Here is a 54,559-nt window from a genome sequence, read left to right as displayed (position 1 = left end):
GCAACGTGGCGAAACATCATCTCTACAAAAAATACAAAAATTAGCAGGGTGTGGTGGTACAAGCTTGTGGTCCCAGTTACTTGGGAGGCTAAGGTGGGAGGATGGCTTGAGCCTGAAAGTTTGAGGCTACATTGAACCCAGATTGTGCCACTGCACTCCAGCCCAGTTGACAAAGGGAGACCCTGTCTCGATTTTTTAAAAATCTCTTAATAACTGTCTTTAAAAAGATATATGTATTTGCTTGTCCTGCTTCTTTCTTTTATTTTTCTTTTTAATGGAGTCTCATACTGTCATCTAGGCTGGAGTGCAGTGGTGGGATACCTAATTGCAGCCTTGACTCAAGCAAGGGACTTGAGTCGTGGGCTCAGGCGATCTTCCCGTCTCAGTCCCCCAAGTAGTTGGGAGGCACATGCCAACATGCCTGGCTAATTTTTAAACTTTCTGTAGAGATGGGGTCTTACTATGTTGCCCAGGCTGGTCTCGAACTTTTGGGCTCAAGCAATCATTCCACTTTGGGCTCCCAAAGTGCTGGATTACAGACATGAGCCACTGTACCCTGCCCTGAAATTTTTAATAATTATTAAATGAAAGGAAGTGAATTACATCAGAATTAATTAAAGTCAACCTTAGGAGTGATTCACTTTGAAGGGTAAACAGGGAAATAAATGTTCCCAGGCAAGCCCTAAGACAGTCCGTCAGGTTTTACTTGCCCATGCCCAATAGAAGTGACTATAATTTGAGAGGGTTGGGGGATGGGGGAGGGGAGCAACAAACCTTGGCTTCCAGAAGGAAGGTTCCTGAATTCAAATACAAGGCATAATTTAGTCCCTGTTTATATCTTTTTTTTTTTTTTTTTTTTTTTTTTTTTTTTTTTTTTTTGAGACAGAGTCTCACTTTGTTATGCAGGCTGGAGTGAAATAGTATGATCTGGGCTTACTAAAGCCTTGACCTCTCACTCTCAAACAATCCTCCCACCTCAGCCTTTCTTGTAGCTGGAACCATAGGCCCATGCCACCACACCTGGCTAATATGTGTATTTTTAGTAGAGATGGGGTTTCACCATGTTGCCCAGGGTAGTCTCAAACTCCTGGCCTCAAGTGATCTGCTGTCTTGGCCTCCCAAAGTGCTGGGATTATAGGTGTGAGCCACCATGCCTGGCCTTTAAAGATCTTAAGAAAACAGAAGTTCTTTTTCTACCTGTTCAGGATCTATACTACCCATTTGTTAAATAATCTTTCCATAGGAGACACAAATGTAAGTCACGGGATTCCTTTTTCATAATAAGGATTTATACCGGATATAAAATAACTAATTTTAGTTGCTGTAACCTATGTTACTTGTTGAAGGGGTGTTGAGGATTTTTAAACTTTTGTTTAAAATATTTTTCCAGGGTAGCCACAGAGATTGCTTTCCAATGTTTCTTCCAATTTTCAGATTCCACAATTAGGTTATTTAATGATGAACTGAAAGTAGACCTTTAAAGACTGTATAAAAATGAAATACTTTCCATGTGATCAGCTTCTTTAGCTAGTTTGTAGAAGAGCAGGCTTTGTAAAGGAAATAGATGAAACGGAACTAGAATAGTAATAATTCCTATTATACTGACTGTATTGATTTATTTTATTGCTGCTAATAAAGACATACCCAAGACTGGGTAATTTACAAAGGAAAGAGGTTTAATTAACTCACAATTCAGCATGGCTGGGGAGACCTCAGGAAACTTACAATCATGGTGGAAGGGGAAGCAAACACATCCTTCTTACATGACAGCAGGAAGGAGAAGTGCCAAGCAAAGGGGGAAAAGCCCCTTTTAAAACCATCAGATCTCATGAGAACTTACTCATCATAAGAACAGCATGGGGGTAATCACCCCCATGATTTAATTACCTCTCATCAGGTCCCTTACACCACATGTGGGGATCATGGGAACTCAATTCAAGATGAGATTTGGTTCCATGTGTAGTGGCTCACACCTGCAATTCCAGCACTTTGGGAGGCCAAAGCAGGTGGATCACCTGAGATTAGGACTTCGAGACCAGCCTGGCCAACATGGTGAAACCCCATTTCTACTAAAAATAAAAAAATAATTTGCTGGATGTGGTGGTGCATTACTGTAATCGCAGCTACTTGGGAGGTTGAGGCAGGAGGATCACTTGAATCTGGGAGTCAGAGGTTGCAGTGAGCCAAGATCATGCCACTGCACTCCAGCTGGGGCAACACAGTGAGATTCTGTCTCAAACAAACAAACAAAAAAGATGGGATTCGGGTGGGGACACAGCCAAAGCTTATCACTGACTATCATTTAGCAAATGCTCACAGGGAGTATATGCCACACAGAACATAGACACAGGGTTGCCCCGGAGTGCAGACATTGTATAAGATAAGAACTTGAAAGAAGAAGCACTTCATGTTAAGACACTTTTTTAAAATAGAGTTCCAAAGTGCACCTTACATGAGCTGTACCAAATAGGAAATTCTCAATGTTCTTGCTGTCCAGGAGTTTATAATCTAAAACAAAAATTAGATGATTTGTGGACAAAAAAGCTATTATCCATTGATTGGACACAAAGTACAAAGTATTTTCAGTGTGATACTGAATTGGAAACCAAGATATTTAATATCACCACTAGAGAACCAAGAAAAATAATATGGACTTCTCAAAGAAGTAAGCCTGATAATATTAAAAAGAAAAAAAAATAGACATGTTTGGCTTTCAGTCAATAAGTGGGCATTTCTATATGTTTAAATATAATTCCAGCAGTATTTAAAAATATTTTGGTTGCCTTGTGGTGAAAGGAGCACTGAATATGGGACCATTAAGACCCAGAGTTTCATGTTCATTGTCTATGTAACCTTATAGAAGCCACTCATCTTTGGGCTTAGAGTTCTCATCTATAAAATTAAGGGATTAAGCAGGATGCTCTCTTTCAGTTCTAACATATCTTTTCTATGTCTGTATTACAAATGAGCACAAATATTTTCACAGCTTTTTAGCCTTCTGTAAGTTCGTATATTTGTTTCCTAAGGCTGAAATGGTCTTCAAACAAATCACTTCTCTTCCTACAACAATCTGATTGTTATCCATTCATCAGTATGAGAGACACAAATCAATATAAGGAATTCAAAGATGCTCACTGCTAATACTAATTACAATGAATGGGAATAATTTGTTAAGAAAACTAATCTGGCCGGGCGTATTGGGTCATGCCTGTAATCCCAGCACTTTGGGAACCCGAGGAGGGTGGATCACCTCAGGTCAGGAGTTTGAGATCAGCCTGGCCAACATAGTGAAACCCCACCTCTACTAAAATACAAAACTTAGCTGGGCATGGTGGTGCTTGCCTGTAATTCTAGCTACTCAGGAGGCTGAGGCAGGAAAATTGCTTGAATTTGGGAGGCAGAGGTTGCAGTGAACTGAGATGGTGCCACTGTACTCCAGCCTGGGTGACAAGAGTGAGACTCTGTCTAAATCATCATCATCATCATCATCTTCAATTTCCATAAGGCTTTTCTTTAAAAAGCAAACTATAAGCATCTTACGGGAGAGCTCCAAAACAGCTTCTTAAAGAGAAGTTCATATAAATATCTTGATTTTAAATGAGTTATGTTTTGAAAAATGAAAAAGGAATTCTAAGAAAGGTGGATTATACAACATTCCGGTTAGATAGCATAGTTTCTTCATTCCTATTAAGCCCAATCCTTCAGCAGTAGTTTTCTTAAGCCTTTGCTTATGCATTCCCTTCTTAAATGTTCATAAAGACTTTTTACCTTAAAGTGCTATCATAAGATATTCTAGAAAAACAACTATTTCTTACTATTTCTTATTTGATGTAAGAAGCATCTGATGGAGATGGAAGAGCCTGAGAAACCCCTGAACAGTGTGTCTATTTTAGTATAAATTCTAAAGTTCACATTAGATTTCACTGTAAACCTCAGCCATCTGTCAGCATATACCAAAAACTAAAGTATTCAAGCAAGGATAGATAACTACGGTAAAAACCAAAATGATGTTTTTACAAATCCTGTCAGAGTGTACTCATCAGAGGATGAGAAATGACATACAGCTGACATATTCAGTGATAAAAACTTACCACCCAATGGTAAGAAGAAGGCTCAGGGAAATAGCAAACTCCCTTCTAGGGAGGACATAGCTCTTCAACATGAGAAATCAAGGTGGTATATTTTGCATAATTTTATACATAATGCAACAAAAAAGTTGATGGAAACAACAATTTTGCTGGTAAGAAAAAATCATTCCTGGCCAGGGATGGTGGCTCACGGCCTGTAATCCCAGCACTTTGGGAGGCCGAGGCTGGTGGATCACTAGAGGTCAGGAGTTCAAGACCAACCTGGTCAACATAGTGAAACTCCATCTCTACTAAAAATAAAAAATTAGTTGGATGTGATACCACACACCTGTAATTCCAGCTGCTCAGGAGGCAGAGGGAGGAGAATCGCTTGAACCCCAGAGGCAAAGTTTGCAGTGAGCTGAGATCATGCCACTACACTCCAGTCTGCACAACAGAGTGAGACTCTATCTCAAAAAAAAAAAAATTAACAGATTTTTTGTTCGATAGCTCATTACAGTTATCAAAATGATAAGAAGGTAGGGCCACTTACTAAAATAACATCCAGAATGTTAGAAAATATGATGGATACTTTGAAGAATCATCTTTAGTTAGAAACAAGAAGGAACTTCCTCCTTTTGCCATAAGGTACCCTGCTCTGGAGAAAGAAGCTAGGATAGGTGAAACAGGGGGGTGGGCCTCTTGGTGAGGCTGCAGGTGAGGTTCATGAAACTCCAGGTCCTCAGAGATATCAGTTCAAGGCATGAAGGCTTTAAAGAATAGGCCTGCAGTAACTGAGCCTGAGCTGGCTTATACTCATCTCTCGTGAATCAGGTGACTGAAGGAGGGAGTGGACCCTGACTGAGATTTAGGAAGATTATCTTACCTGAAATAATTTCTTCACTTACATTCTAATTCTTAAAAATTTACAATTTAAGATAAAATAGATCAAATGAAAAAGAACTGGAACTAGACCGTAAAATGCCTTAATATAGAGAAAAAATTGTTTATTAAAATAACAGGAAATGAATGACAACAGCTTCTTTTAGATTCTAATGGGAAATTAGTGGAAGGAACTGAAAGGTTCTAAATGCGGAATCGGCAAAAGAGGGTCAAAGCTGTGTTCCGGAGTGTTTCTGAGGGTGTTTGGGAGAATGAAGAAGAAAGGCGGGGAAGAAGTTCCTGTAATTCCAGTAACAGTTTTGTTGTTAGATGGCTCATTACAGTTATAAAAATGATAAGAAGTTCAGGCCACTTATTAAAATAAAGGGTCTAAATGCAGAATTATTTTGCAGAGGTAATAGCTAATGACTGTTTAGTGTCAGCTTTGTTTAGCCTCAACTAGGAAGAGAGCAACAGGAGGAATGAATGACTGTATAGCATCAACTTTGTTTACTCTCCACTGGGAAAGAACAAGTTAAAAGAATGAATGGTTGCAGTGCTACTTTATTTACTGTCAGCTGGGAAGGAACCAGTGAGATGTTTGAATCCAGGTATTTATTGAGAGGGTGAGTTGGAAAGGCAACTTAAGATGGTTTCTAGGCAAAAGTTTACAAACACAAGTAAAATAAAATAACTTTATCCAGATACGTGTTTGATATTTCACTGCCTTCAAGAAATCATTAATAGGAACTAGTCTGTTGAACTACATGAACAACAACTAGAAAAATGATTAATATCCCATCTACAGATTATAGGAATGTACATTTCTCGTTTTTATAGAACATCATGAAAAAAACACTGTAAACTAATATTTTTCCTTGCCAGTGCAGTCAAAGTCAACTCTCACGACCATAAAGCACAATGAAAGTCAGCTGCTCATTTATGTCAGCTTTCTGATTGGTATATATCCAGGGACCCTGAATGGGTCTATTTTATCTTGATGGTCTTATATAACAGATTATCCAGAGCTATCTTGGTATGTATTTTGATTGGTATATATCTGGGGACCCTGAATAGGTCCATGTTATCTTGATGGTCTTATGTAACCAATTACCCAGAGCTGTCTTGGTATTTGGTCTCTGAGAGAAGTAAAATTGATTATTCAAGAAATACTTCAGAGGGCAAAGATATGGGGGGACGCTTTGCTAGTTCACAGATTAACACTTTCAGGATAAATTCAGAGTTATTTAAGTGGGAGAATTTGGACGTTCAAATTTATAAGATTGCAGATAATGATGCCAAGGCCTTGGATCATTGGATATGTGTTCTGTGATAACTGAGCTGATTAACGGTAGTTGGCTGACTTCCAGCCTAATAGGTATTTTTAAAAAGATAGTTTAATTTTTTTGGTTTGTTTTTGGAGTGGATTTTGATAGTGGCCTTTATAATTATATTTTTTCTTTTATAAAACTTTATCTAGTTATTGGTTCTTCTTTAATTTTTTTTTTTTTTTCAGATAGCACATACCCTTTCCAGGACAGAAACATATATCATTGTATGTATAGGAAAAAACTTTATACAAAATGTTACTGTAAAGTGATCAAATTGATTCTAAAAGAGGGATTTGAATCTCAGCTGAGTTTCTGAGCTTCTCAAATAGAGAAGAGATCTTCCATAAGGGGCAAGCCAAGGGATGAGACACACATCGCTTCTATGGGTTAACTAGAACTGCTTTTTTCCTTCTTCAGATAAGGTCACATTTCTGGAGGTATAACTCATATAGAATGTTTAAATCTTTGCAAAACTAATGAGAAAATTAAAAGGAAAATCTAGACTATGCAAAAATTATTAGGTTAAAATACCTAGGGACAATATTTATTGGTTTAAACAAATGACTTAAACCTAAAATTAGTTGATGGAGATGTTGGGTTCAAGCAACGTAGTAATTTCATTGCTCCATATATTTTAGTTGAAGCTTCCTGTAAAGACTGCATCATCAGTATACTCTTAATTCAATCCAGGCTACACTTACAGATATACTTACATTAAGATAAAAGCCTTGTGCCATCCATTTCACACTGTAAACTATAATTTTTACTTCACTTCCTATGCAGTCGCCACTAGAGTTCTGCACTTAACATGCATTCTGCTGACAAAGAAACATTATAAAGGAGTTTGTGCAGTAAAAAATTTAAAAAAAGAGAAACATTGTTTCTCTTCAAAATCTGTTTAAAGGAGAAATAAACTGCATAGAATTTTCCTGCGAATTGAAAATTGGAGAAAGACCAAATTAGAGTTTATGTTCTTCTGAGCTTCTCAAGGTACCTCAGTAGCCTTGAGCTCAAAAAGAAAGCACTCCCCCAGCATTGCCCTCAAAACAAAACAAAAGCCCAGGAATGTTCCACAAGGGCTTCTGTCTATTGAGATGGATTTTCTTGGGCGTGCACTGAGAAGACAGAAAGACTTATAACAGAAAAAAGCTTTGTTTTTTCAGAAAATGAGAAAACTTGGTGGAGGATAGAATCAAAGTTGGTTGTGAAAACTGTCTCATCTCATACTACCATGTCACCAGGATGACAAGTCAAATTTTGAGGGCCTTTGAGACTGCAGAAAAGACTCCCGGGCTGAATACAAGCCTTAAGCCTCTAGAATATGCTGGTTTTCCAAGCATTCACCAATTTGGTACTTATCAGTTACATTTTTCTCCTACTCCTCCCACACCTTATTCGCTCTATGTGATTTTTGGCAAGTGATTTTACATCTAAAGATATTTTCTCATCTCTAAAGTAAGAACAAGGTAATAGAGAATCACTGTAACCATAAGTCCTATAGAATAGGATTCTATTCCAGATTGTCTCAACCTTAATATTTAGACTACTAACTGGGCAACCTTTTAGATTCTATTCCAAATTCCCTCAAACACTTTCTAACATTTACAGACAAATTCCTGTAGCCCCAATCCTTCCTCTTTAAAATAAAATCACTGGGCTGGGCACTATGGCTCCTGTCTGTAATCTCAGCACTTTAGGAGGCCAAGGCAAGAGGATCACTTGGGTAAGGAGTTGCAGAATGAGTTTGGAAGTATTTCCTCCTACATTTGTCAAAATAATTTGAGTAGGATTTTGTTGAGAAACATTAAGTTTACCCTGCCCCCATGGCTCCCCTGTGGAGGATACCTTTTAGTTTGTAATTAGTGGTAGGCAGGTAATAGCTGCCTACTTGGCATATTCTTGAGTTATGTGTATATGTAGAACACCTGTGTATTAACACGAATCACCTGTCAAAGACCAAATAAATGCGTGGATGATTCTCTGCTGGGGGCCTTCAGTCTGGAGTGCTGACAGCCCTGCAGGCTCTCAGGCTGTTTGTCCTCAGGATAGATCCACTCTGTTTTGCTGTCTGGGTGTCTGCCTTTCAATACCTTCAGCCCACCTGGGTGGCGGTCTCCCAACCAAGCTGGTTTCTCAGTAGGATTTGTGTTAGTTCTTTAAATGTTTGGTAAAATTCAGCAGTGAAGCCATGGGTTCTTGAGCTTCTCTTTGCTGGGAGACTTTTTATTATGGCTTCAAACATGTTACTGATTATTGGTTAATTCAGAATTCAGATTTCTTCATAGTTCAAGCCTGGGAGTTGTATGTGTCTAGAAATAGGTCCATTTCTTTTAGACTTTCCAATGTAATGGCATTTTGTTGTTCAGAGCGGTGTCTAACGATCCTTTGACTTTCTGCAGTGGCAATTGCAATGCCTCTTTTTTCATTTCTGATTTTATTTCTGTCTTCTCTCATTGTTCAAAATTCTGACTAAAGGTCTGTCACTTTTATCTTTTCAAAAGATCAACTGTTTGTTTCATCGATCTCTTCAATTTATTTCCGCTCTGATGTTTAGTATTTCTTTTCTTCTACTAATTTTGAGTTTGCATTGTTTTTGCTTTTCTAGTTCTTTAAGATGCATTGTTAGGTTGTTTAATGTTTTTTTCTACTTTCTGATATAGGCACTTATGCTGTAAAATTTTCTCTTAGTACTTCTTTTGCTGTATCATATAGGTTTTGGTATGTTGTTTGCATTATAATTAGTTTTAAGACATTGTAATATTTTCTTAATTTCTTCATTGACCACTGGTTATTCAGGAACATATTGTTTAATTTCTTTTTTTTTTTTTTTAAACTCAGGAAAGTATTTTACTTACTATTACCAGTTTCTTATAAACAGCACAACTTAGCAACAGCCAGATGAAAGAGACAGACAGGGCAAAGCACGGGGAGAGCGTGCAGGGCTTCCCAGCCTTCACCCGGCACCACACCCTCCCAGCGCCTGGCAGTGCTCCTGAACCCAGCAGCTCTCAGATACTCTTCTTCGGGTTTCTTATGGTTCCATCATTTAAGCATGATTGATTAATCACTGATGGTCGGTGATTAAACTGAATCTCTAGCCTCTATTCCTTCCCAGGAAGTCACGGGCTGGAGCTGAAAGTTGCAATCCTCTAATTAAGGCAAAGTTGCTTCATATTGTTTAATTTCTATGTGTTTGTATCATTTCCAAAATTCCTCGTTATTGATTTCTAATTTTATTCCATTGTAATCAGAGAAGATACATGATATAATTTCATTTTTTTTTGAATTTTTTAAAGATGTGTTTTGTGGCCTAACACATGATTTATCCTTGAATGATTCATGTGCTGAGGAAAATAATGTGTATTTTGCAGCTGTTGGATGAAATGTTCTGTATCTATTAGATCCATTTGGCCTATAGTGCAGATTAAGTCTGATATTTCTTTGTTAATTTTCTATCTGGACCATCTGTCCAATGCTGAAAGCATTTCTGCTTGATTATTTTTAATTATTTCAATCTCTGTGTTAAATTTACCTGATAGAATTCTGAATTACTTCTGTTTTCTTTTTTGCTGATTTTCCTCAAAACAGCTGTTTTGAATTCTCTGTCTGAAAGATATATCTCTATCCCTCTAGGATTGGTCCTTGGTGCCTTATTCTGTTTGTTTGGTGGATTCTTGTTTTCCTGAATGGTTTTGATGCTTGTGGATGTTTGTTGATGTCTAGCTGTGAGATTTAGGTATTTACTATAATCTTCACTGTCTGGGCTTGTTTGTACCTGTGCTTCTTGGGAAGGCTTTCCAGGTATTCGAATGGATTTAGTTGTCATAATTTAAGTTTTTGGTCACTGTAGCCATATCCGCATTAGGGGGTACCCCAAGTCAGTAATGCTGTGGGTCTTGCAGATTCATCAACGTGCCACCTTGGTGGTCCTGGATGAGATCCAGAAGAATTCTCTATATTACCAGGTCAGACTTAATTCTCTTCCCTTATTTTCTCCCAAATAAATGGAATCTCTTTGTGTTGAGCTGCCTGGAACTGGGGGAAGGGTGACACCAACACTTCTGTGGCCACTGCCACTGGGAAAGTGCTATGTCAGATCTGAAGCTAACCCAGCACTGGGTCTTGCCCAAGGCCTTTGGTAACCACTGCCTGACCATTGCCTATGTTCACTTAAGACCGTAAGACCCTAAAATCAGTCACCTTCCATTCAGGGTGGCAGAATTCCTTATGGCCCCAGGCAGGCCCACAGATACCATCTGGGAACCAGGACCTGGAGTCGGAAACCTTAGTAATCTACCTGGTGCTCTATTCTACTGTGGCTGAGCTGGCACCCAAGACACAGACTAAGTTCTTCCCACTCTTCCCTTCCTTTTCCACAAGCAGAGTAGTCTCTCCCTATGGCCACCACCACCCCAGGCCCATCGTGAGAACCACCCGGCTACTACTTATGTTCACTCAAGGCCTAAGGGTTCTTCAGTCAGCTTGTGTTGAATGCTGGCAGGCCTGGGACTCTTCCTTCAGGGCAGTGGGCTCCCCTCTGGTGCAGGGAAGGTCCATAAATGCTGTCTAAGAGCCAATGCCTGGGATCAGGCACTCCGCTGTGGCTGAGCTGGTACCTATAGCGCAAGACAAAGTCCCATTTACTCTTCCCTCTCCTTTTTTTCAAGGAGGAGCCTCTCTCTGTAGGCACTGCAGCTGGGAATACACAGGGTCATACCTGAAGCCAGCACATCTCTGAGTTGCACCCAAGGCCCATGGTGAGTACTGCCTGGCTATCACTGCTGACTTAGGGCTCAAAAGCTCTTTAGTCTGCAAGTGATGAATCCTGTCCAGACTGGGTCCTTCCTTTCAAGGAAGTGGGTTCCCTTCTGGCCCAGGGTGTGTCTAGAAATGTTGTCCAGGAGGTAGGGCCTGGAGTGGGGGCCTCAGGACTCTGCCTTTTGCCCTATGCACTATGGCTGAGCTGGTATCCAAGTGGCAAAAAAAAAGTCCTCTCTACTTTTCCTCTCCTTTCCTTAAAAGGAAGTAATCTCTCCTGAAGCTGCAAGGTGTGCTATGTGGGATTGAGTGAAAGGTGGCACAGATACTCCTTTGGCCAGCCTGGTTGCTATCTCACTAAGTCATGCGTCTTCCAAGTCCACTGGTTCTGAATCCAGCCCAGCACCAAGACTTGTCTAGAAATTGCAGTCTTTCTGGCCTAGACTGCCTTTCAAGCTTATTTAGGACCCCAGAGCACTTCAGCTTGTGGTGGCATGGGTGGCGAAATTCAGGTTCTGACCACTGGGATAAATTATTTATCTGGCTGGGGCTGCTCTAAATGTTCCCTCCATGGGCACTGGGTTCTACCTGGTGTTGCTTTCTGCTGTGACAGGGCAGCACCGAGTTTTAACGCAGTCCCACAATCACTGTACTCTTCATCCCCCAAGTGCACATTCTCTCGACACACCATGTGGCTGCTGCCAAGGGGTGGGGGAGTGGTGGTATCAGCAATTCAAGATGTTTTTTCCTACCCTATTCAGTGCCTCTTTCAGTGATAGTAAGTTAAAACCAGGTACTGTGATCTCTCATCTGATTTTTGGTTCTTATGAAAGTGTTTTTAATATGGACTATTCAATTTGGTGTTCCTGTGGGGAGGATGATTGGTGAAGGTTTCTATTTGGTCACCTTGTTCGGTCTCTACTGCAAAATGTTATTTTTAATGTGATTATTTACAATATTAAGGTAAAAGAAAAACTTAGGTTTTAAAATGTAACAACATAGACTTTGTGAATGACGAAGTTTTCTATAAAAGTATTGTAGCTTTGGAGTTGTCCCCATACTCGTACTCCTTACACAGTTGCATAAGATGGCTCCAGTACTTCATAAAGTAAACTAAGAGCAAATTAGGATATGATCTGATGCTCTCTAGGGAGATGTTCTGAGGAGAGAGGGATAAAGAAGACTGAACATGGCAAACTGTAGCCCACCCACAGCGTTGAATTTGTGGCAGTGAAATAAACCTACACTTCAGAAAGTGCTCTGAGAATGTAACATAACTCATTCCTCTATCCTTTGTAAGTAGCAACCTGGAGGGCAGCATCAGGCAGAGCTTTTTAATTAGGCAGTTATGTATTTTGTCAGAAAATGTACTAAGCAGTTGGCTAAAAGTGATTATCTTGAGCTGTACTAACTCTGATTAGTATGAATTAAACATCTATGGTTCTGCAGAAAGCTTGAAGATGGCCAGCTACATGCCAAACCACAGACCGATGGCTACCAATACACAAAGTTAGTATAAATATAAAACACATAGTTTGTAGAAAAAGTTTATTTAATGGGGACAGTAAGACTATGCAAGATGGTTACTAGAAAAACCTCTTTCAGTCTGGATAAATACACAACAAAGGATCGGAGTTGAAATATCAGTGACCTTTATAATAAGAAAGGTGATCAGCCTGTGGAATTTTCCTTTTGGTAACCTTAAGAAGTCATTTTAGTAGTACTAACCATATAGTATATGTGAGGCACTGTAATAAATGCTTTGCAAGTGGTACCTCATTTAGTCTTCATGAGTCTGAGGTAGGTACTATTAAATGTCCCTATTTTACAAGTAAAAACATTGAGGTTAGCAATGTTTTGAAGTGTAGAACCAGGATCTAAATCTGGAACTCCTAAGCAAAAAAAGTGTTTTAATAATCAAAATATACAGCTTTACTAGCTTTACTACATTAGTCAAATTTAAAATTTGTTTTTGTACATTGTTCACTATGCATGTTTCAAAATGTAAGGATGATAGCTTGTCTGTTAGGACAAACTCTCTAACTTCTAATTGACAGCTAGCCAAACACATCTTCAAAAAATAACTGTTATAATTATACCTTAGTTTTTGACAACCAAAACTTCACATCCAGAAAAAACTAAACAGATCATTTATTAGTAAATCTTTAATAGCTAGCACTAATCTTTGCCCAAATGAGGTAAGGCCTCCATTTCTGATTGGAATAATTTATTCTTTGGCCCACATAAAATCTTAGGCTACTGAAGATAAATATCATGTTTGTCTTCTGAGTTTATTAACAGTAACGAGTTTTTTTATGTCGTAGGTACTCTAAAAGTCAACTGACTCAACTAGGTAAAGCTGAGGAGGATAAGGTTTTAGTCCCGATTTGCATTCAACACTGAATATAAATGATTCTAAAAGAAACATTAGGTGGTTCTATTAAGCTGTTTTCAACATTATATTATAAAAATGCTTTAAAGTTGAGAGATTATAAAAAATGGATATCTCAATTCAAAGATATATCTAAAGTGCAAAGCAGGCCTATTTAAATATTTCCAAAACTAGTGTAACTTTCAAGGGAATTGGAATTGGCATTTTCTAGCCACTATATCTTTCCAATTTATTAGATAATGACCGGTCTTGCAAGTAGCTAGTAGAGTTAATTTGGCAAAGGTGAAAAGGAATCTGCTCTCTTTATCAATCTTGGAAAAGTCTGTGCTATATTTCCTCTGGTAGCACATAATCAGGGATGGAAGTAATCCTGTTTGGTGATTATGGGGTGATATTGCCATCTAGTGACCATTTATCGCTGCAAGTGATCTCCTTTTTCTGAGTTAGGCGCTAATGAAGAAATAATAATCACTTAAACACTCAAATTTACGTCTCACTAAATTACAAAGTCCTTGAGGAAGGGATCATGGCTACTTATTTGCTTTCCTGCAAGTATTTGTTAACATTAACATGAGAACATGTTCTGGACCCACTTACATAAGCATATGAGAAAGAATGTTTCATTCCTCATCCCCGCCACCTTCCCCCGCCCCTAACTCTTCTGCTACTCAGGCCTGCTTAGAAGCTGCCAACTGTAAAAATTGTGGTGGGACTATCTCAAGTAAGTTTCTGTTTTCATGACCACATTACCAATGTAAGTGGCACAACACAGATGATTAATTAATCAAGTAATTAAGTAAATTATGCATTACTGGCTTATCTTTACTTAAAAAAAACAAGGCAGCGAATTCCTCCAGTTGCCAAATAAAATCCCACAAAGTTGTCAGAATTTCAGAAACATCAATATAATTATTCTAATAGCTATATTTTATTGAATGCTTATAATGTGCTAAACATTGTTCTAATTGCTATATGTGCACTGTATCATATAATCCTCAAAACGAAGGAGTTATAAATCTAATTTTAACAGTACGAAAACAGGCAGAGTAGAAAAAAGAGAAATATGACTTGTTTAGGGTTACTTCTACTAGAGTAGGTAGAAAGGCTAGAATCTGAAACCAAGTAATCTACCCATTTTTGGTAGAAAACAGAAAATAACAAAAATGTTGATATTTAGATTTTTAAAAATATGCAAATATCTCAGTTATTTAACTTTAGTTACCTGAATTAGTTTGAAAAATGGATTGCTTTGGCAGATAATTATTCCTTGCAAGACACATACTGAATGACACAAATTTATAGATGAGTTTATTTATCTATTTGTTAATACATAATGGCCTTGGCCCAAAAAAGACTAATTCGGGCTAAAAAAGGAATTACAGTAACTTCAAAAAATATATTAAACATATCCAAGATCCTAAAATATATTATTCTCCCCAAAAGCTAGCTGCTTCCAAACTTGATTTGATATTTTGCATGTTTTCCCTACGTTGCTTGGTAAATATACTTGCTTCTCCTTTCTGCAGTCGATGTCTGACAGCTGATTTTTGCTGTTTTGTCAACTGACGTTTCACCTTCTGTTTCACCAGTTCCTGGAAAGATTTCTTAAATTAGTATTACTGATAATGAACCATTTCAAAAAGTACACTGCTAATACCTTTTATATTTGTATGTTGACAGCATGAATTTTTAAGATTCCAAATACTGACAGTACTATATAGAATCTGTTATATAGGAGAAGTTAAATTCCAAACAGAAACAGATTATATAGCAGAAAATACAGTGTATAGGCAGAATTTTCAAAAAACTACCATAGTGCCACCTAGTGTGCATCATAAAAACTGATGAAAAAACGAGATGAAAACTTGATTGTTCCTCTGCTTTTTAGGTTAAAAGTGGGCTTTTTGAGCCGGGCGCGGTGGCTCAAGCCTGTAATCCCAGTACTTTGGGAGGCTGAGGCGGGTGGATCACGAGGTCGAGAGATCGAGACCATCCTGGTCAACATGGTGAAACCCCGTCTCTACTAAAAATACAAAAAATTAGCTGGGCATGGTGGCACGTGCCTGTAATCCCCGCTACTCAGGAGGCTGAGGCAGGAGAATTGCCTGAACCCAGGAGGCGGAGGTTGCGGTGAGCCGAGATCGCGCCATTGCACTCCAGCCTGGGTAACAAGAGTGAAACTCCGTCTCAAAAAAAAAAAAAAAAAAAAAAAAAAGTGGGCTTTTTGAATAGATTTTGTAATAGAAAATTATTTTTGAAAGTATTCAGTATTGCTCAATATATCCAAGAATGACTTCACAATTTCAGTTGTAGAAATGACCTGATGGTGGCAATCACCCATGAAAAAGGCTTCATACATCATAAATTCAAGTTACTTATTAGTTAAGATGCACTGTGCATGTCAAATGACTTACAAGATGAATAAGGAATGTGAAATATTCAGTTCATAATGATCTTTTCTTTCCCTGAAGCACTACAGTCTGTTATTTAATAACTGTATATAACCTTGTATCATCCAATGTGTTTCCTAAAAAATATAGCTACGAAATGCTGCAAAGCCAGGAACAAGGGTCTTGTTTTTTTGGAGACAGGGTCTCGCTCTGTTGCCCAGGTTGGAATGCAATAGCGGGAACACAGTTCATGGTGGCTGCAGTCTCCTGAGCTCAAGTCATCTTTCTGCCTCAGCTTCCTTAGTAGCTGGGACCACAGGTGTACACCACTATACTTGGCTAATTTTGAAGTTTTTTGTAGACAGAGGTCTTGCTATGTTGCCCAGGCTGGTCTGGAACATCATTGGCTGGGCGCTGTGGCTCATGCCTGTAATCCCAGCACTTTGGGAGGCTGAGACAGGCTAATCACCCAAGGTCAGGAGTTCAAGACCAGCCTGGCCAATGTGGTGAAACCCCGTCTACTAACAATACAAAGATAAGCCAGGCGTGGTGGTGGGTGCCTGTAATTCGAGCTACTCAGGATGCTGGGGCAGGAGAATCACTTGAACCCAGGAGGCGGAGGATGCAGTAAGCTGGGATCATACCACTGCACTAGAGCTTGGGTGATGAGCGAAACTCCATCTCAGAAACAAAAACCAGTAACAAAACATTTTATACCATTAACATGTAAGGTCCAAGTGTCTGAGACTGTCTTAAGCACCTTATAATCCTCACAGTGACCGAGCTCATTAATCTTCAGTTCATATGAAGAATGCCTCATCCATCTCAAACCTGATTATTTTATCGAGAGACCTACATTAAGTTTTTGAAAGTCATCAGTTCGGATTGTAAGGGAAAATTATTTGAAATTTAGTCAACAGGCTGCCTAAAATCAGGACAATTGAAAAGGAAGGTATTTTGAGTTTTAACAACAAAAAGTCATTTGGCCTTCATTTTATAGATAATGGTGAAAGGATTCAACTCTGCCACATCCTTTGAGAAACAATCACTTATTAGAATCAAATCAAGTACTGGTTTCAAGACTAAAGTCAAAAAGCAATCAACAGAAGTCTGTACCTGAAAAGCATGCATTGTTTGTTTAATCACAGTAGTGATCTAATAAACATTCAGTATCTGTTGAATGACCTACTTACCGGAGGAATTGTTGAACAGCTTACAACACTGCCTAAAGAAGTGATACTCAGAGTTCTTTTTCTATACTGATTAATAGCTCCCATATTTTCTTCATCTCTAAAATTAAAAAACCCACAATTTAGTTAATTTGTATAATGTGATGAATCCTGTTTAATTTATATTATTTTTTTGCATACAGAACTGAAGACATAACATACTTCAGAAAGATTATATTTCAAAATTTCTGTGAAGATAAAACTACCTACTGGTAAGTTCTGTATATTAACAATTTGTATTTTCCCGCATTCTGATAGTCACTATCAACATTTCAAAATAGTAGAATGCTTTAGCCATGGAAATCTATCACCTTCCCATAACTCATCTTCCCTTTTCTAATAATTCTTTCCTTTTCTTTCACTGAACTATAGAAATAATGTCTCTCCCAATCTAAATTTTTGAGACTCTCTCCAATTTCACAAACAACATAAGATAATTTTATCTTTAGGAAACAGACAGTACTCATTTTAGTCAGCTCTGCTAAGGTAGGAAAAACTGCAACCTAGAGACTAATGCTTTCGCATGGCTCAAAGTTTCAATATATGCAATGTATAAAAACTCAGACAGTATTAACTCCTAACAATTAATATTTTTCAGCAACATCTGCTGTTCTGCTTTTACTCTGAATAAAAGTTTTGCTCAGCATGTATCCAGAGAGAACAAAATTATTGTTCCCATTCTGAATTTAAAAGACCATTTAATCCTATGCAGGTTTTTTTCTATCACTGTGGTTAATTTTATATGTTAACTTGACTGGACCACAGGGTGCCAGATATTTGGTTAAACATTAAGCTGGGTGTGTCTTTGAGGGTGTTTCTGAATCAGTAAACTGAGTATAGCAGATTGCCCTCCCAAGTGTTGGTGGACCTCATCCAACCCATTGAAAGCCTGATCAGAACCAAAAGGCAAAGTAAGAGAGAATTCACTCCCTGGGACATGGGTCCTCTCCTTTTTTGGATTGGACTGGAATTTACATTATTAACTCTTCTGGTTCTCAGCCCTTTGGATTTGGAACATATTCTGTCTGGGACTTCTCAGCCTCCATAACTCCATGGGCTAATTCCTTATAATAAATCTCCTATTTATTCTATTTCTCTGAAGAACCCAGACTAATACACTTACTCAAAATCCTGACCCTCTGTCAGTCCCAACTCTTAAGCTTCTGATTAAGTTTTCCAAGTTTATTATTCAAATTGCAGTAGCCCTGTTACACAGATAACAGAGCTACATGAAAAAGGAACAAAACTCTCAGGTTTTGCTTCATGAATAAAACTGTAAAGATAAAGGAAGGCTTAAGATAAAAGCCCAGGCCGGGCGCTGTGGCTCACGCCTGTAATCCCAGCACTTTGGGAGGCCGAGGCGGGTGGATCACGAGGTCAAGAGATCGAGACCATCCTGGTCAACATGGTGAAACCCCGTCTCTACTAAGAATACAAAAATTAGCTGGGCATGGTGGCACATGCCTGTAGTCCCAGCTACTAGGGAGGCTGAGGCAGGAGAATTGCCTGAACCCAGGAGGCGGAGGTTGCGGTGAGCCGAGATCGCGCCATTGCACTCCAGCCTGGGTAACAAGAGTGAAACTCCGTCTCAAAAAAAAAAAAAAAAAAAAAGATACAAGCCCAAACATGTATTGAAAAATGTTCAATAAATTGCTGATCTAATTTTGTCATATTACTATTTTGAATAAAACGAATATTTCATTAAACTAGTTTGATTCTGAATATGCTATCCCAAATCCAAAAGTTAAGTTTTAGTTTGCTAATCTAAGCTGAGCTTAGTATTTGCCAAAAAAAAAAAAAAAAAAAAAAAATTCTTAAAAGAAAACATCACTACCTAACTTTATACATAAACTAAGAACTGAAGGCTCAAGGTTCTAGGGAAAACACACTGCAGATGTTTCATGTAGAAAGTAATAAAAACATTTATTGCATGTTTTAATTTTTACATGCCTTTATATAAATCAAACACATCAGATGTGTAATTAGGAAAATATGAGGAATAACCCATCCATCTAAAACCTGATCAATGTATCCAGGGACCTACATTAATTTGAAAGTCATCAGTTTTTTCTTTTTTTTTTTTTTTGGAGACAGAGTTCTTTGCTCTTGTCACCCAGGCTGTAGTGCAGTGGTGCCATCTCGGCTCACTGCAAACTCTGACTCCCAAGTTCAAGTGATTTTCCTGCCTCAGCCTTCCACGTAGCTGGGATTATAGGCACACACCACCACACCTGGCTAATTTATGTATTTTTAGTAGAGACAAGGGTTTTGCCATGTTGGCCAGGCTGGTCTCCAACTCCTGACTTCAGGTATAGGCCCTCAGGCCTGCCTCCCAATGTGCTGAGATTACAGGCATAAGCCAACACACCTGGCCATCAGTTTGTATTTTAAAGCAGAATTACTTGAAATTTAGTTAATAGGCTACCTAGAATCAGGTCAATTGAAAAGGAAGCTATTTTGAGTTTTTAACAAAAAATTATTTGGCTTTCATTTTACACATAAAGATGGAAGAATACAATTCTGCCACATCATTTGAAAAAAAAATTCATGTACTAGAATCTAAGAAGGTATCAGTCGCAAGGCTAAAGTTAAAAAGAAATCAAACCCAGCGCAGTGGCTCACGCCTATAATCCCAGCACTTTGGGAAGCTTGAGGCAGGCAGATCATGAGGTCAAGAAATTGAGACCATCCTGGCCAACATGGTGAAACCCTATCTCTACTAAAAATATAAAAATCAGCTGGGCGTGGTGGCAGATGCCTGCGGTCCCACAGCTACTTGGGAGACTGAGGCAGAAGAATCACTTGAACCTGGGAGGCACAGGTTTCAGTGAGCTGAGATGGTATCAATGCACTCCAGCCTGGTGACAGTGAGACTCCAAAAAAAAAAAAAAGCAATCAGCAGAAGTCTATACCTGAAAGGCCTGAATTCTCTGTTTAATGATGACAAGGCAATTAGATAAGGGCATTCATCTTCATGCTCTTCGGAGCCAGCAGAGATTCGTCCTTGAACTGTCTGACCATCTTGCCCAGTGTAATTTTCAGTTCTGCTTTTCTCCTCGGAAAATTGAGTTACAGAGTTGTTTTCAACAATCTGCCCTTTTACTTCTTCTAAAGCTTGATGGAATTCATTCATTTCAAATCTCCGTGCATCAGCACTCTCTTCTGATAAACCATCTTCTTTTATTTGTCCAAGGTCTCCAGATGATCTGCAATCACAGCCCTCTGATTCATCTAGAGAGTTCTGTTCACTTTCATTTTCTGACCTACAAACCTCTGTTTTTTCTGCCACTTCTTCATCAGAAAATGAGAATTCAGATCCATCTTCTGTTGCAATATTTTTATGATCTGGACCTAATGGATGAAGCAGTTCATCATCTGCCTTCATTTCCTTTGTGTAGCCACTGGCAGAAACCTCCACATCAAGAGTTTCCTCCCTCCTAGAAAAAAAAAGGTGGCAAGCATTGAAAGAGAAAAAATGTTTACCTGAGAGGAGCAAATATCTACTATTCTGATAAATTATGATTCAAGTGAGTTTAATGGCTTATATGTTAAAAATAATTTTCTCTTTCCTTAATATAATATTTAAATGACACAGGTATATGTCATCTAAATATTACATTTAAATATTAAAAATATGAAAGGCATATATGCTGTCATTTTAAGAATAACTGAAAAATGACAATATAAATAAAAAGGTTATAAAAATCTCGGCTTATGTTATTAACTTTGTAAATTAACTTTGAAATGGGGCTAAAGATTTCCTTCAGATAATGCGACTCCTCCCATGTCAGAAAGTATCTTTTAAGTGTATAAATATGAGAAAACTGAACTTTGAGAATACACATATTATGTGTATTGAGAATCAATTAAAGATACCTCCTGCTTTCAATAAAGGAAAAACACAAATTTCAATAAACATTTGGTGTGATTCCTTATGAATGAGTTACTCACATAGCACCCAAAATAGAATTAAAAGTTCTTGAATTTATAAGAAATTGGATATGTTCCTTCCTAAAATTTAGTAGCAGTGCCTTTATGGACCAAGTGCAAGAATTTTCAAGTTTTTAAATTTCAGTTATGTACTACAGAGCAATGACATCTAGCAGTGATTATGTGTTAAAATTTGAAAATTTTTTTAGAAATACACAGACAAGATTAACTGTCCTATCATGTAAATCAATGGAGAGTACAAACCTGATATCCCTAAAGGTTGGAAAAAGCTCGCTTTCATAGCTGAAACGTTTCAAGAAGAAATCTCTAATGCATTTAACATCTCTGTCAAAGTACCTGCAAAAGTAAGGATCATTTACGATACAGCTTTTATTGCTCATCTTTTTTCTTATTAGCCAATGACAATTATCTTTATTAGTTAATGGTACTGCTGTTCCTTAAACAAGGAGATAAAAGATGTTACACAAAAGAAAAAAACATACAAATGAATTACCAGTGTGTTTGAAAAACTAAAATCCAAGGAAATCTCAAGGATACTAAGCTGTCAATGCTATGCAGTTCCTATGGTTAGGAAAGTCAAGGTTTTCTCATAGTTACTGGTATATAGTTAGATACACTAGGGAAAGACAAGTGTGAACCCCAGGCAGTAAGATTATGGACCTACGGTTTGGGGATAGGTTTCTACTTATCCTCTTTGTCCTGAGTCTGGCTATGCTTCCCAGCAGCAATACTCAATAGAACCCCTAGCAACTGAAAGAGCTGAAGATAAAAAGATATTAATATTAAATAAGTTTGGAGACTACTGAATTATGTTTATGTATCTTTGTTATATCCAGTAGCCAATTTGTAATAACACCCAAAGAATAAATGCTATAGCTTATAAAAATAATCTGAAGACAGGTTTATCTGGACCAAAAGTAGAATAGTTTCTGAATATCAGATTGCCTTTTTGGGCCACCATAAAGCAGCAAAAATGGATTCAATTCTGTAGATTTCCAGACAAGGAGAATAAGGACAGGATAACATGGAATTGACTATCTCTTTGTCAAAGATGAAGTTTGGAAATAGGAAGACAATACCTTTCCTCTTTGCTCACAGGGCACTCTGGGAAAGATACAAATACATTTTAAAAAGACTATTTTTATATGTTTACATCTCCCTATGAGACAGTAACTTCTAACGCGTATACAGGGCTTATTTCTCTCTCAATCTCTAGCACTTACCACAGCTCCTTGGCCCAAGTACTGTTCATAAAAACTGAAATTATATTACCATGTCTCCCCATAGAACGATGCCGCCTAAACCTAGAATGTCATAATCTGCCACACTCTGGTAGCTCCTAGATGTTCCTTTATTGTGTGACTATGTTATTCCTTATTAATAAAAATGGTGATTAGTCATCATCCAAAGAGTACTGACCACCCGAGTGCCAGGCATTAGTCTTTTAGTATTTTGTTGAAAACATTTTTAAAATTTATTTTCAAATGACATTTCTTTCTATAGCATATGTATACACATTTTCTGCTGGAAACCAGGATGAAGACAAACTTCACTTAACAGAACTACTTCAAGCTCAATCTCTGCAAGAATTAATATCTCTATTATATAACTGATACTAGTTGTTAGTTGAGGAAAAAGAAGTTTCTCATAAAGCTTGTAACAGAAATTTTAAAAATCCTTAGTTACACTCAGTTGAATCATGAACTACAAGCAAATAAAGAAAAAGGTCTTATTTCATGACTTGTCTGGTTTAAATAAATAACATGAAGAATATGATTATTACAGTATATAGTGATTCTGCTCTGTGTCAGAGATAAAGTTTGCTGTGAATTTTTTTTCTAACAGTAAAAGCTAAAAGTGACGAGATAATTATCATTGGTTTGACAACTGAGTCTAGTCCAAAACCACAACTTTTATTCAGATCTTTGAGATTACTGAGTTATGCTTGGTGAATCTCTCTTGGAGGCAATCATGGAACAGCAAGAAAAAGGGAAAGGCAAAAGTGGTTCTAGGGTTCCCTGCCTCATTCCCTACTTTTACCTATTTTAACAATTGGGCTTCCATCTAAAAGTCTGATTGAACAAAGGGTCCCATGGCTAAGACAATTTGACTTTTGAACACCTGTCAAATTACAACAGAGAAATTCAAATTCTTACAGGGAAAACTCTAGTAGTTAGATATACTTTGATAGAAAGAAAAGTTTTTATAACATTAACACTAGCCACTTCAAACCAGTTACTGACATAAATAATAGTATCACAAAATTGAAAAATTATGACTAAAAATTTTTTTTCTAGTAATAATTTTTGTTTGGATAGACCCAAACAAACACATTCACATCCAGAATCAATAACAGCATGTACGTACCACTCAGCATTGGGATGAGATGTCGAAACCATCTGCGGAAAATCAATCATGGTGATATGGTCATTTTCATCCAAAATGAGATTAAATTCATTAAAATCTCCATGAATCAGCCCATGATTTGCAAGTTTGACAATTAGTTCCATAGCTTCATCATATACTGATGCAGGATCTTCAACATGGTGTATCTGATATCTGAAAGTATTTTAAACATGAAAACAGATTATTTGTATTCGTTCATGGTTTTAATCAAAGTATGTATGCATGTGAACATATATGTTATTTCCATGCCCTGTCTCCCCAGTATTTTTTCTCATTCCCATCAGCACACAGATATATCTCCCATCTATTTTAAAAAAAAAAGCCATACTCTGCTTCAATTCTGTATCTTTTTTCCACTACCTTTTTTTGATCTTTACAGCCAAACTTGTCTACATGTGCTTTTTCCAATTTGTTTCCTCCCACTCTCTGATAAATCCATTTCAAACAGGCTTTCATCCACCTTATTTCAGTGAAATAGCCCTTGTTGAGACTACCAATGACTTCAGTGTTGCTAAATTCAGAGGTCAATTCTTAGTCCTCATCATAGGTGGTCTGTCAGTTGACCTCTTTGAAACATTCTCTTCACTTAACTCTTGGGACACCATTCTCTCTAGGTTTTCTTTCTTCCTTCCTCATAGATCATACCTTCTTGGTCTTGTCTTTTAGTATTTCATTTTCTTCCTTTACCTCTAAATTCTGGAATTCCTCAAAGGTCAAGCCTACGACCTTCTATTTTCTCTTATTTGGACTCATTTTTGGTGATCTTATCTAGGCTAATGGTTTAAATATCATATATACACTGATTTTAACCTAGACTTCTCGAACTCCCAGGCATCTCAAACTTACCATGTCCAAAATGGAATCTCTGATTCTGTCCCACCCTCCAATTCCTCCAAAATGCACTTCCGGTAGCTCTCCTGTTTCTGTACATGGTAGCTTTCTCCCTCCAGTTAATTTGCTACTCAGGCCAAAAACCTTGGTGCCACCATTGACTCATCCCTTCCTTCACATCCATATCCAATCCCAAATCATGTTGGTTCTACCTGCAGAACACTTTCAGAATCTGGCCACTTTTCATCACCTTCATAACTATCACTGTAATCAGAAACACAGCTATTTCTTGCCCAGATTATGATAATAGCCTCCTAACTTGTCTTCCTAATTCTGTCTTTGTCTCCCCAGAGTCTATTAATTCAGCAGGCAGAGTGATCCTCTTACAACACTGAGATCACTGACTGATGAGATCACCTCTTCTCTGCTCAAAATATTCCCACTCCAATGACTTCTAATCTGAATCAAAATTTGATAAGGTTTTACCTTATCAGTGAGACTTTTCCTGACCACTCTACATAAGAGTAGTCTCCCATCCCCAGTAAGTACTTCCTTTCTCCCTTACTCTGCTTTATTTTTATCCATAGTGCTTACTAACAACTGATATACATTTCCTTTAGTTAGTCCATATTGTCAGAATAAAACTGAGATTTTAATTTGTCTTTGAGTCTTTTCCTTTAAATCAATTTCTAACTTCCCAGAGACAATATTTCATTAACTAAAAAAATTTTTATTATAAACCCTGAAATTTAAATTTATTTCTCAGAATACATGGCTTTAAGAATAATGAATACTTACAGTGGATAACCATTTATGAGTTCCATGACCACTGCATGACGATTGTAATCAACTGGCTTTGGAACTGGAAATTTTCTCTCATACAGTGCCTAAAACATAGCAAAACAGGTGTAAGCTAATGAAGAGGTCATTACTCTTTAAAGAAAAATAAAAGTAAACACACCTTTCTACACCAACAAGAAAAACATACAATCGTTTATAAAATTATAGTTAACACAGGGTTACTTATGCATAACTTATTTATTCACTGTGCAGAATAAGCCATACACAAAAAAATTTTAAACAAAAATTTGACTTCACTTTTCTGCCAAAAATGAACATTTACAAAATTGAGTATTAAAAAGTTTCTAAATACTCTACAATTAGTGTTAAAAAGCACCCAAGAAGCTGGGATTACAGGTGCCCACCACCACGCCTGGCTAATTTTTTTATTTTTAGTAGAGATGGGATTTCACCTCGTTGGCCAGGCTCGTCTCTATTACGTCTAGTAATCTGCCTGCCTCAGCCTCCCAAAGTGCTGGTATTACAGGCATGAGCCACTGCTCCCAGCCAATTTTTACCATTTTTAATATTCAGGTAAGTCTATAAATGACGTTTGTTCCATTACGTGAAATGAAAAATTAGCCAACTTATCTGAGACACTAAGGTTTCCATGGATGGTATTTACTTCGTGTTTTCAATTAGAAACAGATATATATATATATATATATATATATATATATATATATGCCCACACATAAATATTTGTGAGGTAACAGCATCATTAACTATTTATGGTTCTTCCATCTTGTCAATATTATAGAATGTGTTGCCCTTATGCATTAATAACAATTTAAAATACCTTAACATAGAAGGGAATCACTTAAAAGAGCCCAAATAATCAACAGAATTATTTAGGGACTGAGTCTGTCTGTAGGCATTGAGTCTGAGGTTAGAGAGAGGGAGCAACAGAATCATACCTGACATTAAGGCCTTTGAGACACATGTATTATTTGGCTAAAACATGCATGACTATAAAATAAATACCTTCATATAGGCAAATTCCTTCATGGCAGAGAGACGAGATAAATAAAGCCAAGAAACATTATGCCTATGTTTATGATAATCACGTTTGTTTTTCAGATTTCGAAACGAGGTTCTTCCTAGTCTGTGAAGCTTTAATGCAAATTGCTGTCCTTCTTCATTTGCAACAATGTAAATATCTAGACACAGGATTTCAAAAAAAAATTATTATTACACGTTTATTCCAATCACGCAAAACAATTCTAACTTTGTCTAATTTTATTTGTATCAAAAATGTCATTTTTCCTAATAAAGGCTGAATATCCCTTTTCTAAAACTTTTGGACCAGGAGTGTTCTGAATTTGGGAATATTTGGACACAAAGAGTGAGATATCTTGGAAGTTATTAGAAGAAAATTCCTGGTATAAATACATTTTCAGTGACAGACTTTCAGAAAAAATAATAACCTACTAATTAAGGACACCTTCTGATTTGTATTGCTTCCAACCAACTTTCCAATTTACTGTTTAGCTGAAAAAAAGGGAATATTAAAAGAAAATATGCTTTCTGAAGGGAAAACATAAATTAAAGCAAAGCAAATACTTTCCACAGTACTATCAGCACTTACCTGATTCTTTGCCAACACCCATCTGGTTTCCAACAGACTCAACTACTTGCCTAGAAGAAAGTGTTTTCAAAGCTAGGTAATCATATCCTGCATTTGTCAACCGGTAGCCCTGGACAGCTACACAAAATCAAAGGAGAAAAACCATATTTCAGTTATACTATATAACCAAGTCACATAAGTTCAACTCAAAAGAAAGATTTAACAATGGAAAATCTTTATTGGAAGACTCGGGCTCACAAACTTCCAATTTCTTCCTATAATTTGAATTTCTTCTCCAGTGTACTGTTAATTAAAGTGTGACCTACAGACTGAGGTCTATACGTGTTTGTGATGAAATAAAAGGAGGCATTTAAGTTCAATTTTTATATTAATTTGACCTAGAATTTATGTCTGATTTTGTATATCTGTTATCCATTTCATTTTTCTAGTATTTTTATTTTATAAAAGGATCTGTGATACATTGGAAAAAATGAATCCCTAACCACAGATGGTCTAAGAAGTAATTCTCTAGAGTATGACGGCTGATTGTATTTTCCAAAGATGGTAGCCACAATCTCTCTCTCCTACATGCTTTTCTGCAGTACCTACACGCTCTTCTGCAGTTCTGCGGTACCTGACATGTTCTTATTACTACTCTTTCTCCACTTCTTTTTGAGCTGGGAGTGTCCTGTGATTGTTTTGATTCATAGGATATGGCAGAAGTATGTTTTGTCAATTCTTCATATAATGCTTTACTAGTCTGGCAACTTCTACTCCTTGCCTTTTGAAACACTTGCTCTGGGGGAAAGCGACTACCTGAAAAAATCACAAATGGTGCCTCAAAATACTTACTTTTGGTACGCTCCCAAACTATGAATTTGTATTTCACTAATTACCTGAAAAATCACAAATGATGTCTCAAAATACTTACTTTTGGTACGCTCCCAAGCTATGAGTTTATGTTTCACTAATTCTCTTAAAACTTTATTACAGCCACCATGTTTAAGGCTGGCTATAGAAGCAATCAAACTGCCAGGAACAATTTCATGGTTCTTCATGCCCATTTCAACCTGAAATTAAGGGAATCATTATGTAATCATAATCAACACAAAACTTCATCTATCAAAACCCCGCTAAGAAATTAACTTCTCCTTGAAACTTTCCTTACTATGCCATTCTCCAAATATTTCTGAGACATAATCACTTCCATCTCTGAAAACTATTTTAAAATTGAAATTTGAGATATAATCACTGCTATTTATACTGTCTTTCCATTTCAAGAATAGGAATTTTGAGTGCTAGACATACTGATAATCTTTGGGAAATGATAAAATATTTGATAGCATCTAAACATTTGTCGTTAAAAACTACAGATATGCAAGTATTTATTAAGCAGGTATTTAATGAGAAAGTACTACATGCAGGCATTGCAGAGGATTACTATCTATCTATCTATCTATCTATCTATCTATATACATATATAAAAATAAGACATTTTTTACCCCTGAGGAATTTTTACCTCATGATGGAAATGTTTGAAAATGGTATACATCTAAGTTTATTAGAAGGTAAGAAGTGGTAAGTGCTTAAAAAGGTAGCTTAGGGCAAATGAATACTTCTAGCTGAGGGATCAGTTCCAAGGAAGATGCAAAACTAGAGACTGACTTTTAAAAGATGTGGGCATACAGAGAAAACAGACAAGGGGATATTAGTGAAAGAAAAAGATTTAAAAATGGCATATATGCAAGAAAGTACTGACCACAGAGAATAGCTCAGTACAGTGGCAGCTCAGATGGGACAGCACACAGAGTTCATGCAAAGGCAGCTGGAAGATATTTCTAGGATGCAGAAGGCATTGAAATGTAGACCAAATAATTTTATATTTTACCCCGAGGAAAGCAGGAAACTCTTGAAAATGTTTAGGCATGGAATACTCATAAACAGGATTATTTTAAGGACATTAATCTACTAGAAATATTCAAATTGGCTTAGAGATGGCAAAACCTGAGGGGGTACTCTAGAGAACTAGGACAGAAGTCCAGCTCAGAGGAAAGAGAAACCAGAATAGGGCAAGCGGTAGTGGTACTGGAAGGAATTAAAGATCTTTAGGAAGTATTACGGGAGAGCTTGGCAATTAGATGCCAAGGGTATGAAAGGTAAAGGTAAAGGGAAGGGTAAAGGGAATGAAAAGCCACAGCTGGAAGTGAAGAGGAAAAGGAAGTTTTAAGATCATACATACATATTTTTATAGAGTTTGGGAAAAGAGAAAGGGGGTAGAAAAAAACTGAATTTAGTCTGAGCACATAGAACCAAGTAAAAACGTTCGAAGAAAAATTGGAAAGGGGTCTGCACTTAGGAATGAAGTTGTAATTAGAAGGAAAAATAATCAATTATTTTACAGAGGTGAGAGTTGAAGACATGAAGTGGGTGCAATCACTGGGCAAGAGATAATAGAAGAAAAAGGAATGCTACGGAGAATTCTGGGGCAAGTTCATATTGAAAGCCAAGGGCAGCTAGTCTAACAATGATTATTGATATAGGGGGAGCCAAAAAGGGAAGAGACGCCCAAGGAAGGGTTCCAACACTGGTGAGATGCAAATGAGACTGGAATGTTATATTTAATGACTAAGTCATTTCTTGGTGAGCTTTAAAAATAATTTAAATATTGCAGAGCCAATGTTTTGCAAGATAAATCTGGCATCATTTTGATGTCTCACCAAAACCTTAACTTTTAAATTTAACTTATTTTCTATGCTTTGTCTCTGCCTCCTCCATCCTGTAACACTCTTACTGTTGACCCCTACTTCTTCAGAGGGGTTAAGGAATGCATGTGCTGAGGAAGCAGAAAAAGAAGGTATCTTTCAGAGGTGAGAAGTTTCATAAGGGAAGTCTAATTGATTAGTAGAATCTACATGAGGAGAAAGTAAAGTGTGTTCCAAATTTCACACTGGCTTTGCATTTGATAGTTTAATCCGTAAGTGTTATTTAATTAAAAAAATACATAATACAAGTCAGTGTGACTCGTATCACATATCCTATTACATAATTACGTAACATACGTCGTCCTTATCGTGGGGTTCACCCCTTACCAAAAGATAACGGCTCCTAAATAAATGTACTGTTTTATTGTACAAATGTCTAGATCTATGTATTAATTTCTGGGCCTTAAGACTAAGGCCATAAAATCATATTTTGTTACTCCCCTGATTAAAAACATTCAGTGGTTATTCCCATACTCTTTTACCAAGCCTGCAAGGCTCTGTAGTACATAATCTGACTCTCACATTTTCCAGCTACATCTCCAACCATTAGTGTCTCACTTTGCTCCAGCCACAATGGCCTTTCCTCTCTTCAACGACTTTCCTGTCTTAGGGAATTTGCACTTATTGCTCCTTTTTCCTCTGCCTCCAACTCTTTCCAAGGACTTCACCGGGCTGTCTCCTCACACAACTCCTATTATTCTCCCATTCATTCTTTCAATTACCGAATATTTATTCATTGTCTACCAAAGGCCAATAACTTGTGCCCCTCCTCTCCCGTAATACTTCCTAAAGATATGTATGCTTCCTATTCCATTATCCTTTATCACCTTCATAGCGCTTATCCATTACCCTACTTATTCGTTTACTTGATGATCTGTGTCTCTCTCCACTTGTCCGTTTTGTACCTCGTTGAACCTCCTAATGTTGCTACTAAAAACCCGACAAATACGTGTTGATTGAATCAATCAGAAAGACTGCTAGTCGACTGAATCTACTAGGGAAGTCAATATTACCAAATCTCAGGAGGAACCTTAAACTTTTCACAGCTGGTAGGAAACTCAGGATCAGAGAAGTCTCCAGGCCACAAAGATGCAAGCATTTCTCTTAAGTACAAGGCGAACAGCAGCAGAAAAGAAGAAAATCATTAGAAGAAGGGGCCTTTGCTCTGTTTGGGGTTAGGTAAGCTTCCAAACAGCTTTTTAAAAATCCAACTCTGATGCTCTGTTCTCCATTCCCAACTTCTGCCACGTCCAGGATCCCAGAGAGGGCCTGCTCAGATTCCGGAAAACTTCGAGGAACAGGAAGAACACAGTGGGAAGGGACAAAGAGAACAGGAACGGCGGATTCCTTACCGCGGTCAAGACCCTGAAGTCATCTCGGCTCATGTAACGCAACTTGGCCACATTCACCTTCCCCATGGCTGCCTCAGTCGGGACCTAGACGCCTTTCACACGACAGCCGGAAAGCGCAGAGCACGTCGCTATTCCGGCCTCTGACGCACTTTACAGTTGTCGAACGGCTCGCGCATGCGCTGCATCTTATTCTAGGTCCTTGTTAATAGCTAGAAGCGCTAATCTCCTTGGTGTAGGAAAGTAAAACTACTTGTACGTCTTATGAAGCATATAGCATAGAACAAGGGAGTATTTTATTTTTGCGAAATTTTTGCGTTGTGGCTGTGTTGGCGGAGTGTAGATGTTCTCCACAATATGCATTTTTTCCCCCACATCTGTCAGGACTTGCTGCCTGAAGGACGCGTGCCGCCTCACAAAGCGGTGACTTAATGGGAGGAGCAAATTTTTCCCGCAAACAGGTAGTTTAGGCAAAGTGACTGCTAACCTGAGCCATAGTCCAGACAACCGAATCTATTAAAGAGGACTGTAATCACACAAGCACGGCCTCTACTCCTAATTGCGTCAGCTGCGGACAGCCCCGAAGCGGGTGGTTAATGGAACTCTCGGGCTTGCTAAGTACTTCTCTTAAGTGGTCCACGAGGCTTCGGAGTGCGCCTGCGCGGTTTGGGGGGCGGTGGAAGGTGAGACGTGGAGAGCGCCGCGGTCCTTACTCTCAGGGAAGTGGGCATTTTGATAGTTCAGCCTGGCCTGCGCGGGTAGGACTTTGAGGTCCCAAGAGCAATTGAACGATTTTAGAATAGTTACCCATGCTGGCTCTGCAACTCCGGAGTGGGACTGTAAGCTAGTTGTACCCCGACAAAGAGGATGACTATGATCTGCCCTGTGTTTCCAGGTAGGATAGTTAGTGCTCTGAAATCACAATGGAAAAGGAAAAACAGCCTTTTATTCCCTCTGTCTTCAAGCCTTTGGCTGCTTTTTACTTGAATGCAGGATGTCTTTGATTAACCATATTCAACCAATGAACATCTCCATTTAAATGAAATTTTTCTTGTTGTACTTCTTAGAGAAACTCGAGCCAAGGCGAACAGAGAGACTGAGAGACACAAGAGAATCTCTTTATTGGAGCTCCAGCTGACGGTGGCCTTACTGTCCGTAATTGCTGTCAGCTCCGCGCAAAGGAAAATAACTTGCTTATTTAAATTTTGGCGCAGGACGATAAGGCAGGGGAAAAAGGGGTTTAAACAAAGACAGTTAGTCACTGACTTGTGACAAGTTTTACAACCTTGAGAATACATACACTCCAAGCGGTATCTCATTCCCCCCAGTGGCAGCTGGGGAAGAAAACAGGTTTTAACAGAAATATGCTTCTGGGCTGAGGGTACAAAAATATGTTTGGGCGCCTTATCTTGGGAGGAGGTTATGCTGGGTCTGCTTTAACTGCAGGCAATTTTAGGCTGGGAGGGTTGCTCCTCTGTTCTTTATAATTATTTTTGTAGCCTAGTCTTAAAGCTTGTTCTCTATTAAAAGTTAATGTCTATTTTTATTTTTCCTACTCATACTTACATAAGAAGACATAAAAGTGATTTATTATTATTTTTTATTTTTATTTTTTGAGACAGAGTCCTGCTCTTTCGCCCAGACTGAATTACAGTGGCTCCATCTCAGCTCACTGCAACCTCTACCCCCTGCTTAAAGCAATTCTCCTCCCTCATCCTCCTGAGTAGCTGGGATTATAGGCGTGCACCACCACGCCCAGCTAATTTTTCTATTTTTAGCAGAGACAAGGTTTCACCCTGTTGGCCAGGCTGGTCTCAAACTCCTGGCCTCAAGTGATCCGCCTGCCTCAGGCTCCCAAGTGCTGGGATTACAGGCATGAGCCACCACGCCTGGCTGAAAAGTTTTTAAACCAAGTGACTAACTTTATTAATACAAATTTATGGGGTACATGAGAAATTTTTTTACATGTATTTAGGGTGTCTATGATCCAAATACAATATATTTTTGACTATAGTTACCCTATACTACTATCAAACATTAATATATTCCTTCTGTCTGACTGCATATTAAAAAAAATTTTTAATATGACCCTGGAAGCACAGACAACAAAAGCAAAATAGACAAATGGGATGTCATCAATCTGAAAAACTGCACAGCAAAGGAAATGATTAACGAAGTAGAGAGAAAACCCATAGAAGGGGGGAAAATATTTGCAAACCATACCTCTGATAAAGGGGTTCATATCCAAAATGCATAAGGAACTCAAAATATTTTAAAAATGGGCATAGGACCTGAATAGACATTTATCAAAGATGACACACAAATGGCTAATTGGTACATGAAAAAATGCCCAGCATCACTAATATTTAGGGAAATAGAAATTATAACTACAGTGAAATAGCACTTCAAATTTGTTAGGATTTTTTTATAAAAAAGATGAAAATAAGAGTTGTGGTGGATACAGAGAAAAGGGTACTTTTATACATTGCGGGTGGGAATGTAAATTAGTATGACCATTATAGAAAATTGTGTAGTGGGTCCTCAAAAATGTAAAATAGAATTGCCTTGTGATTCAGCTATCCCATTTCTGAGTATATGTCCAAAAGAAATGAAATCAATATGTCAAAGAAATATCTGCACTCCCCTATTCATTGCAGCATTATTCGCCATAGTGGAGATATGGAATCAACCTAAGTATCCATGGACAGATGAATAAAGAAAATTTGCTATATATACATAATGGAATATTATTCAGTCTTAAAATGAAAGATATTCTGTCATTGGCAACAATGGATAAACCTGGAGGACATTATGCTAAGGAAAATAAGCCAGGTACAGAAAGACAAATAGCATGATCTCACTTATATGCGGAATCTTAAAAAGGTTGAAGTCATAATAGTAGAGAGTAGAATGATGGTTACCAGAGGCTGGGAGTAGGCAGAGAGGGAGACAATGGGGAATTGCTGGTTGAAGGGTATAACGTTTCAGATAGACAGGAGGAATAACTTTTGTGAACCACTGCACAGCAGGATAACTATAGTTAATAATAAGGTACATTTCAATATAACTAAGAGTAAATTTCAAATGTTTCACCACAAAAAGTGATAAGTAAGTGAGATGGATATGTTGAATGGCTTGATTTGATCATTTTATTTTTTCATTTTGATAGGTTTTTGGCGAACAGGTGGTATTTGGTTACATGGATAAATTATTTAGCAGTGATTTCTGAGATTTTATTGCACCCATCACCCAAGCAGTGTACTCTGTATCCAATGTGTAGTTCTTTATTCCTTCACTACCCCTTCCTGCCCTTTCTGCCTGAATCCACAAAGCTCATTGTATCATTCTTAAGGGCTTTGCATCCTCACAGCTTAGCTCCCACTTAATGAGTGAGAACATAGGATGTTAAGTTTTCTATTCCTGACTTACTTCATATAGATGGAGTCTCCAATTCCATCCAGATTGCTACAAATGCCATTATTTAGTGCCTTTTTATGGCTGAGTAGTATTCCATGGTCTCTCTCTCTCTCTCTCTCTCCCTCCCTCTCTCTCTCTCTCTGTCTCTCTCTCCTCTGCGTGTGTGTGTGTGTGTGTGTGTGTGTGTGTGTGTGTGTGTATGTATCACATTTTCTTTATCGACTTGTTAACTTATGGACATTTGGGTTGGTTCCATATTTTTGCAACTGCAAATTGTGCTGCTATAAACATGCATGTGCAAGTATCCTTTTCGTATAATGACTTCTTTTCCTCTGAGTAGATATCCAGGAGTGGGATTGCTGGATCAAATGGTAGATCTACTTTCAGTTCTTTAAAAAATATCTCCAGATTGTTTTCCATAGGGGTTGTACTAGTTTGCATTCCCACCAGCAGTGTAAAAGTGTTCTCTTTTCACCACAACCATGCCAACATCTATTATTTTTTTGATTTTTGTATTATGGCCATGCTTGCAGGAATAAGGTGGTATCGCATCATGGTTTTGATTTGCATTTCCCTTATCAATGGTGATGTTGAGCATTTTTTCATGTTTGTTAGCCATTTATATATCTTCTTTTGAGAACTGTCTGTTCATGTCCTTAGACCACTTTTTAATGGGATTGTTTATTTATTTTTGCTTTCTAATTTAAGTAAGCTCCTTGTAGGTTCTGGATAGTAATCCTTTGTCAGATACATAGTTTGCGAAGATTTTCTCCCACTCTGTGGGTTGTCTGTTTACTCTGCTGATTATTTCTTTTGCTGTGCAGAAGCTTTTTAGTTTAATTAAATTCCATCTAATTATCTTTGTTTTGTTGCATTTGCTTTTAGGTTCTTTGTTATAAAGTCTTTGCCTGAGCCAATGTCTAGAATGTTTTTCTGATGTTATCTTCTAGAATTTTTATGGTTTCAGGTCTTAGATTTAAATATTTTATCTATTTTGTGTTGATTTTATATAAAGGGGAGAGGAGGATCCAGTTTCATTCTTCTTCATGTGGCTTGCTAATTATCATAGCGCCATTTGTTGAATAGAGTGTCCTTTCCCCACTTTATATTTTTGTTTGCTTTATTGAAGCTGTAAGTATTTGGCTTTATGTCTGGGTTCTCTTTTCTGTTCCATTGGTCTACATGCCTATTTTTATACCAGTACCATGCTGATTTGGTGACTATAGCCTTGTAGTATAGTTTGAAGTTGGGTAATGTGATGCCTCTGGACTTTTCAGGAATTTGTCTCTTGGTGATGATTGGTAAAAAACCTAAAAGATTAGTTTTTTAGTTTCTGCATGTAAAGATGTTCATAGTAACGTTGAATGATCTTTTGTATTTGTGTGGTGTCAGTTGTAATATCTCTTGTTTTGCTTCTTATTGAGCTTATTTGTATTTTCTCTCTTTTTTTCTTGGTTAAGATCATTAATGGTCTATAAATTTTATTTATTTTTTCAGAGAACCGTACTTTGGTTTCATTTATCTTTTGTATTGTTTTATTTTTCTTTCAATTTCATTTATCTCAGCTCTGATCTCGGCTATTTCCTTTCTTCTGCTGGGTTTGTGTTTGGTTTGTTCTTTTTTCTTTAGTTTCTTGAGGTATGCTCTTAGATTGTCTGTTTGTGCTCTTTCAGACTTTTTGATTTTTGTATTCAGTGCTATAAAGTTTCCTCTGAGCATGGTTTTTGCTGTATCCCAGGAGTTTTGATAGGTTATGTCACTATTATCAGTCAGTTCAAAGAATTTTTAAACTTCCATCTTGATTTCATTGTTGACCCAGTGATCATTCAGGAGCAGATTATTTAATTTCCATGTATTTGCATGGTTGTGATGATTCCTTTTGGAGTTGATTTCCAATTTTATTCCACTGTAGTCCGAGAGACTACTTGATCTAATTTTTATTTCCTTAAATTTATTGAGACTTGTTTTGTTGCCTATCATGTGGTTTATCTTGGAGAATGTTCCATGTACTGATGAATAGAATGTATATTCTGCAGGTTTTGGGTAGAATGTTCTATAAATATCTGTTAAGTCCATTTGTTCTAGGGTATGGTTTAAGTCCATTGTTTCTTTGTTGACTTTCTGTCTTGATGTCCTGTCTAGTACTGTCAGTGGAGTATTGAAGTCCTCCACTATGATTGTGTTGCCATCTATATCATTTCTTAGGTCCAGTAGTACTTGTTTTATAAATTGGGGAGTTCCAGTGTTAGGTGCATATATATTTAGGATTGTGATATTTTTCTGTTGGACTAGTCCTTTGATCATTATATAATGTCCCTTTGTCTTTTTTACTGTTGTTACTTTGAAGTCTGTTTTGTCTGATATAAGAATAGCTACTTCTGCTTACTTTTGGTGTTGATTTGTGTGGAATGTCTTTTTCCACACCCTTTACCTTTAGTTTATATGAGTCCTTATGTGTTAGGTGAATCTCTTGAAGGCAGCAGTTGATTGGTGAATTATTATCCATTCTGCCATTCTGTATCATTAAGTGGAGCATTTAGGTCATTTACATTCAATGTTAATATTGAAAATGAGGTTGCCTGAATACCTGCTGTTAATCTGATAGATTTTTCTTTGTAGACCAACTGATGATACTTTTGCCTCACAACTCTTAAGGTACTTTCCTTTGCCTTGACTTTAGATAACCTGATGACTTTGTGCCTAAGCAATGATCTTTCTGCAATGAATTTCCTAGGTATTTTCTGAGCTTCTTATATTTGGATATCTAGATCTCTAGCAAGGCCAGGGAAACTTTCCTGTTATTTATTCCCTTAAAAATGTTTTCCAACTTTTAGAATTCTCTTCTTCCTCAGGAACGCCAATTATTCTTAGGTTTGGTTGTTTAACATAACCCCAAACTTCTTGGAGGTTTTATTTATTTTTTTAAATTCTTTTTTCTTTTTCTTTGTTGGATTGGGTTAATTTGAAAGCATTGTTGTTGAGCTCTGAAATTTTTTTCTCTACTTATTTGATTCTATTGCTGAAACTTTCCACTGTATTTTGCATTTCTCTATGTATGTCCTTCATTTCCAGAAGTTACAATTGTTTTTTATTTGTGTGATGTATTTCTGTGGTGATTATTTTCCCATCTATATCCTGTATCATTTTTATTTCTTTAAGGTGGTATTCACTTTACTCTGGTGCCTCCATGAATAGCTTAATAATTGACCTTTTGAATTCTTTTTCTGGCAATTCAGAGATTTCTTCTTGGCTTGGATCCATTGCTTGTGAGGTAGTGTGATATTTTGAGGTGTTAAAAACCCTTGTTTTGTCATATTACCAGAATTGTTTTTCTGGTTCCTTCTCATTTGGGTAGACTATGTGAGAAGAAAGATCTGGGGCTCAGGAGTTATTGTTCAGATTCTTTTGTCCTACAAGGTGCTCCCTTGATGTAGTGCTCTCCCCTTTCCCCTAGGGATGGGGATTTCTGAGAGCTGAACTGCAGTGATTGTTATTTCTGTTGTTTCTCTTCTGGGTCTAGACACCCAGTGGAGCTACCAGGCTCCGGGCTGGTACTGCATCGTGTCTGCAAAGCATCCTGAGATATTATTCATCTTCAGGTCTCTCAGCCATGGATACCAGCACCTACTCTGGTGGAGGTAGTAGGGGAGTTAATTGGACTCTGTGAGGATCCTTGGTTACAGTTTTGTTTAGTGCACTGGTTTTGTGTTGTTTGGCCTCTAGCCAGGAGGTGGTGCTTTCAAGAGAGCATCAGCTGCATAGTATAGGCAGAATACAAGCTTGCCTTGGGATTGCCTGGATAAGTATTGAGGCTTTTTAGGTGGTGGTTGGGCGCATAAATCTCCGAAGAGATTATGTCCGTTGTCTTTGGCTATCAGGGTGGGTAGAGAAAGACCATCAGGTAGGGGCAGGGTCCTGTCTGTCTGAACGCAGATTTTACTTGTGTGTGTCTTGCTACATCTGCCGTGGGGGATGGGGTGTGGTTCTGAGGCTTGCTTAATGGGGCCATAATCCCAGGGGGTTATGGCTGCCTCTGCTGTGTCATATAGGTTACTATGGAAGTGGGGGAAAGCCAGCAGTGACAGGCCTCACCACACAGCCTGAAAGGCCAGTCTCATTCCCACCCTGTTCCACGGACAGCACTGAGTATATTTCCAGGCAGCTGGTCAGCAGGGCAGAGAACTTGCCTCAGGCTACAAGCCTACCTGCTGAGAAAGCAAGCAGGGCTTTCAGGTTTCCTCCCTCCCCACAAGCTGCAGTTTCTGTGCTTTTATCTGTACTCCCAGCTCGCCCACTCCCCGGGATCTGTCCAGGAAACTTCATGTTCAGTCAAAAATGTTACGAAGTTTGTCTGGAAATTTCCTTCTCCCTGTGGTCTTTCTGTAATTCTACTAACAGCCCTCCTCAAGGACCCCTGTGAGACAAAGTCAGAAATGGCTTCCTTGGGAACCAACAATACCCACAGGGCTCTTCCTGCTGCTTCCTCTACTTCTGTATTTCACTTGGCTCTAAATTTGTCTCGATTTCAGGTAAAGACAAATTCTCGCATGATCTAAATCTTCACATTCCCCAGTGAGGATATGTGTTCAGAGGTGGACATTCTCCCTCTCACACTTTGGGCATTCACAGTTTTCTGGCTGTCTCATGGAGACAGCCATGTGTTGGAAAAATTGTTTGCCAAGTGTTGGAAAAATTGCAGCTAAATTCAGCTGATGCCAGCTGGGGTAAAGATGTGTTGTCAGGATAATGCTAACAAAAATGGCACATACACAGGAAGCTTGTAGAAAGCAAACAGGAAGAAGACAGAGGGGGCAAGTTGACTCTTTCTACTTCTAGGATTCCTTTTTGGAAGAGTGTAACATGGAGCCTGCTGGCAAAGCCAAAATGGAATTTACAAGGTCTCAGTCCTACCATAAGAGGCTAGAGTGTAGAAGTCCAGGCGTAGATCTAAGAGACAATTGCTTGATAACTGGCACAGCCTGTATGGTCTTTTTGAGATCTGTTTGCCTGTTAGACCTGTGTAGGGCAGTAAGCAAGTAAGCATGTTAATGACTTACCTTTTTTGAGATATTTTCTGGTTATGTTCCTTGATTTAGAGAGCATATAACTTGTTTGAGATCTTTGATCATCTGCTTCATTGTCTTTAATTAATGAATTTACCTGTTTTAGTTCTGTGCTTGTTTTACTTTTTTGTTGTTGTTATATCTTTGTTTTCAAAAATTAAAAATAAGCCCATTATTCTGTTAGAAATGTTTATGAAATAGGGCTTTTACCTAAAATAATACGTATAATTGTTTAGGTTACGTGTTAGAATACTAAACGTGTTATTCCAAGGTACTCTTCCAGTGCTACAATTTTAAATGTTTCCATACACTAAATATGACATTGATTTATGATATTTTTCTTTGGATAGTGAATCTTGGTTTTAAAAATATTCTTTTATCCATGGAATATTTAACTGCCTTCTATTAGAACAGCTTTTTTGGTCTAAACTACTGCCTGAGTTCCAAACTTGGTTAAATATTCTTACTACAACCCCCACTTTTTAAAAATATGGCTTAATATGCTCCTCTTTAATTCAAAACAATGTTTCTTCAAACAAGTATTTCAAACAGGTCTCCAAAGGATAAAGTGGTTTGGTTCTCTTAGAATGTGCAACTTTGTTAAACTGCCATCTATATAGTCTGCTGACATCTGAAATTAGCTTTTAGAACAGTGACCGCGGTTACCATAGTGACTATTACTCTGATAATCCAAACTCATTTATTAACCTAGGGAGTTCTTGTCAAGGAAGTCAAAGGTTGGCACTAATTGATTTGAGGTTACTGTCTGAATATTAGTTTATTTTGAACTGATTTGTTTTTATAAAACATATCTAACATATGTTAAGCTTGTATGGGATAAAGCTTGCATAGTAGAGTTTATCCCAAAATAAGCTGTTGGCTGGCCATTTTTAGAAATTTCACTATTTCTTTTTTTTTTTTTTTTTTTTTGAGACGGAGTTTTGCTCTTGTTACCCACGCTGGAGTGCAATGGCGCGATCTTGGCTCACCGCAACCTCCGCCTCCCGGGTTCAGGCAATTCTCCTACCTCAGCCTCCTGAGTAGCTGGGAGTACAGGCACATGCCACCATGCCCAGCTAATTTTTTTTGTATTTTTAGTAGAGACGGGGTTTCACCATGTTGACCAGGATGGTCTCGATCTCTTGACCTCGTGATCCACCCACCTCGGCCTCCCAAAGTGCTGGGATTACAGGCTTGAGCCACCGCGCCCGGCTGAAATTTCACTATTTCTATAAATATTAGTGATAGTATGTTCTATTACTTAATATGAGGCTTCTTTAAAGTCACTGGAGGAATCAGTCATTCAATTTGTAAATAAACTGAAATGCTATCTTGGGTTTTTTCCTCATGAATTTAGAATGCTTTGGGCATTTTCCTATCTGTGTAACTCAAGGTGGGTGGATAAAAGAACGTGAGGTAAAATGAAAATTATGGTATTTTATTGTTGTTTTTACTTTATTGGCTCCGATAAATTGTTTCTTCAGAGTTTGAAGGCATTTCATTAAGGATCTTGGCTCATTTTAAAAACAGATTTTTTTCATGTTGTTGCTAGTAGATCACTAAAAGTAGACCTCAATTATCTCAACATTAGTTTCTTGAATGTCAAGATAAAATATTACTTATGCATGTCTAAAATGTTTTTGTAACTAAATTTGTAAAGAAATCAATTTTTAGTTTTAAAAGTATATTCTTATTTAGAATTTTTAAGAAATGTAATTTTTATTGATAAATAATTGTATGCATATATTTATGTAGTAAAGTGTGATGCTCGTATACATGTATACATTGTAGAATGAGCAACTCAGGCTAATTAATATATCTATCACCTCACATACTTGTAAAATCCAACCTTTTTGCAATTTTGAAATATATATTATCACTAATTATAGTCACCTTGCTTTGCAATAGATCACCACAATTTAAAAGTATATTTGTTTTTTTTCACTTTTAATAATTTCAGCTTTTATTTAAGATTCAGGACATATATGTAAGTTTGTTACATGACTATATTGCACAATGCTGAGGTTTGGGGTATGGCTGATCCCGTTACCCAGTAGGGAGTGTAGTACCTGATAGTTTTTTAACCCCTTCCCTCCTCTCTATCTCCCCTCCTCTAGTAGTCTTCATTGTCTACTGTTGTTATCTTTATGTCCATGTGTATACAATGTTTAGCTCCAATTTATAAGTGAAAACATGCATTATTTGGTTTTCTATTTCTGGATTAATTTGCTTAGGATAATGGTCTCCAGGTGCATCTATATTGCTGCAAGGACATGATTTAATTCTTTTGGATGGCTTCATAGTATTCCATGGTGTATATGTACCATATTTTCTTTATGCAGACCATCATTATTCTGATACTAAAATTAACAAATATAGCACAAGAAAAGAAAACTACCAACCAATACTCCTGTGAATATAGAGGTAAAAACTTCAACAAAATATTAGCAAATAGAATTCAGCAACATATAAGAAGGATTATATACTGTGACAGACCGGAGTTTATCCTAGGAATGCAAGATTACTTCAATATACCAGTCAAATATAATATAAAATACAAATGCAAAAAACAGTCAGTATAACAGATCATATTAATAGAATAAAGGATAAAAATCACATGATCATCTCAAAAGATGCAGAAAGAGCATTAGAAACAATTCAACTTCTCATGATAAAAACACCTGAACACAAGGGAACTTCCTCAACCTGTTAAAGGGCAACTATGAAAAACCAAAGACTAACATTTTACTTAATGGTGAAAGACTGATAGCTTTACCCTTAGCACTAGGAATAAAAGACAAAGATATCCACTCCAATTACTGCTATTTAACATTGTACTGAAGGATCAAGCCAGGGAAATAATCAAGAAAGAGAAATATAAGGCATCCAGATCAGAAAGGAAGAAGTGAAACTATCTTTATTTATAGATGTCATGATCTTGTATATAGAAAATTCTAAGGAATACATACACACACAAATTATCATAACTAATAATGTATCATACAACATTACTAGTTGTGTGATACATGATCAATATGTAAGATTCAATTATATCCTTGCATTTCCTAGCAATAGATAATCCAAAAATGGAATTAAGAAGATAATTTCATTTGTAATAGTCTTAAAAAGAATAATTTAGGAATGAATTTCACAAAAAAAAGTGAGAATTGTACAGTAAAAAATTAAAAAATTATATAAAAATACAAAAATAAGAAAGACATGGATTGGAAGACTTAGAATTGTTTAGAGGACAATACTCTTCAAATTGATCTATAGATTCAGTGCAATTGTATCAAAATCCTAGATGCCCTTTTTTGCTGGAATTGACAAACTAATCTTAAAATTCATACGAAAATGCAAGGAACCAAGAATAGCCAAAATAATCTTGAAAAAGAAAAAGTTCAGCACAGACACTTCTCAGTTTTGAAACTTACTAAAAAACAATAGTCAAAGCAGTGTGGTACTGATTTAAGGATAGATACATTGGTCAATGAAACAGAATTGAGAATCTAGGAATAAACCTTACATTTATTGTTTATTGATTTTCAACAAGAATTTCAAGAATATTCAACTGAAAAAGAATAGTCTTTTTAAGAGCAGAAAATCAAACACCGTATATTCTCACTCATAGGCGGGTGTTGAACAATGAGAACACAAGGACACAGGGAGGGGAGCACTACACACTGGGGTCCGTTGGGGGGAAATGGGGGAGGGGCGGGGGGTGGGGAGGTGGGAAGAGATAGCATGGGGAGAAATGACAGACACAGGTGAGGGGATGGAAGGCAGCAAACCACACTGCCATGTGTGTACCTATGCAACAATCTTGCATGTTCATCACATGTACCCCGAAACCTAAAATGCAATAAAAAAAAAAAAAAAAAAAAAAAAAAGAATAATCTTTTTAAAAAGTAGTGTTGGGACATTTGGATATCTGTATACAAGAAAATAAGGTTGAGTTGGACCCTTACCTATAAGCAAAACTTAACTCAAAATGGATCAAAGATGTAAATGTAAGAGCTCAAGCCGTAAAATTCTTAGAAAAAACAGGCATAAATCTTCATGACCTTGGATTAGGCGATTATTTATTAGATATGATGCTAAAAGCATAAACATGAAAGAAAAAAATACATACATTGGATTTCATAAAAACTTTTACACTAATGTTTACAGTAGCATTTTAAATAATTATAGTCAAAAGGTAGAAACATTCCAAATGTTCATCAACTGACGATTGGATAAATAAATGTATCATATCCATATAATAGAATAGTATTCTGCCATAAAAATGAATAAAGTAATGATACATATTAACAATATGGATGAACCTTGAAAACATTACACTAAATGAAAGCAGCACATATAAAAGGCCACATATTGTCTGACTCCATTATTAGAAGTGTCCAAAATATACAAATCCATGAGACAAACTGTAGATTATAAATTGCAAGAGGGTAAGGGGAGTGGGAATGTGGAATGACTTCCAATTGGTGTGAAGTTACGTGGGATAATAAAAACTAACTATTTTGTCTTTGTTTCTGGCATAGAGCTCCTAAAACATTTGGAATTTACTGTCTTTTTTATGCTTATAAGATCAGGGCAAGACCACTTCAAGATGGGAGCTGGTTTTCAGAAAAACTAACCACATAATTGGAGAGTTAGATTCTTTCCAGTTCAGGAGGCAGTGCCTAATTTTTCCCTCTTTAGTGTTGTCTGGATTTAGTAACTTCTTTTTTTTTTTTTTTTTTTTTTTTGAGACGGAGTTTCGATTGTTACCCAGGCTGGAGTGCAATGGCGCGGTCTCGGCTCACCGCAACCTCCGCCTCCTGGGTTCAGGCAATTCTCCTGCCTCAGCCTCCTGAGTAGCTGGGATTACAGACACGCGCCACCATGCCCAGCTAATTTTTTTGGGATTTTTTAGTAGAGACGGGGTTTCACCATGTTGACCAGGATGGTCTCGATCTTTTGGCCTCGTGATCCACCCGCCTCGGCCTCCCAAAGTGCTGGGATTACAGGCTTGAGCCACCGCGCCCGGCCTGGATTTAGTAACTTCTAATGAAAATAATATGGAAAGGAAAAAATAGTAACTTTATAGTCAGAAACCTGGCTGACATTATCTTAATGAAGTGATCAAGGTTACTGTTTAGTCCGTTCTCACGTTGCTATAAAGAAATATATGAGACTGGATAATTTTTTTTTTTTTTTTTTGAGAGGGAGTCTCACTCTTTTGGCCCAGGCTGAAGTGCAGTGGTGCAGTCTTGGCTCACTGCAACCTCTGCCTCCTGGGTTCAAGTGATTCTACTGTCTCAGCCTGGATACTAGGTAATTTTTAAGAAAAGAGGTTTAATTGGCTGATGGTTCCACAGCCTATACAGGAAGCATGGCAGCATCTGCTTCTGGTCTCAGGGAGCTTTTACTCGTGGTGGAAGGCAAAGCTGGAGCAGGCATCTTCACATGGGGGGAGCAGGAGGAAGAGAGAAGGGGAAGGTGCTACATGCTTTTAAACAACCAGATCTCATGATAACTCATTCACTCACGGATCACAAGAACAGCACTGAGGGGATGGTGCTAAATCTTTCATGAGAAACCAACACCATGATTCAGTCACCTACCACCAGGCCCCATCTACAAACTGGGGATTACAGTTACACATGAGATTTGGGTGGGGACATAGATCCAAACCATATCATTTACCATCACCAGTAATAAATCATATTGAGATGTACTTCCAAGTATGATGTGATGAGAGGGGCACTTCACCCGTATAGTATTCTTGTCAAGGATTCCTAACCCTGGTATAATCATGAGAAAACATCAAACAAGCCCAAATTGTGTAACAGCCTGCAAAATATATACCACAGCAGTGCTCCACAGAAGTTGTAAAGTGATGAAAAACAAGGCGTAACAGGGACTCTCAGAGACTGGAGGAAACTAAGGAGATATCAAGTCTAAGTGCAACGTAGTAAACTGCTTTGGATCCTGGAACAGAAAAAGGGCATTTATTGGAAAAACTGGTGAAATCTGAACTTTGGTTAATAATGTGTACCCATTTTAATAACTTAGTTTTGATAAATGTACCATGATTATGTAAAATACTAAGATTGGAAGATTTAAGGAAATGGTACCTTCTCTGTAACACTTCTGCAAGTCTAAAATTATTTCAAAATACAAAGATTCAAAATTACTGTAATTTACATGCTCTGTCATTTCCTCTTCTGCTTCTTTTGGAGAATTATGATTTTCCTCCCTCATAAAGAATCCCCTTAAAAGTAATACTGATTGGCTCTGATTTCTGTGGGCTATTTATTTTTCTTACTTAAAAAAAGTCTTTACAGTCCTCATCAATCTAATCATTATATTTTAAAAACTGTAACAATATACTTTTGGCTCCATGATTCCAAAATATTATATTATTTGGTTGAAAATTCTGAATGTTATACAGTTCTTAATCCATTAAATAATTTGAATATGTATTTAAATTCATCTCATATTTCAAATTATTCTAATTTACAATATAAAGTAAGTTGTTTTGCCTTTTAATAATGATAAAAATCCGATTAAACTAATATTATGCTAGGAGGTTTAATATTTATTCATATTTTATATTCCACCAATGTTAAAAAATTTTTGAGTTAGGTTGCAATAAAAATACACACATAACTATTTGAAAGCCTTGTTCTAGAAAAATAAGAACATGGAAAGGTGTTACATTTTAAAAAATTATACAAAAGTTTTTACAATCTTTTCATAGTTTTATAAAAGAATATATGTAGAGAATATATATATAAAATAATATATATAATATTAAAAGAATATATATAATCTATATTCTCTTTATCTATCTATGTATCTATATCTACAGATATAGATATACTTGTTCTATGTGCCTAGAAGAACATATATCAGAGTTTTTAGCAGAAATAGTCATCATAGTGTTGTGATATTTAAAGTTTTTCTTTGCCCTATTCTGCATTTTCAAAAGTATGTACAAGGAATTTTCAGTACTTTTGCAATTAGAAAAACAATAAATGTTAAAAACATACATGCATACATATAATGTGATTGTTAAAATTGGCAATAGCACAGAGAAAATAAATCAATATATATTGTTTTCCTCCATAAAGATAAAATTTACAAGATTTTTTTACTTTCTGACATTTATAAAATGGTTCTAAATTCTTCATGCTTTGTGTTTTAACTTATAAACACATGTTCCAGCATAGATGCAGACGTCATATATGTCTCCATTAACAGAAAAAACTCATGTCCTTTACTTAGGACAGTGAATTCTCAAAGATATTTGGCTTTTATGGTTTTGTAGATGGCTAGCCCTTATTGCACAATCACACTCCATTTAACCAGTGTCATAGAGATAATGCAGAATTTAAAAAAAAGCTTAAATCTGTAAGTATCAAAACTTCTATTTTAATTATTTAGAATGCAAATATTTGCACAATACTTTCCCAACTTAAATCCTATTTGATTCAGGTTTAGCTTTATGAATCTCAAATATTGAATTAAGCTGTGATGCATTGACACATTGTTGAGTATATTATATTACCACTTACTAAAATCAAATGCTTTCAGATTGTATGGAAGAATTATAAAGAAGACAAGGTCTGGCCTACTCTCTAAATTTACTAATTTATCATGATATGGTTCACCTAATTGTTGGAGCCTATATGTAACTTCTTGTCCTATCATATAAAGTTCATGGATTTCACCATAGGCCTTTTAGCCTTTTTATTTCTATGTTTTAAGCCAACTTCTAGTTCAAAACTACAGAGGATCAGAGGTCTTACCTGGATTAAGTGGGAGCATTTATGGTATTCTTATAGGTAACTTAAGAAAAAAATTATGACCCAATTATTTGAGACTAGTGCTTGCTTGTGATCTAATATCAAATTTCTTATACTTTTGACAAATTTTTATTGCAGAAGGCTGTAGTTGAATCACGTGTAGTGAAGCTTTTATTAGACACTGTACTTGGCTTTTCATGGCAAGGTACTTGCCTCTCTTGTTGAGACAATAATTACACCTAGGCTATAAGATTTTGAGGGGATTAAGTGGAATGTATGTAAAATGCTTAACACAGTGCCCAGAGCATAACAAGAGCATAATTATTATTTGTGAAAGGAAGAGAAGGCCAGTATACATGGAGAGGAAGGCAGAGTGCTGTTCCATTAGAGGAAGGAGAGTGGATAAGGGCCAGGTCAGGCTGTGCTAAGATTTGTGACTTCATTTGGGAGCAAAGTGGGTATCACTGAAGGGTTTTAAGCAAGGTATGGCATGACCATATTTGAATTTTGAAAAAAATATTCAGGCTGCTCTTTGGAGAACAGAAGAGCAAGTGTACATTTGCTATCTCTGGTCTGTAGGTTCATGAGTTGAACACCTTTGATTTAAACCAGTGGCTCAAATCCTTCCCAAAAGTACACATGTGACACATGTGGAGTCTTAGCTTCCTACTTTTATTTTGACATACTAATAGCACACTTGCAAGGTATATAGCTCTTAGGTTCTAGGTAATTTTTGACTAAACTTGTGAATGTAGGGACGCCTATGTAGGGAATAGGCAGAATGCCAAGGAGCAGACCAGACTTCAGTGTGGCTTCCTGAATTCTCTGGTAATGCTTGTCTTTCACATGGAAGCTTTGCCTCCTCTCCAGGTTTTATTACTTCAGTCTCAGATAATATAAGACAACTCTATGGCATAGTTGCTACCATTTGCCTATTCCCCACTCATCCTGGATTTTTCCCTCTTCTTGGAGTGCCAGAATCCTTATCATAGCCCTACATGTACCTATCAAATTGCTAGAGTTGGTAGAAGCATTGGGACTTATTAACATTCCTGACTCAACACTTGGCTTATCATTGGCATCTATGTTATATCATCAAACTCTGCCTTAGTTTCTATATGGTTCTTAGCTGTTGGATCTTTATCTGACTGCAGCTACCATAAATGTTTTGGCCTTTACCATATTTTGGTGTGTGTCCCTTGGCTCACTTCTTATAGACATGAAGGGCTTACCTTTCTTCCTGTCTGGATCTGGGCTCTTCCTTTGGTCTTTCCTCTCACCTCCTTGCTTTATCTGATCAATTTCTTTGTATTGTTGCCCACTTCCCAGGTTGATGATACCCAGTTTGTTGTGAGCACCTTTCTTCAGCAGTAAATATGTAGGGGAGAAGCTGAAATATTACTGAGTGAAATAATATGTTATCTGAGATTTGCTTTTAGAGACCCTAGGAAAACTAATAAAAAAGTGGTAGAAGCCTAGATGAATTAAAAATGACCCAATGTTGATATTTTTTAAAGCTGGTGATGTCCACATTATTCTATTATATTCTGTGTGTGTATGAACATATCCATAATAAAAATTAAAAAAGAGAAACACATAGAGATTAGAACATAAGAACTTTTAGCCAAGTAGAGGTCATAAGGATGGAGGTATGAGAAGCAATATGTGATAGCCAAAAAAAGGGTGCTCTGTATTGTCTTGACATATTAGACAGGCCAATTATGTACTCTTGTAATACATTGTCCTCTTCCAAGTGATTCCTTACAGACAACACTGGTTCATTTTCCTTGATCTTGCTATTCTGTTCATAGTTGCTTGACCCAAGGAGGGGTTTTTTAAAAAAGGCTTCTGTATGTGTCGCAATGTCTAAGCGTTAGTGCTATTGACATTTTGGACTGGATAATTCTTGGTGCTGTGGACATTACCTTGTAGGATGTTTAGCAGCATTCCTGACTGCCCATTAGTTGCTAGTAGCCCTACCTCTGCCCCCCAGTTGTGATAACCAAAAACGCCTCCTTTGTAGGGACATGGATGAATCTCAAAACCATCATTCTCAGCAAACTGACACAAGAACAGAAAATCAAACACCGCATGTTCTCACTCATAGGTGGGTGTTGAACAATGAGAACACATGGACACAGGGAGTGGAGCATCACACACTGGGGTCTGTCGGGAGGAAATAGGGGAGGAGGTGAGGAGTTGGGGAGAGATAGCATGGGGAGAAATGCCAGATATAGGTGATGGGGAGGAAGGCAGCACATCGCACTGCCATGTGTGTACCTATGCAACCATCTTGCATGTTCTTCACATGTACCCCTGAACCTAAAATGCAATTAAAAAAAAATTTCTCCTGTTTAAAAAAAAAAAGTCTCCAAACATGGCCTCATGTCTCTTGGGGGGCAAAGTCACCCCAGTTATGAACTACTAAAGTATAGAGATGAAACTTTAGATAGGCTCTATCCTTATGGATGCAAACATGCATTTAGATGACATAACTTTTTTATTACTTACTTGTTTATTTTTAATTTTTTTATTTCCATAGCTTATTGGGGAACAGGTGGTGTTTGGTTACATGAGTTCTTTAGTGGTGATTTGTGAGATTTTGGTGCACCCATCACCCAAGCAGTATACATTTCACTCTATTTGTAGTCTTTTATCCCTCATCCACTTTCCCCCTGAGTCCCCAAATTGCATGTGTCATTCTTATTCCTTTGGATCTTCAAAGCTTAGCTCCCACTTATGACTGAGAACATACAATGTTTGATTTTTCCATTCCTGAGTTACTTCATTTAGAATAATAGTCTTGGATCTCATCCAGGTCTCTGTGAATGCCATTAATTTATTCCTTTTTATGGCTGAATAGTATTCCGTTTTATATATATCTGCATATATATGACAATTTCTTTATCCACTATTTGATTGATGGGCATTTGGGTTGGTTCCACACTTTGGCAGTTAAGAATTGTGCACTATAAACATGTGTGTGCAAATATCTTTTTCTTTTGATGACTTCTTTTTCTCTGGGTAGATACCCAATAGTGATATTGCTGGATCTGATGGTAGTTCTACTTTTAGTTCTTTAAGAAATCTCCACACTGTTTTCCATAGTTGTACTAGTTTATGTTCCCACCAGCAGTGTAGAGTGTTCCCTGTTCACCGCATCCATGCCAACATCTGCTATTTTTTGATTATGGTTATTCTTACAGGAGTAAGGTGGTATTGCATTGTGGTTTTGATTTGCATTTCCCTGATCATTGGTGATGTTGAGCATTTTTTCATATGTTTGTTGGCCATTTGGATATCTTCTTTTGAGAACTGTCTATCCATGTCCTTAGCCCACTTTTTGATGGGATTGTTTGTTTTTTTTTGTTGCTGATTTGTTTGAGTTCACTGTAGATTCTGGATATTAGTCCTTTGTCAGATGTACAGATTGAAGATTTTCTCCCACTCTGTGGGTTTTCTGTTTTCTCTACTGACTGTTCCTTTTGTCATGAAAAAAGCTCTTTAATTAAGTCTCACCTAATTGTCTTTGTTTTTATTCCATTTGCTTTTGGGTTCCTGGTCATGAATTCTTTGCCTAAGCCAATGTCTAGAAGGGTTTTTCCAATGTTATCTTCTAGCGTTTTTATGGTTTCAGGTCTTAGGTTTAAGTCCTTAATCCATCTTTAGCTGAAGCCCTTAATCCATCTTTAGCTGAAGCCCTTAATCCATCTTCAGTTGATTTTTTCTATAAGGTGAGAGATCACGATCCAATTTCATTCTCCTTCATGTGGCTAGCCAATTATCCCAGCACCATTTGTTGAAAAGGGAATCCTTTCCTCACTTTATGTTTTTGTTTACTTTTTCAAAGAGTCAATTGGCTGTAAGTATTTGGGTTAATTTCTGGGTTTTCTATTCTGGGTTCCATTGGTCTATGTGCCTATTTTTATACCAGTACTACACTCCTTTGGTGAATATGGCCTTATAGTATAGTTTGAAATTTGGTAGTGTGATGCCTCCAGATTTGTTACTTTTGCTTACTCTTGCTTTGGCTATGAGGGTTCTTTTTTGGTTCCATGTGAGTTTTAGAATTGTTTTTTTCTAATTCTGTAAAGAATGATTGTGGTATATTTATGGGAATTGGGTAGAATTTGTAGACTTCTTTTGGCAGTATGGTCATTTTCATCCCATCCATAAGCATGGGATGTATTTCCATTTGTTTGTGTTATCTATGATTTCTTTCAGCAATGCTGTGTAGATGTCCTTGTAGAAGTCTTTAACCTCAGATTAGCTATATTCCTAAGTATTTTATTTTATTTTGCAGCTATTGTAAAAGGTGTTGAGTTCTTGATTTGATTCTCAGCTGGGCTTTGTTCATATTTTATTTTTTTCTTTGTCTTTGTTGGATTGGGTTAATTCAAAGACTTTGTCTTTGAGCTCTGAATTTCTTCTACTTGTTTGATTCTGTTGCTGTGACATTCCAGAGAACTTTGCATTTCTGAAAGCATGTCTTTTGTTTCTTAAAGTTTTGATTGTTTTTTATTTATGCTATTTCATTGAATATTTCTCCCTTCACTTCTTGTATCATTTAATTTCCTTACATTGGGCTTTGACTTTCTCTGGTGATTAGCTTAATAAATAATCTCCTGAATTATGTTTGAGGTAAATCGAGGATTCCTTTTTGGGTTGGGTCTATTGCTGGTGAGCTAGTTTGGGGGTGTTAACCAATGTTGTTTTGTCATATTACCATAGTTGGTTTTCTGGTTCCTTCTCATTTGAGTAGGCTCTGTTAAAAGGAAGGTCTCGGGCTGAATGCTGTTGTTCAGATTCTTTGGTCTCATGGGGTGTTCCCTTGATGTTGTACACTTCTTTTCCTATGGATGTGGCTTCCTGAGAGCTGAGCTGTAGTGATTGTTATCTCTCTCTGGATCTAGCCACCCAGCAAATCTGTCAGGCTTCAATCTAGTACTGGGAGTTGTCTGCACAGAGTCCTGTGATGTGAACCATCTGTGGGTCTCTCAGCTGTGGATACCAGCACCTGTTCTGGTGGAGGTGGCAAGGGGGTGAAATGGACTCTATGAGTTCTTAGCTGTGGTGGTTTATTCCAATATTTTTGTGCTCGTTGGCCCCATGCTGTGAGGTTGAGCTTTCCAGAGAGCCTCAGCTGTGGTAGTTTGGGGAGGAACAGGCAGTGAGTGGGACCCTTGAACTCCCAAGAGTATATGCCCTTTGACTTTAGTTACTAGGGTGGGTAGGGAAGGACTGTTGGGTGGGGGCAGGGCTAGGCATGTCTGAGCTCAGACTCTCCTTGGGCAGGTCTTGCTGCAGCTGCTGTGGGAGATGTGAGTAAGGTTCCTAGCTCAATGGACTTATGTTCCTAGGAGGATTATGGTTGCCCCTACTGTGTCACACAGGTTGTCAGGGAAGTGGAGGAAAGCCAGCAGTCACAGGTCTCACCAGTTCTCACACAATCTGAAGGGCCAGTCTCACTCCCACTGTTCCGCTCCTCCTAACAGCACCAAGTCTGTTTCCAGGCAGTGGACAAGCAGGGGTGAGAACTTGGCCCAGGCTATCCACCTCCCAGCTGCAAAAGCAAGTATGACTTTCCTTCTTCCCCTGGCTGTGGAGTCTGCACATCAGATTCATGTCCTCTCCTGAGTTCTGGCCAGCAGACTTCTCAATCAGTTCAAATTACTAGTAAGTTCAGCTGGAGATTACCTTCTCCCTGTGGTCTTTTCCCAGTGCCTCTAGCTGCCCTGCCAAAGGACCCCTTAGAGACCAGGCAGAAATGGTTTGCTAGGAGGCCCAGTGAGCTCACCGGGCTTGTCCCACTGCTTCTTCTACCCCTATAGTTCCCTCAGCTCTAAATAGACTGAGCTCCAGGTAAGGTCGGAGTCTTCTCCTGTAATCTAGACCTTCAGTTTACCCAGTGGGGATGTGTGTTTGGGGCGGATGATCTCCCTTTCCCATTTCCAAAATCTTGGGCACTCACAGTATTTGGGGTATCTCCCAGTTCCTGCAGGAGCAACCCGCTTCCTTTAGAGGGTCTGTGGGTCCTCTCAGGTTTCCTGATTTATTCTTGCAGTTGTTCTGGAGAAAATATCATGATGCAAGCCTCCACACACTGCTCTGTCCATTGAGTCAAAGTTGCAATCTAGTCCTGCCTCCCATCCTCCATGATCTGATGACATATTTTTTTTCATATTAAATAAACAGGCTAATTCTAAGTATTATACATAAATAGTAATTTAAAAATAAAAAAAAATTTCAGGTCTTCTTACATGTTTGTTACAATAATATAAACTTGTTTTATGCTTGGGCCCTCTGGCTTTTTAGCTTTATCATATACAGTCTTGATTTTTTTTTTTTGCATAAAATTTTCTTGGGATTATTATTGCATCAATTTCTGTGTAAGATACTTTATTTTACAAAATCTTCTTTACATTATTATTATTTTCACCATTTACAAAGTATAATTTCTTCTTTTGTTTTTAGGTACAATAATGTACGGCTAATTTTTTTTAATTAAAAAAAATTAGTAACTTTTACAGTGTCTTTGGACATGTAGCCTTTACTTGGATGGGAGAGTCTAGAAATTTATTTGATAAATTTTGTGGTTCTGGGCACAGTGTAAATGAAACATTTTCAGGTGCTACAGTGTATAAATAAATGAATGTTTTTCCTGGCTCAGTTTTGTACCATAACTAGCCAACAATTCGTGTATTAACTTCTTCAACTAAATGGAAGCGCACTAGTACATACTTCTGATTTAATAAAATCCTCAAAATAGGTTTTTGTGCTAATATATTTATAACATGCAGGTGTTTGACACAGAAATATAAATTACATGTACATAAAATGGGTTCAGGGAAATACTGAAATGTGTTGGGGAGGATATTAAAATATTTGAACATTTATTTTACAATTCAACTTGAACATTTTTCAGAACTGGTAAAGAGTTCATAGCTCTATTTTGTCATTCATTTTTCTCTGTTGCACATTTCTAACCTTGAATGATTTTTATTTTTTCTTTATTTTTCTTGTTTTCTTATTATTTAGATAGTCTGATTGTATAATTTCTTATTTCTGGAGCACAAAACAGAGATTTGAGTACTGCTGAAAAATCCATGTAATTATTCCTAAGAATCTTCTTTATCAAATCTTTTTATCACACTTTTATATGGAAACACACATAGTATATGGTTATATTGTTCCACAAGAACTACACGTCTTCTGGTCTACTTAGGATGACAATCATATTTGTATGTTATGCTAAAAAAATCGGTCACATTTGTAAGTGATTTTAGAGAGATAACATTATTAAATAAATTATTTTAAAAAGATACTTAAGTTCGTGAAGCTTCATCTCTAAAATTCAAACATGTTACTTTAATTGGCCTCTTAAAAGATATTTATTTAAAATAAATTTATTGAGTGCTCACTAAATGATAGTGTTCTTTTTGATTTTTCTTTTCCATCATCGTTTCTCATCAATTACATAAAAAAATATTCAATTAAGAAAGAGTAAGGAAAAAACATGATTAAAATG

The 54,559-nt window shown here is 37.2% G+C and overlaps 1 protein-coding gene across 2 annotated transcripts; it reads right to left on the bottom strand.

Annotated features, from left to right (window-relative positions):
• Positions 1-13,633: 13,633 nt before the first annotated feature.
• On the bottom strand, positions 13,634-30,915 carry RIOK2 (RIO kinase 2). Of its 2 annotated transcripts, XM_003920727.2 has the most exons (10): positions 30,759-30,915; positions 27,576-27,714; positions 26,666-26,782; positions 26,062-26,237; positions 25,036-25,124; positions 23,368-23,559; positions 21,244-21,336; positions 19,962-20,486; positions 17,014-17,110; positions 13,634-15,022 (listed from the first exon to the last, which is right to left on the bottom strand). In XM_003920727.2, exons 1-10 carry the CDS (start codon positions 30,822-30,824, stop codon positions 14,858-14,860), a joined length of 1,659 nt encoding a protein of 552 aa, XP_003920776.1. In that variant the 5' UTR covers positions 30,825-30,915; the 3' UTR covers positions 13,634-14,857. The 2 variants fall into 2 exon arrangements, with proteins under 2 accessions (XP_003920776.1, XP_074239285.1); XM_074383184.1 differs by lacking the exons at positions 27,576-27,714; positions 30,759-30,915 and adding an exon at positions 27,497-27,559.
• Positions 30,916-54,559: the final 23,644 nt, after the last annotated feature.

The sequence above is a fragment of the Saimiri boliviensis genome, chromosome 1, assembly GCF_048565385.1.
Source record: "Saimiri boliviensis isolate mSaiBol1 chromosome 1, mSaiBol1.pri, whole genome shotgun sequence".
Classification (NCBI taxonomy): domain Eukaryota; kingdom Metazoa; phylum Chordata; class Mammalia; order Primates; family Cebidae; genus Saimiri; species Saimiri boliviensis.
This window is presented reverse-complemented; position numbering and strand designations above follow the sequence as displayed.

What these genes read in the sequence shown, in the direction of transcription:
- RIOK2 (XM_003920727.2), bottom strand. Translation starts at nt 30,824, where the DNA reads ATGGGGAAGGTGAATGTGGCCAAGTTGCGTTACATGAGCCGAGATGAC. An exon ending in GGGTGTTGGCAAAGAATCAG is followed by an intron (nt 26,238 to 26,665) that starts GTAAGTGCTGAT and finishes TCCTGTGTCTAG; the next exon opens with ATATTTACATTGTTGCAAAT. An exon ending in AGGAATTTGCCTATATGAAG is followed by an intron (nt 25,125 to 26,061) that starts GTATTTATTTTA and finishes GCTATGTTTTAG; the next exon opens with GCACTGTATGAGAGAAAATT.